At 46.3% G+C, this 60,948-nt stretch overlaps 1 protein-coding gene across 2 annotated transcripts; it reads left to right on the forward strand.

Annotated features, from left to right (window-relative positions):
- The first annotated feature begins 13,085 nt into the window (after nt 1-13,085).
- Nucleotides 13,086-58,144, forward strand: POU6F1 (POU class 6 homeobox 1). Of its 2 annotated transcripts, none has more exons than XM_080994612.1 (11): nt 13,086-13,476; nt 41,483-41,582; nt 41,699-41,903; nt 44,181-44,302; nt 47,779-48,004; nt 49,922-50,160; nt 51,549-51,677; nt 52,575-52,802; nt 54,174-54,312; nt 54,858-55,032; nt 57,203-58,144. In XM_080994612.1, exons 2-11 carry the CDS (start codon nt 41,529-41,531, stop codon nt 57,546-57,548), a joined length of 1,863 nt encoding a protein of 620 aa, XP_080850738.1. In that variant the 5' UTR covers nt 13,086-13,476; nt 41,483-41,528; the 3' UTR covers nt 57,549-58,144. The 2 variants fall into 2 exon arrangements, with proteins under 2 accessions (XP_080850738.1, XP_080850739.1); XM_080994613.1 differs by lacking the exon at nt 13,086-13,476 and adding an exon at nt 14,488-14,675.
- Nucleotides 58,145-60,948: the final 2,804 nt, after the last annotated feature.

Genomic DNA, 60,948 nt, shown 5'->3' on the forward strand with positions numbered 1-60,948 from the left:
GGGCTAAACTCGATGTAATAGGAGCAAGCCGGCATGTTACTTTACTCACATGTATGTTCTGCACTTAGGGGAGGAGTTCTGATTTTACAACAAAAATCTGAGTAAATGAAGGGGGAAAGTGTGAAGCTGATCTGAACCTGAGCAGTTTGTGTCACAAGAGTGAGGTTGCCTTCCCTCTTGTATGCATCGCAATAACTGGAACTGAGTTTAGTGTAGTTTCACAGTTTGGAGAGTGCAGGTGTTTGCCTTTGACACAGCTAGCGGAATAACTCATCATTGCCATTCCCTGAATTTTCCCATGGGGACTGTATAAATGAACTTCTTCTTTTTTAATGAACTGCATTATTAATCAGATGTCTGCTGGGTTATACGATAAAGCAGACCCCAAACACCCTTCTCAAGCCAGACCAAATGTAAGATACCTGGAAGAATACTGTACCTGTTTCAGGAGGTGCGGTCCACACAAACCCCCACATAGTCGCCTTGTGCACAAACTTCCCTGGGTCTGAAGAAAGTCTCCATCAAGACTAAGTCCTTAAGCCTTTTGAGCTACAGATCACATTTCCTTGCTGTCCAAGTTTACTTCTCGTGTGCGCACAGGGTATTGCTGAATATGCATATCAGTCTATTATGCAGGCATGAAGCTTAAATAATTCATGGCCATAAAATATTCTTCATTTTCCTTGAAAAAGGTTGAGAAAGAGGTCTGGATAAACTTAAGAGTAAAGTCAGGATTGCAGGAGGTGGGGGAGTCTCTTAGGCTGTCCACGTTAACAGTGTGAAAGCAGGAGCCAGGTTGCCAGAGACCCCTGTTGCTACAGAGCTGGCAGACTGGCAAAGGTGCCTGGAAATAACCAAGCTGAGCAATATATGGGAAATGTATGTATGAAGAGGGCTAATGGCGGCCCTCAGCACCCTTGGGCAACCACTGGGGCCTCAGAACCCCAGCAAGGTCTCCCGGTGCCGATGTTCTGACCTATCTGGTTCCCCCAGGTCCCAGTTTCTCTGGTGTTGGTGACAAACAGAAAGGAAGCTGCCCACCATTTAAAACTTTTGCCGTTGTCCCAGAGAGACCTATGTAGCATTGCTCCAGGCACAATGGGAGCATAATGTAAAGTTGTGGGTGAACATATCAGATGACACAGCTATTCTTCAGACAGCTCTTGTTTATTCACAGGCCAGGCCAGAACTGAACTGAAGGGTTCAGCCAACCTGCTTATATAGAGCTCAACTACAAAGCAACAGTAACAACTTTCTGTAACTATCCAATCACTGAACGTCACTTTCAGTTCCTAATTTGCATATGCGGACCTGAGTGAAAACTATCTGCAGTATCCCCCTGCTGGCCCAGGGTGAGAACTTCAGTACATAACACATAAGATAGGAGGTGGTGTCATGGACTGGCTGGACACAGAGAAGCGGTGGGAGGCACCAGCTGGAGAACCACCAAGGAAAGAAGGCTCCAAGCCCGGGGAGCGGTGGTGGGACAAGAATTGAGTGGTCAGAAGGAAAAGAGGGAGAAGACTGGGAGGATGAGGTGTCACAAACTGAAGGGGTGACAAGGTTTAGTGAGCAGGGAGAGTCTGTGGCAGAGAGCAGTCCAGAAGCAGGAGCTAGAGAGGAAGGAGGCCAAGGGAGAGAGATGAGTCAGGCTGGTGAAGAAGCAATCCTATTGCAATAAGCTCCCCTCCTCACTAGTCTCCCAGAACCAGGAGAATTATGAAGTGGGAGGAACAAAGGCAAGCAGGCCAATGTAGTCTCAGATTGCTTAGGAAAGACCTGGGAGAGGAGTAGACTTAGGCAGCTTTGGGAAGGTGGGGACCTTCAGTCTCCACAACTGCCTCATAAGATCAAGACCTACTGATGAAGAGTTGCTGTGCTCGTTATAACGCATCCATTCTTAAGGAAATTAGCCATGAGTTCTCACTGGAAGGACAGATCGTGAAGCTGAGGCTCCAATACTTTGGCCACCTCATGAGAAGAGAAGACTCCCTGGAAAAGACCCTGATGTTGGGAAAGAAGGAGGGCACAAGGAGAAGGGGACGACAGAGGACGAGATGTTTGGACCGTGTTCTCGAAGCTACAAACATGAGTTTGAGCAAACTGCGGGAGGCAGTGGAAGACAGGAGTGCCTGGCGTGCTCTGGTCCATGGGGTCACGAAGAGTCGGACACAACTAAATGACTAAACAACAACAACTCCATGCGATTTATTGCTGGCTCACTCCTGAGAGGTGTCTACCCGCACCCAAGCCACTGTAGCCAGGTAAGCACATGGGAAAATGGGGAGGAGGGACACAGGAAGTTGCTTATACCGAATCAGACCATTGGTCCATCCAGCTCAGGATTATCTCTACAACAGCATTCTTCGACTATCGGTTCCCAGATGATCTTAGATTACAACTCCCATCTTCCCCAACCAGTTTAGCCAATGGTCTGGGATGGTGGGAGTTGTAGTTCACCAACACCTGGGGACCCAAGACTGAAGAATAGTGGTCTACACAGGCAGTAGCTCTCTGAGATTTCAGATTGGCATTCTCAGGTACCCCTAGGAGAGAGCCCTGAGCTTGAATCTGGGACCTTCTGCATGCAAATCAGGTGTCCCACCAGTCAGCTATGGCCCTACCCTGGGCACACAGGTGGTAGAAGGTTAGGATCCCACTGCCGGGGACTTCATTAGAGGGCCCTGTAACTTGGAGATGGCACTCGCACAAAAAATACCCTTAGGTATCTTAACTATGTCATCCTTTTCTGAAGCAAAACCCCTTCTACACCAGTGTGGTGTAGTGGTTAAGAGCGGTAGTCTCATAATCTGGGGAACCGGGTTCGATTCCCTGCTTCTCCACATGCAGCTGCTGGGTGACCTTGGGCCAGTCACACTTCTTTGACGTCTCTCAGCCCCACTCACCTCACAGAGTGTTTGTTGTGGGGGAGGAAGGGAAAGGAGAAAGCTAGCCGCTTTGAGACTCCTGAAGGGGAGTGAAAGGCGGGATATCAAATCCAAACTCTTCTTCTTTTCTTCTTCTTCTGCACGCTCCAAAGTTTTTGTTTTTGTTTTTTTAAAATGATATTTATTAAAATTTCAAAAGAAAAAGATCACATTGATAAGAAAAATAACAATAGAAAAAAGAAAAATACAAAGTACAAAAAAAAAAAACAGTTAAAAACAATTCCATCTTTTCATCACTTCTCTTACATTTACTTGTTTCCCGGACCTCCTCATACCTCCCTTTTTTGTATTCCAATTCAATTTGTTAGTCCAGCAATTCCTTTCCCTCCTTTTTAATCCTAGTTTTTACGTATTGAAAACCAATTTTTCCATATTCTTTTATACCATTACAGCTAGAAACCACTTAACTTCAATCCAACATCATTCTAACATTCATTAATTTTACAATATTTCTGTAAGTAGTCTTTAAATTTCTTCCAATCTTCTTCCACCGACTCTTCTCCCTGGTCTCGGATTCTGCCAGTCATTTCCGCCAATTCCATGTAGTCCATCATTTTCATCTGCCATTCCTCCAGTGTGGGTAGATCTTGTGTCTTCCAATGCTTTGCAATAAGTATTCTTGCTGCTGTTGTAGCATACATAAAGAAAGTTCTGTCCTTCTTTAATACCGATTGGCCGACTATGCCCAGGAGAAAGGCCTCTGGTTTCTTCAAGAAGGTATATTTAAATACCTTTTTTAATTCATTATAAATCATCTCCCAGAAAACATTAATCCTTGGGCACGTCCACCAAAGGTGAAAGAATGTACCTTCAGTTTCTTTGCATTTCCAACATTTATTATCGGGCAAATGGTAGATTTTTGCAAGCTTGATTGGGGTCATGTACCACCTGTAAATCATTTTCATAATATTCTCTCTTAAGGCATTGCATGCCGTAAACTTCATACCTGTGGTCCATAACTGTTCCCAGTCAGCCATCATTATGTTATGTCCAACGTCTTGTGCCCATTTAATCATAGCAGATTTCACCGTTTCATCCTGAGTATTCCATTTCAACAGCAAGTTATACATCTTTGACAAAATCTTAGTTTTGGGTTCTAGCAATTCTGTTTCTAATTTTGATTTTTCCACCTGGAAGCCGATTTTCTTATCCAAATTGTATGCCTCCATTATCTGATAATAATGAAGCCAGTCTCGCACTTTATTTTTTAGTTTTTCAAAACTCTGCAGTTTCAATCTATCTCCATCTTGTTCCAAAATTTCCCAATATTTCGGCCATTTGACCTCCATATTGAGCTTTTTCAGAGCTTTCGCTTCCATCGGTGACAGCCACCTTGGGGTTTTATTTTCCAATAAATCCTTATATCTTATCCAGACATTAAACAATGCTTTCCTGAAAATATGGTTTTTAAATGCTTTATGTGCTTTGACCTTATCATACCACAGATATGCATGCCATCCAAATACATTGTTAAAACCTTCTAGATCCAAAATGTCAGTGTTTTCAAGAAGCAGCCATTCTTTCAACCAAAAAGCTGCTGGTTCATAATAAAGTTTGAGGTCTGGCAGGGCAAATCCACCTCTTTCCTTTGCATCTGTTAGTATTTTAAATTTTATTCTAGGCTTCTTGCCCTGCCAGACAAATCTAGAAATATATCTCTGCCACCTCTTGAAACAGTCCATTTTGTCCACAGTTTGCAATGTTTGAAACAAAAACAACATTCTAGGCAATACATTCATTTTTACTGCAGCAATACGGCCCAGCAGTGAAAGCTTCAAATTTGACCAAATTTCTAAATCTTTTTTCACTTCAGCCCAGCATTTTTCATAGTTATCTTTAAATAAGTTCCCATTTTTTGCTGTCATGTTAATCCCCAGGTATTTAACTTTCTTAACCACTGTTAAACCTGTCTCATTCTGAAACCTCTCTCTCTCCATTGATGTTAAATTTTTCTCTAAAACCTTAGTTTTTAACTTATTCAATTTAAACCCTGCACCTTGACCAAATTCTTGAATCAGTTCTAAAACCCTTTTGGTACTAGATTCTGGCTCCTGTAACGTCAGTACTAAGTCATCTGCAAATGCTCTCAATTTGTACTGTTTGGCTCCGACCTGTATACCTTTAACCAACTGGTCCCTTCTAATCATATTCAGCAAAACCTCCAGGACCGATATAAAAAGCAATGGGGAAATTGGGCAACCTTTTCGTGTCCCTTTTTCTATCTTAAATTCTTCCGTCACCACATTATTTACAATTAGTTTAGCCTTTTGTTCTGAATAAATTGCACTTATACCGTTTTCAATCCAAAGTTTTGGTTATTTGACAATGCAGCTTCACCCAAGCGAAGGGGTGCTTGTGAAGTCTACCCTTTCTTTCAGAGAAACCCAGAGCCACTTAAATAAGTAAAGAGTAAATAAATAAAGTAGGTGGCGCTGTGGTCTAAACCACTGAGCCTGTTGGGCTTGCCGATCAGAAGGTAGGCGGTTTGAATCCCTGCAACAGAATGAGCTCCTGTTGTTCGGTCCCTTGCTCCTGTCAACCTAGCAGTTCGAAAGCACACCAGTGCAAGTAGATAAATAGGTACCGCTCCGGCGGGAAGGTAAACAGCGTTTCCGTGCGCTGCTCTGATTTCGCCAGAAGCGGCTTAGTCATGCTGGCCACGTGACCCAGAAAAACTGTCTGCAGACAAACGTTGGCTGCCTCGGCCAGTAAAGCGAGATGAGCGCCACAACCCCAGAGTCGTTCGCGACTGGACTTAACTGTCAGGGGTCCTTTACCTTTTTATTTATTTTAAGCTACACTCTTGAACATGGGAATTCAAAGAAGAAAATCTTTTTATGTCTGACTAATGAAAATAAGGATGATATGTTTCTGGATAATATGTTTTGTTTTAAAAAGAGTTTAAAAAAAAGAAGTTTCCTCAGAACCAGGAAAGGAAGGGAAGGGAAGTAGCAGCTGCAGCTTATCAAATGACTGTCAGCCTAGAGATCCCCATTTTTATTACTTATTACTTATTACTTATTATTATTACTATATTCTTTTTATTTCCATTAACAGCCCAACCTTCCTCCCAAAGCAGCCCAGGGCAGCAGAAACAGCAATGATAAAACTTTTTCTTTCTTTTTTAATGACAGATAAAAACAGTTTAAAATGATTCTTAAGAAACAGCTAAAACGTTGTAGAAACAGCTAAAAACATTACAGTATCAGCCAGCAATCTCAGGGATGCCAGGGTCAGTGTCTTCCATTCCTGGGTAAACAGGAATGTTTTGTTTTATTTTTTCCTGAAAGTCAGTAGTGAGGGAGACAAATGCATTCCACAAACAGGGAGCCACCACTGAAAAGGCCCTGTCATGGGATCAAAGCAATCTTTTTCTTTCTTACTTTTCGTTCCCTTGCTTCTATTATGGACAAGGGCTGGGAGTTTCATGCTCTGGATGCTTGTGAGAAACCATTCATACTGCTCAAGGTGAAAGTTTGAATGGATTGGAGACCGGGGGGGGGGGGGGGGATTGACAGCAAGAAAATTGACTTTTCAAAACCCAGGAGAGCTGTACAATCCTTCTGTCCTTTCTGAGAGGTTTTGGCATGCGCAGCGACATATTGGGCAGGTGAGCCTATCTCTACAATATCTTCAAACCTGCAATACTACTTTTCCAGTTTAGCCATGAATTTAAATTTTTAAAAACCTGTTTTTTTATGTGTGCTTTTCTACACAAAATTATTAAAATATTTGTGTAATAGTGCTTAAATGAAAATGTGTCTTAATGCAAATTGAGTTATGATCATAGAGGTTAGTGTGTATTTGCATGATGTGTGCGTTGATAATCGCATTAGGATGTTTTTAAAATGGGTGTGTGTACAGTATTATGTTTGAAAAACTGCTTCTGTAAAGAATGACATTTACAGCAGAAAATGAAACAAATGTGGCTTTAACCCAGAGAAGGGAAATTAATTTCATGTGTGGAAAACAAAGAAGAAAGAGGAAATTTAAAAGTTGGAATATAGAGTAATCAACAATGGAATAATGAGGCACACAGAGGATTTATACAGAAAGTATCTGATAGCAATCACGTGGGGGGAGCTTCATTTCTTTCAGCTATTAATTTTAGTATAATTCCCCCCGCTTTCCCACCCCCTGAGCTATTTGCTAAGGAAGAAAAATTGAGTGGTGGCTTAAAAAGGAATTCTGCTGGTCTCTGAGATGAGTTAAAAATTAATGTGCTCTGTTTTCCTGAATCTATTATAATAATGGTATGCCAATGTATGTAAATGAGTCTGAAATCCAACAAGATGGAAGTATTTAAATATTCATAATCATCATATAGCATTAGCACATGCAAACTAGGTTCTCGGCCGAACAGCAATACGATGTCTCAGAAAACCAGCTGTACAAGTGCAAAGACATTTTATCATAATGGATGCAGTTGTTAATTAAAACGTTGACAGTGTTGACTCCAGTATTCTTCTTCTTCTTTGGCGATCACTCGTAGCCGAGTAAGATTGTCTTCCATAAACACGGTTTTAACAGTGAGTCCGTAAGTGACTGTGGAGGCCAGTTCTGGATCCACACGTCTTTCTGCAGTGGGGACATTGGTTTCCAGGTGGGAGTTGATCACGGTGTGGATTTGCCAAGCGTGCCTTCCTCCTAGCACGTTTCCCCCTTGCGTCCTGAGTTCGAGTGTCTTCAAAGCCCATGACACCTTTGGTAAAGGCTGTTCCTCAACTGGAGCGCTCGCAGGCAAGTGTTTCCCAGTTGTCAGTGTTTATACTACTTTTTTTTAGATTTGCCTTGAGACAGTCTTTAAACCTCTTTTGTTGACCACCAGCATTACACTTTCCATTTTTAAGTTCGGAATAGAGTAGTTGCTTTGGAAGACGATCATCAGGCATCCGCAGAACATGACCAGTCCAACGAAGCTGATATTGAAGAATCATTGACTCCAGCATATGCTAGCATGCATCCATACGGTAATATTACTTGCTTCCCGGAACCCGATTCAGACAAGAATTCTCCAAGCAGGCATTGAAACAGATCCTTAGGTGGGGAGAGTAAGTTCATCAGTTTCACACTTAAGACTACTAGTAGCTATGCGTGGGGAGCCTGACTGCATTTCTGAAGGCCCAGGATTAAAATGTTTCACACAATGACCATCCTGAGTTTCTGCATTCGTCTACCTGGAGAAGCGCTTTGTGTTCTTTTCTTCTCTAAACGTGACACAGGTTAATTGGGTTGGAGATGTTGATGGTAATTGTTAATTCATTACATCCAAAAGTGCATTATGAGTTATAGAGGTTGGGAAGGCGAATGTACATTGCGGATGTCGTTTGTGAAATATGACATGGAACGTGGGTGATAGCTTGGGGTGAAGCACATGTTTTACATATACAGTGGTACCTCGGGTTAGATATGTTTCAGGTTACAGACTCCGCTAACCCAGAAATATTGCTTCAGGTTAAGAACTTTGCTTCAGGATGAGAACAGAAATCGTGCTCCGGTGGCGCGGCGGCAGCAGGAGGCCCCATTAGCTAAAGTGGTGCTTCAGGTTAAGAACAGTTTCAGGTTAAGAACAGACCTCCAGAACGAATTAAGTACTTAACCCGAGGTACCACTGTAAAAGGTTGCTGGTTCAATGACTGGCATTTCCAGGCAAGGCTGGTGAAACCCCATCTGAAACCATGGAGAGCTGTTGCCAGTCAGGGCAGAGTATTTAGGTGATGCTGAGCTAGATGGCATTATGCTCAGTCAGTCCACTAGCCTATTCCTTTTATATTCGGCTAGACCTCATGGAAATGGGATGCGGGTGGCACTGTGGTCTAAACCACAGAGCCTAGGGCTTGCCGATCAGAAGGTCGGCGGTTCGAATCCCTGAGACGGGGTGAGCTCCCGTTGCTCGGTCCCTGCTCCTGCCAACCTAGCAGTACGAAAGCACGTCAAAGTGCAAGTAGATAAATAGGTACCGCTCTGACAGGAAGGTAAACGGCGTTTCCGTGCGCTGCTCTGGTTCGCCAGAAGTGGCTTAGTCATGCTGGCCACATGACCCGGAAGCTGTCTGCGGACCAACGCTAGCTCCCTCGGCCTATAGAGTAAGATGAGCGCGCAAGCCCAGAGTCGTCCGTGACTGGACCTAATGGTCAGCGGGTATATTTACCTTTACCTTTAGACCTCATGGGAAATGGCTTACTGGTTAAGCTTGATTTCTATCATACTGGGAATCCCTCGCTTAGGTAGCACAAAGCACAGCGTCAAATACAAAATGAAAAGCACTCCCTCCTGTGGAAGTGCAGGGCCTTCCTTGCCATATTCCCAGGGCACTCTTCCTCCTTGCAGTTTCCGGAAACTGGCATTCGGAAGCATCCTGCCTCCAGCAGTGGAGGGAGAAAATAGCTACCACGGTCAGTAGCTACTGATAACTTTATCCTCCAGAGCAAATTCCATAGCTTAACTACGTGCTGTGTGAAGAAGTACTATATTTTTTCTGTCCTGAAACTTCCAAACGTTCAGCTTCATGGGATGACACCAATCTAGTACAGTGGTACCTCGGGTTACATACGCTTCAGGTTACATACGCTTCAGGTTACGGACTCCGCTAACCCAGAAATATTACCTTAGGTTAAGAACTTTGCTTCAGGATGAGAACAGAAATCGTGCTTTGGCGACGTGGCGGCAGCAGGAGGCCCCATTAGCTAAAGTGGTGCTTCAGGTTAAGAACAGTTTCAGGTTAAGAACAGTTTCAGGTTAAGAACGGACCTCCAGAACGAATTAAGTACTTAACCCGAGGTACCACTGTATTATGAAAAGGTGGAGAGTGGGGAAACGCCTCCCTATGCACTGTCTCTAAACCAGACATAGGCAAACTCGCCCCTCCAGATGTTTTGGGACTACAACTCCCATCATCCCTAGCTAACAGGACCAGTGGTCAGGGATAATGGGAGTTGTAGTCCCAAAACATCTGGAGGGCCGAGTTTGCCCATGTCTGCTCTAAACCATGCATAATCTTATACACCTTTGTGTTGTCCTCACTTACTTTCCTTTTTATGAAATCCTAATGTTGTAACCTATCCTCATAGGGAAGTTCCTCCAGCCCCTTAATACGTTTGGTTGCCCTTTTCTGAGCTATGTGTGCTCTACATCAGCGTTCCTCAAACTTGGGTCTCCAGCTGTTTTTGGACTACAGCTCCCATCATCCCTGACCACTGGTCCTGCTAGTTAAGGATGATGGGAGTTGTAGTCCAACAACTGCTGGAGACCCAAGTTTGAGAAACGCTGCTCTACATTATATCATTTTTTAGTTGTGATGACCAGAACTGTAGACTGTATAACCAAGTGTGGTCACGCTATAAATTTGTATAGCAGTGTTGTGATATTGGCAGTTTTATTTTCAGACCCTTTCCTACTGATCCCTAATGTGTTTTTTTTTAAAAAAATTGGTAGACCGTATTGATAAATATTTGGGAACTACTGAAAGATTGGAGAATTCTGCCCCCACCCCCAAAAAAGTTGACATCCCAAGAATAATCACCCCAAGAGTAGAGTAGGCTGGCAATTTGTAGGGATTTTTTGTTTTCTTTTTAAAAAGTTAATCTCTTTCTTTGCTGACAACATTTGTGGAATTTTTATTTATGTATGAAGCGCATCGTTCCACTGACCTTTCTGCTGAAGAAGCCACAATTGCACACTTTTTTGCCCAGCTCCTCTCCGTGTCACACTCAAAATCTAGAGTGAAACAGCTGCAGTGAAATAAATACTTTCCTCTTTTCACAAGAGGAAACACAATTCTATGCATATCACAGGAGTCAACTCCTAGGGGCCATGGGGGCTTTCGGCCCCCACAATAAAACATTTGAGGGGGCCAAGCCACCCCCAAGTTGATAGGCATTCCCATTCAACTAGGGTGTGCACTGCATCATGTGATTGGCGGGGCTTACCTGGGCCCCACAATATTTTATTCAAGTGGGCACCCCCGGTGCATATCTCCTCAGAAGGAAGTCCTGTTTGTGCAATGGGGAGGACTTACTCCTAAGTCAAGGAGTGCAGAATTCCCAGGCAATCACTGCACTTCTCTCTCTCCCACGATCTGCTGGAATGCATTCAAACTTTTTTTAAAATAATAACCCCCCCCCCGACGTTTCTCCAGAACATAGCTGTCAACCGTCCCTTATTTGGCGGGAAACTCCCTTATCCCAGCGCCGTGTCCTGCTACTGTCCCTTATTGATGATGTCCCTTAAATTTCCCGGGTTTCTTTTTTCTTTTTTTTTTAATGATATTTATTAAGATTTCCAATAAAAAGAACACATCAATTGAAAGTTAAAAATAAAAAAGAAATACACAATTCAAAAATACACAATACATAATCAAAAAAAAACAACAAAAAACAAAAGACAAAAAAGAAAACAGTTAAAAACAATACCACCTTTTCATCTCCATTTTTAAATTTACTTATTTTCTGGACCTCCTCGTACCTCCCTCTTTTGTATTCCAGTTCAAATTGTTTGTCCAGCAATTTCTTTCCCTCTTTTTTAATCCCAATCTTTAATCTTAATATAATATAACATTAAATTTTACCTCTTAAAAACCAAATTTCCATTATATAACTTTAAATCCTGTACAGCTGGAAGCCACTTATTTTTAATCCAACATCACTCTAACATTCTTTAATTTTGCAATGTTTCTGCAGATAGTCTTTGAATTTCTTCCAATCTTCCTCCACCGGCTCTTCTCCCTGGTCACGGATTCTGCCAGTCATTTCCGCCAGTTCCATATAGTCCATCAGTTTCATCTGCCATTCCTCCAGTGTGGGAAGCTCTTGTGTCTTCCAATACTTTGCGATGAGTATTCTTGCTGCTGTTGTTGCGTACATAAAGAAAGTTCTATCCTTTTTTAACACTGTTTGGCCGACTATGCCCAGGAGAAAGGCCTCTGGTTTCTTGAGGAAGGTATATTTAAATACCTTTTTTAATTCATTATATATCATTTCCCAGAAAGCCTTAATCTTTGGGCACGTCCACCAAAGGTGAAAAAATGTACCTTCAGTTTCTTTACATTTCCAACATTTATTATCGGGTAAATTTCCCGGGTTTCATGCTCACCTGGCTCGGGAGGGAAGCAGCGGCTCAGGGTCCTCCGTCGTGAGAGAGAGCATGCGCACGAGCTGCCAGGGGAAGCTGGAGGCGGCAGCGGCGGTGGTGGCTGAGGAGGCGGCCTGAGGGAGGAAGAAGAGGAGGAGATGGGGAGGGAAGCAGAAGGGCGGCACTTCAGGGCCACCGCGGCACCGCAACTGCCTCATGCCAGGCTCGCGGGCGGCGTGGGCAAGAGTCTGTCTCCCTCCCTCCCTCTCTCTTGGGCAGGGAAGGGCCGATGGAACTCTTTGTGCCAGGACGATGGCAGCCCCGACGTGCTGCTTAGCATACCCTCCAAACAGTGCAGCATCTTAATGTAGTGATTTCCCCCTCTGCATCCCTTTCATAACTCTATTTTTATAAATCATTTGTCCATCCATAGTTCAAATTTTTACTACAAGTTTTCTGTCAATCCTACATGTATGTAACTCTTGACAATAGCTTTTCAAATAAATTATAAACTTTCCCCATTCTTTATTAAAGAGGTCCTCTTCCTGGTTTCTAATTCTGCCTGTAAGCTTTGCCATCTCGACGTCGTTCATCAGTTTTGTCTGCCACTCTTCTTTGGTGGGAGTTGTAGACCCTTAGGATCCTCTAGTCCAACCCCCTGCAAAACACAGTGGCAGCCAAAGCAGCATGGCTTCATCAGTGCCGGATTTCTGTATAAGCTAAGCAAAATCCCTTATTTTGGCTGCTGATCCCTTATTTTCGAGGCTGCTGGCCCCTTATTTTCAAATCTGTAAGTTGACAGCTATGCTCCAGAAGCATTTTGCAGGTCATGGGGAACTAAACCCGGCTGCGAAGGCTGCTTCGACCCCGGCAAAGGAGTCGTTGGGGCATTCCTCGGTTTCATCCCCTCCCACCCCGTGCACGCACCTCCTCGTTTTAGCAAAGAGAAAGCACTTCGGACCTTGTTGAGGACGGGGGGGGACGGGGCGGGGCCTCGGGGAGGGAGGGGGCTCCCCAGCTCCCCCTAGCGTCCTCCCGCGGGCTGTGCAGGATGCGGCAAAGGCCCTTGCATAAATTATGTTCATGACGCAGCAGCTAAAAAACCCCCAGCGCCGAGATCTGCCCCCTCGTTCTCCCCCCAGGCGGGGCAGGGGCTGGGGCGGCTGCGGCGGGGGGGCAGGCCCGGTGCAAAACCTCGGGGGCTGCGCTTGCAGGAGGCCTTGAGCCCGGCTGGGCCCTGGGGGTGGGGGGCGCTGCCTCCCCCCCTCCTCTTTTTGTGCGTGTGCGAGCAGCGCCTTTCGCTCCCGCTGCTGTGAGATGAATTTTTAATTATTCCCCGGGAAAAAAAGAAAGAGAGAGAGAGAGAGAGAGAGAAAAGAAGACGAGGAGGGGAAAAGATCGGCTCGGAGGAGCCCCGGCCCGGGCAGGGGGCGAGCGGGTCCCTCCCGGCTGCGCAGCGGTGAGTGGGGTGGGGGGCGGCGGCGGGGCCGGTGCTGGGGGTGGGGGGCGGGGGGGACCCGGTTCGGTGAATATGCAATGGTCTTAATTAGCATAATTTATATATTTATGATAAAGAGAGAGGAAAACGGGGGCCGGAGCGCGGGGGAGACGCCGGGGACGGCGAGGCAGCCCTGGGCGCGCAGAGGGCGGGGGGCGCAGGCAGGGCTGGGGAGGCAGCCCCACCGATCTGCTTTTTGGGGGGGGGGCCCTCCATCGAAAGGAATGTAGAGGGATCGGTTTTCTGCTGGGGGGTGTCGGTGGGTGGGGTGGGGGAGGATCCGGACTGCACGAGGAGAGCGAAAGGCTGGCTAGGAAATGGGCAGGGTGGCAGTGGGAATTGGTGGGAAAGAAAAAGCGGGGGGGGGGCTAATAATAATAATAAGAATAATAATAATGAGGCGGCTCTCTTGGAGGCTTGGAGCCCGGCTCGGCAGAAGACGGCGGCGAGGAGCGAAGGGGCAGTTGCCGAGAAATGGGTTAGAGAGGGAGGCAGAGGGCAAAGGGGGTCTCTTTGGCGTTTCCGTACTGCAAGCCGCCCTGCTCGGGCGAAGGACGCTTTGCAAACTTCAGGAACGGACCCAGCATCCTAAGTGGATGAGAGGCGAGCGCGAAGGAGGGCGAGGCTGCTTGGGGAGCCCCCGCGGGGAAAGAGGGGGCCTGGGTTGGGGGGCAGTGCGGTGCTGGGTCCCCACGCGAAGGAGTCGGAGGGGGGAGCACCCCCTGCGGTGTGGGGAGAGGAAGGGGGACTCGAGGAGGGTGCCGAGGGCGCCCCCTCTGAAGCTGGGGCTGAGCACGAGGAGGGGCTCGCAGGGAAAGGGGGTCCCGGGGGCGTGTGGGGCGGCCCGCGAGGAAGAGGCTCCAGGTGCGGGGGGGGGGGGCTGAACCCGGCACCCCGGGGAGAAGCGGTGCGCTCGGCTTCGGAGGCGCCGCGGGCAGTTGGGCGCGAGCGGGAAACGGAGAGAGGAAGCCGGGCAGCGTTGGGCGTGAGCCCCGGAGCCTCTCGGCCCCGCCGGAGCTCAGCCCCCGATGCCCGAGGAAGGCGAGGGCGCCTCGGGGAGCGGCTGGCGTCGAGTCCGGGGCGCAGCGAAGCCGGGCGGCACTTTCGGAGCTTCCTCAGGACTTCGCGAAATGTCGCCCTCCGACGCGGCAGGTATCTAGGTGGGTCTTGTGAGCAGGAAGGCGGACCTGGCGGGCGGCGGAGTTTGTCGACAGGGCGGCCAAAATAGGGTGAGGTGGGAAGGGCAGCGCATTTTTCTATGCAATGTCGGGCATGGCTTCCTTGCTACCACAGGCCAAGCGGGTCTCTCCCTTGTTTTTTCGGGCTTCAAAAGAAGTAGATATTTTCCCTTTTAATCTGACCACTGGAAATGCAGAATTTGGCAGCCCAGGTTGCTTATGGGGCAAAACAGTTTGAGCATATAATGCCCATCCCGTGCCAACTACCCTGGCTGCCAGTTAGTTTTGGGTCCCAGTTCAAAGTGCTGGTCTTGACCTATAAAGACTCAAATGGCTGAGGATTGGAATACATCACAGACCGCCAAATAAACCGACCTGCGATCGTCACCTGAGGCCCTTCTTCGTGTGCCTCCTCCATGAGAGGTCCGGAGGGTGGCAACATGAGAAGGGGCCTTTTCAGTGGTGGCTCCCCGTTTGTGGGATGCTCTCCCTATGGAGGCTCATCTGGAGCCTTCATTACATATCTGTAGGCGCCAGGCAAAAACATTTCTCTATAACCAGGCCTTTGGCTGATTAACATGCTATGGCTTTTTAAATGTGTGGAAGGGGAGTTATTGACTTGGGGTTTTTTTAATGTATTTTGTGTTCTCGTTCTGTATTTTTCTGATGTGAACCACCCCGTGATGTTCCACTAAAAGGTAGTGTACTACTACTACTACTACTACTACTATTCTCCCCAGCTTCCTCTCCCAGTTGAATGGCTAATGGTAGCTTCAGTGTAACTTGTTGAAACTGAAGAAATGAAGGCTTAGATCTCAGCCCTCTCCCAATACTGGATTCCTTTCAATTTGGCTCCTTCCTCCATGGCTGCTTTTAAGTCTCTCTCTCTCTTTTAAGCACAACAAGATCTGATCATGGATCTCTAACTAACACCACATCTCTCACACACACCCCTCATTTCAAGGAATAAGGGCTGGGGAGTGAAGGTCAGAGGACATTAAGGACAGCTTGACCTTTGGTACTTCCTCTCTCCTCTTCTTTCTCCACTTTTACAAATTTTACAAATTGAACATAAGAACAGCAGAAGAGCTCTGATGGGTCAGACCCAAAGGCTTATCTAGTCCAGCATCCTGTTCCCACAGTGGCTAACCAGAATCTCACAAGTAGGACTGGCCAAACCAAGAACTAGTTCACACTGAGGTTGCAAAGCTATCTCTGAGCTGTACCATTTCAAACCACAAGTGTGGGCTGTCTTGAATTAATGTTCCTTTGTACTTAAAAAGAGAAATAATCTCCGCATCGAAATCTAGATGCCAGAAGTGAGGATTATGATGGTGTTTTCAGGCATGTCAGCCTCTGCTTGCAGTGTGAAATGGGACACAGCTTTACCAACTCTGTGAGGTCTCAACACTGATAGGAAGCAAGGGGGCCTTGTGAAAAGAAAGAAATAGCTTTGCTGCGCAAATGGGGCTGAATATGCCTCGAGGCTAATAAAACAGTTGGCTATGGCAACCGCTGCTTGTGTGTCTTTTTGTATAAAGGTTGATTCAACTGCGGCTCAAATATAATCTCCATGTAGGCAAAGATGTGTGCACTGTTACAGTGTGCAGGCCACCGGTTGTATTTGACCTAGTGTTTGGTGGTTGTGGTTATTTTGGTCACGTGTACATGGATTTGGAAGTGACTCACCAGATGAGCATATGCTTTACATGTAAGTATTATGACTGAAGTTTAGCCCCTGACACTGCTGGTGTTTAGCTCAAGACACTGTATGGATGGGGAAAGCTTTAAAAGGATGTTAGGTAATACAGCCGCAAGGGTCTGCTGTGTGACACTTGGATAATCATTGCCCAGTGTATTCCTAAATAACATTTTCATCCTGCAGTTCCAAGGAGCTCAGGGAGGCATACATGTTCCTCTTGCCTAAACCTAAAAGTTTAGGTTAAAAATTTGGGAACTTCAACTGACTCAGGGTGTTTCATGGCTGAGTAGTGATTTGAAGCCAAGTGTCATCATTCCAATTATCTACAAACTTTACTGAGCTAAATGGATCAAAACCTCTAAACTGCCCACAGTTTGGTTTGTGCATGTAACAAATACTGAGAGGTGAGCAAAAACTTCTGCTTTTGATGGGAAGGCAGTGCTGCAGCTTCCCTCAAGCCTATGTGCACAACCACAGGTGTGGCTGTCTGTTTATGTTGCCTTTTAATTGTCCCATTTGCTGCATGGGTGGCGCTGTGGTCTAAACCACTGAGCCTAGGGCTCGCCGATCGGAAGGTCGGTGGTTCGAATCCCCAAGACGGGGTGAGCTGACCCAGCTCCTGTCAACCTAGCAGTTCGGAAACACGTCAAAGTGCAAGTAGATAAATAGGTACCACTCTGGTGGGAAAGGTAAATGGTGTTTCCATTCGCTGCTCTGATTTCGCCAGAAGCGGCTTAGTCATGCTGGCCACATGACCCGGAAAAACTGTCTGCGGACAAAAATCGGCTCCCTCGGCCAGTAAAGCGAGATGAGCGCCGCAACACCAGAGTCGTTCACGACTGGACTTAACTGTCAGGGATCCTTTACCTTTTAAAGCCTCATTTGGCACCTTTGTGATGGTGTAAGGTAAAGGTACCCCTGCCCGTACAGGCCAGTCTTGACAGACTCTAGGGTTGTGCCCTCACCTCACTCCAGAGGCCGGGAGCCAGCGCTGTCTGCAGACACTTCCGGGTCACGTGGCCAGCATGACAAGCTGCATCTGGCGAGCCAGCGCAGCACACGGAACACCGTTTACCTTCCCGCTAGTAAGCGGTCCCTATTTATCTACTTGCACCCGGGGGTGCTTTCGAACTGCTAGGTTGGCAGGAGCAGGGACCGAGCAACGGGAGCGCACCCCACCGTGGGGATTCGAACCGCCGACCTTTCGATTGGCAACTCCTAGGCGCTGAGGCTTTTACCCACAGTGATGGTGTAGTGAAGGACTAAGTTTTGTGAGGTGCGTACTTTACTGCATGCCCATCTCTTCCGGCAGCTATTCAGTCTACGTTCCATTACAATACTGTTGCTTGTCTGAATATAACTCTTTTAATAGAAGTGTTTGTGCCATGCAAAGACATCACAGGGTGACGGCAGATGATTGTGCCCATCCCTGCCCAGGGCACTTGCTGTTGTGATGGGAGGTTCTGTGGATAATACGTAAAGATGTCTGGATTCATTTTTGAACTAACTGATCCAGCTGTCTCCCTTTCCACTAGTAGCAGCAGAAGCTCAAAAGTAAACTCTTGCATCCTTTAAAATACGTTATTAGGGAGGGAAAGGGAGGAGTTGGGAGGGAAGAGTTCAGCTTTGAAGGGTGGGAAACGGCCCTTCTGCCTTGAGCTCTGGCACTGTAACTGTCTTTGGTGCTGAGATTAGGCCTTCTTCACAATGGGATGTTTATTCTCTGTTGGACAGGATCAGCGGCTACACACCCCTTTTATATTCTGCTCACTGCCGTGGGGCAAGATTGCTATCTAAAATCAACTCCTGTGTCAGTAGGGTTAACTTTTAAAAGCTAGTTGTACAGAAAACTAAGTCGTAGCGTAGTTATTCTCTGATCTATATGCCTTTGTAAAGGAGAAGGGGTCCTGTGAGCCTTGTGTTTGTATGTCTTTGGAAAAATGCATATTCAAAACACCATTAAATGGAACAAGATTTCACTTCAGAAACATTTCGATCATTTACATGGGAGGAAATGAAAGTTGCAGCACATTTGCATACTGACATTCAAAACCTTTTAATCATTGATGGCACACTAAGCTCCACCTTCTCCCTCCTGTAGCCTGGAAAGTGAATATATTACCCTCATTTAATTTTATGATATATTAACATGTTGTCTTCCCTTCTGTGCTGGGAGCATTATCTCTCTCCCCCACCCCCCTCTGTTTCCCCTTGCCTCCAGAGATCAAGAAATAGCTTTTATCTCAACACTACTTTTTCACGTTTTGCTGCAAAAGTGAACTAACATTGTTGCGCCTGAAATAATCAGAACGAAACAGGTGCCTTTTCATAAAATTACCATTGCAAATGTGTCCCATTCCACTCTTTTAACCACTCTTGTGCAGTAGGCATCTGCTGAGAAGTGAAAAATAAATCTGTAAAGACACTTGAGATTTTATGCCAGTGCTTTCTGCCTTGCTGAAAGACAGAAGCCGGGTAAATGACTACACTTTGCTCCCCCCCTTTTACATTATTTTACAACAGAAATAATGGAATTCTGCTCTTTTATTAAACAATACTACGCAAGAATCACAACAGGGAGGAGTGACTTGTGGCTCTCCGGGTGTTGTTTGATTTCAACTCCCAAGAGCCTCAACCAACAACCAGGGATCATGGGAGTTGTATTCCAACAACATCTGATTCCCAACCCCTATGTTACAGAATTATTTTAAGCCGGTTTGTATTCTTCCTCTACACCAGTTTCAGGGCAGTTAACAACCACATAGTACAGCTGTAATTCCCAGTTCATTGGAACCTATTTTCATATAATGTGTTCCAGTTTGTATTCCTTATATGCTGAGCACCATTAATTCATAGTCCAATTCTGAAGTTCATATGGCCCAAATAGGCACATCAACCCCACCGACTTTCTGAGAAAATGGCAATCTTTTGACAATCTCCACCCTAGTTGGCATTTGCATTGAGACCACCCTTTACACCAGAATCCTCCTCCACAAAGATGGAACTACATGGCTACCAAAGTTGGCCGCTTTGTACTTACCCATAATTACTTCCGCTTTGAGGAGAACATGTGTATTCAGATTGATGGTGCTGGCATGAGTACCTTCTTGGCTCCACAGTGTGCTAGCATCTTGATGACTCACTTAAAACAATGCTTTCTCAACTCCTATTCCCAAAAGCCTCTCTTCTACGTGAAATACGCTGATGGCATCTTTGTCATACGGACTCATGGACAGTACATACTTGCCACTTCAGTGGGTTGTTCCAGTGTTCATTATCCTCAGAGTAGGCCTATTGAAATGAATGGACATAGAATAATAGAATTGTCTAACTTAGGTCCATTAATTTCCATGGGTTTGAGTAGAACTTAGTTGGATGCAGCTCAGTAACTTGCCAGTCCACTATCAACATTAGCCTACAATCTATGCAAGAGGTATATTTTTGTATACTACTGTACAACTGCACAATGGACACATTAGAACCATGTTTCATAGGAAGTGTTGGTTGCTAAATGTGCTTTCATGCTTCCAGCTTCCACCCAGGACATACCATGAGTCCATTGTCTACAGCTAAGCCCTATGACACAACCACATCTGTTCAGGGTTATCAGACAGACTACTTAAGAATTTCATTTGAGACTACGATACCTACACAATGAAGTAAAATAATGCATCAACAAGGCCATAATGGTACCCAGGAACAATCTACAGGGCAGGCTTAGAAGAGAAAATGACAGGCCACCGCTTGCTGTCACTTATTTCTCAACTGAGAGCCCGTACTGGACAATGGCACTTCCCTGTCACAGGCCTTGGAAGTCACTGGCTTGAAGTTGCTTCCAGACAGCACCCAACCTAAAACTCTGCATCAGCAACAACCAGCTAACAAAATTTTGGGCACAGGAAACAGATCCTGTGACAGAGCCAGGTACCTAATCTGCCCCACCCCATGTCCATTCTGGCATGCTTTTACAAGACTTGATAATGTGATCCAAAGTATCATGGGTTCATTCATCCTCTATTCCAATGTGATTTATGCTATCATCTGTTAACAATGCCCTACTGCATTCTGTTTAGTGGTGTAAATTTTCCAGCATAAAATACCTTATGCGAATTAGGGGAAATGTTCAGTTTGCTTAGAGAAATTTGCTGATGACCTGGAGAGTGACTTAATTCTGCATCTTTTACTTGTATTTAGTAAGCAAAGTGAAAACTTTGAAAATGCCAAGCTTGCATAATATTTATTTGCCATTGGCATCCATTCATTTTTCCTAACAAACTTATGAAACACACACACAAAAAAATCCATGGAAAAATAAAGCACTGGAGAGTTTCCTGCCCCATATTACTAATAGGTCTGAGAGATCAGTCTCTATTCTAGGCAAAATAATAGATAGGTGCAAATCTGACATCAGAAAGTGACAATACCAATAAACCAGTGAGGATGTTTCAGCCTCCCAGAACACACTGTTACTGACCTAAAGGCGGCCATTCTGAAACACAGGGACGTCAAAAGAAGAAACAGCTGAATCACAATTCAGCAGGAAGTTCAGTGCTATACCGTGTGGGTTAAATGAAGACAAAGGATGTTCATTAGCCCAGCCAGGGTACCTGTGCTGTCTGTGGCTGTTTCTTGTGAATGGTTCTCTACCTCTCTATAGGTGTTAATATAATTTCAGCAATTCCTACCAATCTGCTGATGCAAAAAGCGAAAGTCGTGCCTCTTTAGAATATATTCTGAAGCACTTAACTGACACCTTTGCATTTCATTGCCATTCAATCCCCACCTTATAATTGTCTCCTTTTTGGACCCGCCAACTAAGATTTCAGTTCACGCATCTGATGCAGTGAGCTTAAATCCACAAAAACCCACACCATAATAAATTTGTTAGTCTTTAAGCTGCCTCAAGACCCTCTGGTTGTTTTTGCTTCAAGAGGCAAATGTGTCATTTTTCATTAATGGAGTGGTTTTCAACCAGTGTGTTGTGGCACCCTGGGGTGCCTTGAATGATGGCCAGGGATGCTGCAGGCAACACTGGCCTCTGTCCCTCTTTCCTTCCCTCCCTCCTCTGATGCCCTCTCAGGTCTCTGCCTCCCAAAAGGTTGCACAGCTTTTTGATGTTTTAATGTATTGGTACTAACTTGAAATGATGGTAAGCAAAACCAAAAAAGTCCCGTGTCACCTTAAAAATTGTCATGGCATGAGCTTTCGTGTGCCCCAGGCAGGTTTACCAAATGCATGATGTATAGTTCTGAATCTGCAAACCTATATACGCAAGACAGGAATGTCCAGGAGAATTTCAGAAGGAAATGAAAAAAGCAACATAGTGCAGAAAAGAATCACAGTGTTGGTAGTAACACAAACATATTTTCATTAGTTAGCTAATCTATGGATGTAGCAAGATTTTTTTAAAAAATAACAAAAACACCTGATGGCTAATTTGTTGAGAAATATTGGCCACCCTTGGACAATTAAAACTCAGCTTAATAAGCCAAGATATAAATGAGCCTTGTGGCTGCTCACTGGCGGAAAGGGGCTGTCTTTGCAAATGAAGACAGGAAGTCTTCAGTTAACTGTATCTTCCTGTTTTGTCTAAACCAAGAAACTGTTTAATGGCTTTGGAACAAGACGTTATTAAGCCAACTTCAAACTGTGGCTTCATTAAATATAGTTTCCTAGTTTGGGAGACTAGAGTTAGCTGACTTGTTTGTTAGCTTACATGAAGGGGCACCACACACCCACAGAGTTTGGTTTCCAGTGTGGAATCCAGAAGGCTAAGAGCTTCAGCATGGATTGCTTTTTAAAACATCTGTAGTCCTCATCTTTATAGGAAGAGAAACTTGAGTGAACGTGATATGTTTCTGCTATAAGCTTGAAACCCACGGAGAGTCAGAAGACAGTGCTGGGACAGGATCTTGGGAGATCCATGTTCAGATAGGATGGTCAAGTTGACTTTGTTACCGTATTTTTTGCCCTATAGGACGCACTTTTTCCCCTCCAAAAATGAAGGGGAAATCTGTGTGCGCCCTAAGGGGCGAATGCAGGCTTTTGTTGAAGCTTGGAGAGCGAGAGGGGTCGGTGCGCACCGACCCCTTTCGCTCTCCAGGGTTCAGGAAGCTATCAGCAAGCCTGGGGAGCCCGCGGGAGTTCCCACAGGGCTCCCTAGGCTACGGATAGCAGCCTGCTGCCCGGAGCACGGGGCGCGCTGAAGCCGCGGCTGGGGGGGGAATAATTTTTTTTCTTTATTCCCCCCCCCCCCCCAAAAAAAACTAGGTGCGTCCTATGGGCCGGTGCGTCCTATAAGGCGAAAAATACGGTAATTTTCTCATGGCCTTGTTAATTGTGCTTATTGCGTATAGCAGGGGAGCAAGAACCATGCTGAAATACAGGCAACTCTGGGAGGAAGGGCAGGATAGAAACGTAGTTAAATGACGACAGTTTTATGGATTGCTGGGTTTGGCATGGTGTAAGGGAAGGGACAAACCTAGACAGCATCTTAAAAAGCAGAGACATCACCTTGCCAACAAAGGTCTGTATAGTTAAAGCTATAGTTTTCCCAGTAGTGATGTTTGGAAGTGAGAGCTGGACCATAAAGAAGGCTGGTTGCCGAAGAATTGATGCTTTTGAATTCTGGTGCTGGAGGAGACTCTTGAGATTCCCATGGACTGCAAGAAGATCAAACCTCTCCATTCTGAAGGAAATCAGCCCTGAGTGCTCACTGGAAGGACAGATCCTGAAGCTGAGGCTCCAATACTTTGGCCGCCTCATGAGAAGAGAAGACTCCCTGGAAAAGCCCCTGTTGTTGGGAAAGATTGAGGGCACAAGGAGAAGGGGACGACAGAGGACGAGATGGTTGGACAGTGTTCTCGAAGCTACGAACATGAGTTTGACCAAGCTGCGGGAGGCGGTGGAAGACAGGCGTGCCTGGCGTACTCTGGTCCATGGGATCACGAAGAGTCGGACACGACTAAACAACAATAACAAAGGGAAGGGTTCAGGCATCCAAAAGCCTAGCTGCTCATCGATGAATCCATGCAGCCCACATGATGGACAACATTTGGGGGAGAAAGGCCCCGTATGGTGTGGGTTGGCATCATGGGCAGATGTGAGGTGACATTCCATGGGCATTTTAGGGGTCCATACTGTGGAGTGAGGAGTTCCCCTCCTCACCCACCCTGGCTATGGATCCTGCTCAGTGTCCCCAGTACCATCCAGAATGGAATGATGGTATTGTGAGACATAATTGATCCCCCTTCCAAAAGACCGCTGGGTTGTATCCAACTAAGCTCTCTTCAGCATAGACCCATTGAAATGAATGGACCTAAGCGAGTTGTGTCCATAATCTTCAATAGGCTTACTCCGAGTAGAAGTAAGATTAGCTGTTATGAGGAAGGCCAACATCCCATGATACTAAAGCCAGTTGTGAGTTGTAGGTAAGATTCCTTCCCAGCCCCAGTTGCAAGCTGCTAACTTCTATTTGGGACAAGGTGATAAATGCATGAAATAAGGGCAGGTGGGAGACATGAAGGGAATGGCTGTGCTGAAACCTGGGCTAGAACCTCTTGATGGTGACGAGTCAACTGGAGGGGAAAAGTTCTCCCTCCCCCATGACCAACCAGCTTAGTTAATTGGCTCCTGGAATGGCACTCAGGCCACAGCATGGGCAGATGGTAGACCCACCAGACTGCCACCTGGCCAGGGCTAAGAAACATATTGTCCTCCTTCTCCCCACCCTCCACCCCAAAAAACACATACATGCTGAATGCAACTGGGTTCCCTGGTGATCTGGGAACCGGTGATTAGTCAATTGCAGCTCTGTTTTCATTTGACAATTGTACCACCACCACCAGAAAAAATTAAATTCTGCAAAATGTATTTAAATGAAGGGAGGGTGTGTGCAAACTTTTAAAGCTCTAATGAAAGATACTGGGCTAGACTGATGGGAATAAGGACTGACAAATCCCGAAACCAGGAGGAAGGGACGTTGGATAAAGATTGGACTTGTCTATATCTTTCTTTTTCTCTTTCTTTATTATTAGAATGTTTCACAAAGTTGTAAAGATGCACAAAGAATTATGAAAGAATATTATGATTATAAGAATCTGGTAAGGTTAAGACTTAAGTTTTAAACTTTAAGGTTTATTTTATTATAGAAAGATAGGATTAAAATAGTCTAGGGTAATGTAATGATAGAATTTTATGAAACATGGAAAGGAAAGGATTTGCTGGGATAATTAATAACTAGAATACAAAGGAAGGGAGGAGGAGGAGGTCTAAGAAAGAAGGCAATGACAGTTAAGGGTCTGAAAATAATGAACTTGTTTTGGGTTTTTTTATTCTTTTTTCTGTATCTTGTATTTTCTTGTATTTTTACTTTATGTTTTTGTGTAATTCTTGTATTCTTTGAAATTTTAATAAATATCATTTAAAAAAAAAAATTAAAGCTCTAATGAAAGAATGTGCGGCTACAAAATTGAACATATTTAGGCCCGGGTTCCAAGCTCCTTAAAATGGGGTTCCCAAGTCCCAAGGATTATTCTCCAGGGTTGTCTCTCTAGGTGTGCTCATCTCATTCAAAGTTCAGCTCAGACGTGAACTTGTTTCCTCAGCAGCCGTAACTCGCTGAGTTATTTGGGTTGCTTCTCCCCTTCACGTGATAAAGAGATGGAAAAGTCATGGCTATAATGGAAAACAATGCCATTGAATAGATGTGGGATTTATTTATTTTTAATTACAACTCAAGGCCAGGAAGGAATGAGCAAGCTATCTTCCAGCGCCATCATATAGCTCGGCAAGTAGGAATATATCAGCTACTACCTTTTCCTGGCAAAGCTTGCATTTATTTATTTATTTGCAAATATGGACTATTGCTCCCGTAGCTAATGCTCAGCTACAAGTCAAGCACCCTTCTGCCGGCAGCTTTCCTTCCTTCTATATATGTCGGGGTTCAGAGCAAGGCTATTATTAGTGTGATGGGACGATGAGCTGCTTGTGTGTAAAATCCTAGTCCCTCAGAGTTTGGTCAAGTTTGCAAACCTCTGTCTGTAACGGAGCCCCTTAAACATGGCTCCGTCAGTCGCTGGCAGATTCCGACAGTGGTTGCTTTCGGAATCGCTTCCAACATAAAAGCTCCTTAACGGAAACACGTCTTCTGGACTCTCTGCGTGACAGTTTCCGGCGAGGAGTGGGTGTCCCTACAGGAGGTCCTGAAACCTCCCCACTGTTTTCGCTGGAAGTGTCTCTGAGCCATCCCTCCAGCTCCCTTTCCCTCAGCCCAGCTCCTCTCCCCCTACTGGTTCCCTCTTCAGCTGCTGAGTCTCTCCCAACCTGTGTGAGCCCTTTCACTTCCCTTCCTTCCGATGGCAGTTCCCTGACATCCACCTCCCCTCCAGGGCCCCCTTCATCCCCTCTCGCCCCCTCCTCTACGGGCGGTGAGGAGGCAAAACCCCGGAATGAACTTCCTTCATCTTCCGATGTCCCGAACACTTCTCTCCACCTGTTGCGGTTCCTGGTCTCGAAGTACTCCTCCTCCTCAGAGTCCATCTCCCCTTCCCCTTCCGATTCCGAGAATCCTTCCAACTCCTCCTCCTCATCGGTGGTCCCAAAGTATTCCCTCCGGAACCTCTCCACAGGCTGAGGTTTCCTTGGGAACCTTTGATGGAACGTTTCTATCAATACCTCGTCATTGATATCTTCTGCCATTACCCAAGTGTTTTCTGACTCCGGTTCTCCTTCCCACGCTACCAAATACTCCACCTGATCCCCCTTCCATCTGGCGTCGAGGATTTCTGCCACATGGCTGCTGCATTCCCTTTCTTCTATGACCGGTCCCCGAGTGGCCATCCCTTCTCGTCCCCCCTCATACGGTGACAGTAACGACCTGTGAAATACTGGGTGCAGTTTCATGTGGTTGGGTAACCGGAGCCTGAAAGCCACTGGGTTGACCTGTTGAATGACCTCAAAGGGACCCAATCTCCTGGGTCTTAATTTCTTACAACCTCCTTTGAACGGCAACCCTTGGGTTGACAGCCACACCCTATCTCCCACCCTTATGGTTTCACCTTCCCTTCGGTTCTTGTCTGCCTGCCTCTTGTATTCTTCCTTCGCCCTTTCTAAGTTGAGTTGGAGCTGACGATGGATTGCTTCCATTTCTTCTACAAAATGCTCGGCTGCCGGGACACCCCATCTCTCCCCTTCTCCCCCTGGGAAAGCCCTGGGATGACACCCATAATTAGCCAAGAAGGGGCTCATCCCTGTGGACACATTCTCGGCATTGTTGTAGGCAAATTCCGCCAGCGCCAACTTTTCTACCCAGTCATTCTCTCTGTCATTGACATAACACCTCAGGTATTGCTGGAGGACCCCGTTTGCTCTTTCCGCCTGCCCGTTGGTTTCAGGGTGCCGGGCAGTCGAAAAGTTGACCTCCACCTGCAGTAAGCTCATGAGCTTCCTCCAGAACCTGGAAGTAAATTGTTTTCCTCGGTCTGAGACCACCCTCAATGGCACCCCGTGCAACCTAAAAATGTGTTCTACAAATAACTTCGCTGTCTCTTCCGCCGTGACTGCATGCGAGCAGGCTACAAAGTGGCACATCTTTGTTAGTAGGTCTACCACCACCATGATGGCTGTTTTCCCCTTGGACTTCGGCAGATCAGTCATAAAATCTATCGACACTGCCTCCCAAGGTCGTTCTGGGGTTGGTAAGGGTTCTAATAGCCCCGCCGGTGCCCGCCTCTCCCCTTTGGCTCGCTGGCATTGCTCACACCCTCTTACATACTCCCGTACATCTTCCCTCACCTTAGGCCACCAAAATTCCCTGGTGACCAACCACATGGTTTTGTGTTGTCCAAAATGCCCCGCCGTGGGGCTGTCGTGCAACTGCTTGAGTACCCTCCCCCTTAAGTCTCCTTCAGGGATATACAGTGCCCCTTTGTAATACAAAGCTCCATTTCTTTCCTCGAAACCCCCTGGTTCCTCTCCCTCACCCCTAAGACCTCTGAGCTTATTCTGGGCGTATTCATCATTCTCTGTTTCCTCTACCAGTTCTCTTTGTCCCACCAATGCCGCCCCACACACCCAGCGGTCCTCTGGAATGACATGTCTCTCTTCGGGTGCTCCCTCCTCCTCCAAATATTCAGGTTTGCGTGAGAGAGCGTCCGCCCTAATGTTCTCTGGGCCTGGCACGTAACAAATCTCAAAGTTAAATTTGGAGAACTCCTGGGCCCATCTCACTTGCCGTTGGTTGAGCACTCGTGCCGTCCTCCAATACTCTAGGTTCTTGTGGTCAGTGCACACTTGCACCTTATGTTGTGCGCCAATTAGCAGGTGCCTCCATCTCCGGAACGCCTCATGAATGGCTAGTAGTTCTCGGTCATACACCGTGTAGTTCCTCTCGGATTTGTTCAGCTTTCGCGAAAAAAAGGCACACGGTCTCCACTCTGACTCCTCCTTCCCTGGCTGCAGAAGCACCGCCCCAATCGCTCTGTCTGATGCGTCAGTTTCCACTCTCATCGGTTTTTGTAAATCCACATGCAGGAGTTGTTGTTCCGAGGCGAAGGCCCTTTTTAGTTCCTCAAATGCTCGCTCCGCCTCCTCAGTCCAAACGAACTTCTTCTTACTGCTGAGACAGTCCGTAATGGGCGCCGTCAGGTGGGCAAAGTTTCGGATGAACTTACGATAGAAGTTCCCAAATCCTAGGAACCTCTGCACATCCTTCCTTGTTTTGGGTGTTTTCCATTCCAGCACCGCCTGGACCTTGCCGGGATCCATGGCCAATCCCTTGTCTGACAGGCGATACCCCAGGAATTCCACCTCCTTGGTATGAAACTGACACTTCTCCAGTTTCACCCACAGCTGGTTGGCTTGCAGCCTGCTCAACACTTCTCTGACGTCTCTCACATGCTGCTCCTCATTCTCAGAATACACCAACACGTCGTCTAAGAAGGCCACACAATTCTTGTAAAGCAAAGGCCCCAGGACGTGGTTCATAAACGATTGAAAGCACGCGGAGCCTCCTTGTAGGCCGAAGGGCATAACTAAATATTCAAATGCCCCCAAAGGGGTGAACATGGTGGTTTTCCATTCATCCCCCTTCCTTATTCGTATCAGGTTGTACGCCCCCCTTAGGTCCAGTTTAGTAAAAATCTTTCCCTTCCTGACCCTTGTCAAAATGTCGTCAATCCTGGGCATAGGGAAAGCCACTGGTTCTGACACTGCATTTAAGGCCCTGAAGTCACACACAAGCCTCGGCTTGTTCGTGTTTTTTTTATCCACAAAAAACACTGGGCTGCCCCCCACCGCCCTGGACTCTCTGATGAACCCTCTCTTCAGGTTCTTGTCAATGAACTCTCTTAGCTCCTGCATCTCTCTGTCTGACATGGCGTACAGCTTGCCTACAGGGAGCTGTGCCCCAGGGAGTAAATTGATTTGACAGTCAAAGGGTCTATGCGGGGGTAATTGGTCAGCTTCCCTTTCGCTGAAGACGTCGCGGAGATCTGCGTATTGTCGTGGTACCTTCACGTTCTCCGTTACTTCAGTCCCTGCTAGGGTGGCTTGCGCCCCTGCCAAACCCTTTCCCTCTTTGCAGTGTTCTAAGCAATGTGCTGAACCAAAAGAAACCACTCTCTGATGCCAGCCCACCAGCGGATCATGTAACGCTAGCCAGCTCATCCCCAATATAATGGGAGCTCCTCCCAAGGTGGCCACATTAAACGCTATCAGTTCGGTGTGCCTTGCCACCTTCATTATCATTGGGACGGTCTGCAAGCTGACTTCTCCTCCCAACAGCTCCCTGCCATCGATCGTGGTCACCTGCAGGGGGTTGCTTAAAGGGATCGTCTGTATCTGGTGTTCAGCTGCAAACTCTTTGCTCATGAAATTGCAGGAGCTGCCTGAGTCCAACAGCGCCTTTATCTTTAGAGGGTGTCCGTTTGGCAGCTCTAGCGCCACTTCTATCACTAGGGCGGGTTTAGGAGGTTCTGGCGTGGGCACTTTCACTGCTCTTTGGCCTGACTGCTGTGCCCCGACGGTGGCAGCCAGGCGTTGGCTTTTACTTGCTTCGGTATTTCTTCCTCTCTTCCCTCCACAGCTCCTACCATCCCTTGCCATTCCTTCCTCTGGGGGCAGACTCTGGCAAAGTGACCTGGCTGTTGGCAGAGATAGCATTTCCGGGCGCCTTTTCCCTCCTTCTTTCCCCCCTCACTGGGCTTTGAAACTGCGCGCGCGCGCGCTGTTCCGATTTCCATCGGCTCTGCCGGCGGGAAAGTTGGCTCTGGAATGTCTGGAATGCGGAACTCCTTCCAACGTTCCCCCTTCCCTTCCCGCCTCTCCAATGCTCTCGCCTCCTGGCGCGCTCCTATGGTCAGCGCTGATTTGGTCAGCTGGTCCATAGACTCCGCCCTGGGCGCCCGGGAAAGTTCGTCTTTCACAGCCGAAGAAAGCCCTTCTTCAAAAAGCATTTGAATGGGTTCCGCCGATAGATCCCACCCCAATTTATGGATCAACATGGTGAATTCAGTCCAGTACTCACGGACAGATCGGCTCCCCTGTTTGCAAGCCATTAACTGTCTGCGGACCACTCCCTGTTCAATATCGCTGGAAAACATCAGATCCATGGCGCGAAAGAACTTCATCGTGTCCTTTAGGACGTCACTATTCGCTGCCATCAGGGGTCTAACCCAGTCTCTCGCCCCCTTTTCAAGATGCCCAATCACGAAAGCCACTCTTGATTCCTCGTCAGGGAATTCATCAAACTGCAGATTGAGGGCATATTGCATCTCTGTCCGAAAGCCATGATAGTCTTTGGGCTCCCCCCCAAACTTCTGCACCAATCCTGGTACCTTTCTGACGAGCTGGGTGTCTTTCCCCTTTTTGTCTGCATCCTGAGCCCTCCTCTCCTCAAGCCTCGCCGTCTGCAGCGCTAGCTGGACCTCCAACACCCGGTACCTTTCTTCCAGGCTTGGACCCGCTCCAGCTCCTGCTTCTCCGGTTCCGGCTGGGTTGCTCATGATGCCTTCTCCTGCACAAGCTGCTCACGAAGACTGTCGGAATGCTGTGATGGGACGATGAGCTGCTTGTGTGTAAAATCCTAGTCCCTCAGAGTTTGGTCAAGTTTGCAAACCTCTGTCTGTAACGGAGCCCCTTAAACATGGCTCCGTCAGTCGCTGGCAGATTCCGACAGTGGTTGCTTTCGGAATCGCTTCCAACATAAAAGCTCCTTAACGGAAACACGTCTTCTGGACTCTCTGCGTGACAGTTTCCGGCGAGGAGTGGGTGTCCCTACAGGAGGTCCTGAAACCTCCCCACTGTTTTCGCTGGAAGTGTCTCTGAGCCATCCCTCCAGCTCCCTTTCCCTCAGCCCAGCTCCTCTCCCCCTACTGGTTCCCTCTTCAGCTGCTGAGTCTCTCCCAACCTGTGTGAGCCCTTTCACTTCCCTTCCTTCCGATGGCAGTTCCCTGACAATTAGCCACTCTGCTTTGTTTTAGGAACAGCCGGATAGTCGGCCAAACAGCCAGATCTGATGACAGATTACTTTATAGCTTTGGGCTGCAATTCCTTCCCCACTCCACTCCAACAGCTTTTAACAAATGCCGTGGTATCTGCCCTTATGTTTTGTCAATGTGTTTTAAGAAAATCAGCCAACAAAGGCCTTTGTTAGCTGGCCCATCCTGGCGCAGACTTTCCAGGAATGAGGATGAGTCATCTTGAATGAGATTAGAAATGGAAAATATTGAGGCCAGTAGCCAGATAGGATCGAAAGACTGCAGTCGGAGAACTCGCCAGGTTTCCAATCTGTTCTGACTGTTTTTACAGCCAGACATAACATAGTTCTACCTTGAGCTTCCCCGCCCGCCCCGCAAGCTGCGTTCTGGACTCCAATCATGTTATTTTGCCGGGGTGCATAGTATACTTCGTCATCCTTTACCTCCCTCCAAGCCTACTCACAAGTAGCTGACAATGTTTGGTAATTTGGAATTTGGGGCACTTGTAGATAGAGAGTTCCATAAACTGACAAGTGCTCTTTTTTTTGTCTCAGTCTCTCTGATTGAAAGGTTAACCCATAGCTGTCAACTGTCTCTTATTTGGCGGAAAAGTCCCTTATCCCAGCGCCGCATCCCGCTGCTGTCCCTTATTGATTATGTCCCTTAAATTTCCCGGATTTCAAAGGAAGCAGCTCCTCTCCCTCCCTCCCTGCCGGCCAGGGAGGAGGGAGGCTCCAACTGTGTTGCTTGGCTGCGTTGCTCACCCAATAAGGAGTCTTAAGAACGACTGGGGGGTGGAGCTTGCATGCCTTGTGCCGATCAAATCGGCTCCTTTGTCTGGGGACTCACCTTTGCTCAGCGCTTCCCAGCGGAGAGGTTACGGTGATTTTCCTTGCTGCATCCCCTTTGCCGGATTGCTGCGCTGTGGGAACCACCGCTTGAGGCTTCGTTTGGCTGCTGGCTGGGCTTTCTGCCTTTGGCTTGGAGGGGCTCAGAAGTTGAACATACCTGTGCTTGGAAAATCCCTTATTTTGGCTGCTGATCCCTTATTTTTGTGGCTGCTGGTCCCTTATTTTCAAATCTGTAAGTTGACAGCTATGGGTTAACCCAATAGTTAATCAGCTGAAACCAACCCAATTGACAAAAGTTTCCAGCTATAGTACAAATAATATTCCAGAAACATCCACATAAGTATTCTTTTATCCAGCTGGCTCCATGTTTCTTCAATTAAGAACCCAGAGACCTCTAATTTTGAGACTACAATGCCCAGCCCAAGGCAGCCGTAAATCAAAGTCCTGAAGTCACCTGCCATGTAAGCAAAGGCTAGAAAGGGCAAGAATTCGGGGAAAAGAAAGAGACAAGATGAGTCTCCTTGTTGCTTAAATCAAAGTGAGCATGCTCAGGAAACTTGTATTTATTATTATTATTTTATCATTATATATTTATTTATACCCCAGCTTTTTCCCTGATGGGACTCAAGGTACGTTACAGATAAAAACAAGAACCACTAAAATCATAGAAAAATCAATTGTTGGAATACAATTAAACATGGATAGAATTAAAACTATATACATATATAAAATCTGTTGATGTTGTCTTATCACATGAACCAGCTTGACTTATTCCTGGCTAGTGACCTTTTAAATAATTTTATTTATGCATTTTTACAACTTATATATACTTCATACAATATTCATCATTATCTCTTATCCGCAGACTTCCCAGTTCATCTCTCCGTGGCATTCTAGGTAATCTTTCGCTAGCCTCCTATTCTATTATTCCAACCCATTTTCGTCTCAAATCTTCCTTTATTTAATGTTATCTGCTGCTCATATGTTCATTCCTACTTGTAGGTTAAATGGAGTATTATACCCTCTAAGATACTCTTCAAAGCACTTCCATGTCGGTTTGCATTTCTTGGTACAGAAAGTATTGATTTGGTGTGTAATTAATTCAAGAGGCTTCTGGAAGCTCTGTGTGAAATAAAGAAGCAGAAGGTTCATGATGTTTGGGTTATATCTTCAGAGAAGCTGGGTACAGCTGACTTAAACTGGTTCTCTTATCTCTTCAGTCAAGGTCATGCTGACTATAAAAGTAAGGCCAGAAGTAGTCTGGGTTTCACATTCTCTGTCTCTTTTCCTTCTGGTGTGATGTTTTGTACCTAGAATGCTTAGTGTTAAAGTTTAGACTTATTATAAGTTATTGTAAGTTTAAACTTACTGCAACTGGATTTCTTATGGACAGTGCCAATCCTGAATGTATTGGATTTGTGACCATTATGCTCATTTGCCTTCAGTAGCAGAAAAACTCTGCTGAATGAAATAGGCCTCTGATCTATTTTTTTGGGAATCCTGCAATGTGTTTAAGTTTTTACTCTGCTAGCTATACGTTGGAATCTGCTCTGGATCAATACTGAGTAGAATTTCATGACATTCCACTCATTCCTGGCTAGTGATCTTGTATTGGCCAGAGCAGCGTAGTGGCGAATGCGTTGAATCCCACCTGATACCAGTGAGTTCAAGACTTCTGGCATGCTTGAACCCCAATAATCAGTTGCTGTGGGGGACTCTGCTTCTACATGCTGTCAACTAAGAATGGCTTCAGGTGTTACGCAGAAAAGACAAGAAAGGAGGGGCAAGGGACATCCTTGCAGTGCATTCCTGTGTATTGTGCAAAGAGAAAACTTTTTCACTCCTTTGTGGGGAGCACCTAGAGTTCTTATTTTCACACATCAGTGTCATACGTTGTCATACGTTTGGAGGAAAACCTTAAACACGTTGCAGAGTTCCCAAAAATAGACAAGAGGCAATAGTACAGTGGTACCTCGGGTTAAGTACTTAATTCGTTCCAGAGGTCTGTTCTTAACGTGAAACTGTTCTTAACCTGAAGCACCACTTTAGCTCATGGGGCCTCCTGCTGCTGCCGCGCCACCACCGCACGATTTCTGTTCTCATCCTGAAGCAAAGTGCTTAACCCGAGGTACTATTTCTAGGTTAGTGGAGTCTGTAACCTGAAGCGTATGTAACCCAAGGTACCACTGTACTTCATTAAGCAGAGCTATACTTGTGCTGAAGGCAAATGCTGCGTAATGGTTATCAAATCCAATACAGTCAGGATTGGCTAAGTCCATACAAAATCCAGTTGCAGCATTTATAAACTTAACTCGTAATAAGACTAAACCTTAGCACTAAGAAACACCACACCAGAAGGAAGAGAGAGAAAAAGAAAATTAAGACCCAGGCTCCTTTTGGCCTATATTTCTAGTCAGCATGACTCTGCAGAATAGAGATAAGAGAACTAGTTCAAAGCAGCTTCCCAGAAGGTATAACCCAAAGAATTGTTAACATTGCTGCCTCTCCTTCTCTCACACAGAGATGCTTCTAGTAGTTTCTAGAATTAATCAGAATAGGAAAGAATAGGAAAGATCTTTACACATGAGACCAATACTTTCTGCACTAAGAAATGCAAACTGAGAACCAGAACTTCAGAAGCACAAGCTTATTTGCACTTCCAGCTTTTATCATCCGCTTTTCTACCCCCACCTCCAACTCCCATCTAGGTACACGATTTGCAATAATGTGACCCATCAACTGGAGAGTGTGTTCAAGGTGGCCTGAAAGAGAGAAAGGAGGAGGCTCCAACTGTGTTGCTTGGCTGTGTTGCTCACCCAATAAGAAGTCTAATACTTCTAAAAAATGAAGATAACCAAATAAAATTAAAAAAATTTGAGGAAATAAGAGAACACATTTCAGACTGGTTCCAATACCATCAGTTATTTGAAAAATTTAAATCTGACAAACAAAAGGGGTTCTCAGTAGAAATTTCCCGATTCGAATCTGATCTTGTAAATTCTAAAAGAAAAACTCTTTCCAAAACTTACCGACGCCTCCTTGACTGGACAGTCAAGGAGGAGGAGGTAACAGTGGCAATGGTGAGGTGGTCCCAGGATTTTGGCCATTCAATAACCATGGCCCAATGGGAAAATTTATGGAAGATCAATTGGAAATTCACAAACTGTTACACGATTAGAGAGAACTTTCAAAAAATGCAACATCGATGGTATCTAACACCATGGAAACTTTCAAAAATGTATAAAAATGTGTCAAGTAATTGTTGGAGATGCGGAGACTCAGGAACATTCTACCATATGTGGTGGACATGTAGGAAAATACAGGTATTCTGGGAGAGTATACATGCAGAACTGCAAAAAATGCTAAAGATCTCTTTCAATAAAAAACCAGAGGCCTACCTCCTGGGAATAACAGATTTGGATATTCCACAAAAGAGGAAGGGTATCTTTTTATATGCGACGGCGGCAGCAAGAGTTTTGATCACAGCAAAATGGAAGAGTAATGAAATCCCCTCTATACAAGATTGGATCCAAAAGCTGACAGAATATGCCGAATTAGATGGTTTATCAGAAAAAATAAAGAATAAATCAAAACAGGAATTTGTTTCTAAATGGGAGGTTTTCAAAGAATATCTGAAAAATAAATTAGTAGTTTAAATTCTGTTGCAGCATTTGAGGAACTTCAGTAATAGTTGCTAGGTAGATAGAAGAAATTAGATTTATTGAGAATAAGTTTAATTATGAAAAAAATGTGTATTGGCAATAAGTAATATGAATTTGAAATATGGAATAGACGGGAAGTTGGGTCTTTAGTGTTAAGACCAATAGATGTTTTATTGTTTGCCAAGGGGAAAAAAGAAGAAGTCTAAGAACAACTGGGGGATGGAGCTTGCATGCCTTGTGTGTGGCTAGTTAATGCAAGCTGAGGGGGTTTTTGAATGCTGGACGCCATTTTGTTGCACGTGCTGCTGCAAACTTTGCAGTGCAAAGCCAGGCCAGGGAGCCATCTTAAGCTGAGGCTGCATAGGCCTTGTGATTCAGATTCTATTCAGTTGAACCTCTGGTTACAAAGTTGGTTGGACAGTGTTCTTGACACTACTAGCATGAGTTTGACCAGACTGCAGGAGGACAGGAAGACTGGAGTGCCTGGAACAGGTGAGGCTGCAGGTCCCTTATTTTGGCTGCTGGTCCCTTATTTTCAAGGCTGCTGGTCCCTTATTTTCAAATCTGTAAGTTGACAGCTATGGCGTTGTGGGTTTTTGCATTGCTTCCATGAACAAAAGGGGAGGGGGGAAGCAATGATAGGGAGCTATGCTTTTCTCAAACCACTTTCATCTACCTCCTGTCTTAAGAAACGTCCCTACGCAGCAACAGACGCAGGCCTACAGTCTGCTTACAGAAGTTGGCCAGTTCTCTTGGGATTTAAACGAGAGATCTGGGGCGCTGGTTAAATCCCGACAGTTTTCTGATGGTAAGTGAGGGCATCTCTGCAGGCTCTGTGCTTCTTACCTGTGGCGTGTTCAGGATAAGATTCCCTCTGGAATAGTATCTGGGACAGTTATATTTCTGACTCATCGGCATTTGTAATTAAACATGGTAATTCTATTCACTGTGGGGCTCGGGGTGTTGCAAATCGCCCTCTTCCCTTTCCCCCCATTTTTGCGCATTTCATTTCTTTGTCACCATCTGCTGCGAAATGGCTGTTTTTCTTTCGGTGTGCACTTTGCATTGCCATCTGGGCAAAATTATTTGTCCCATTAATTGTGAAAATGTGTGAAGAAGCAAAACAAAAATGCTACTACAAGCCAGCGGAATGTGTGCTAAATGAGATCCAGCCCACTCGCGAGAACATGCACACAGAGCTTGACATTATGAAATGCCTATTTTAATAGCCTCTCTTGCTAATTGGTCTTTGCACAGCGTCGAAAAATAGCTCTCCACTTGACTCTGTCCCACGGGGAGGGCCTGAGAAGATCTGAGTCTTTTTTTACAAGATTATAAATATCTTAGCATGAACGCTGTCGTACTGTGGCTATCTTCAGGCTCCCACAATCGCTTTCGTGATCAGGAATCTGAGGTTCTAAAAGTGGCTCTCCAAAGGCCTTTGTTACCAAAGCTCCGTGCAGAGAGAAACTTCCCCAAGGGGGAACAGGTGTATCTTTTTATATCCGCACACCTCCCCCAGGCATATATACATCATTAGACCATTTAAGTCCTTAGCCATCTCATCTCCCAAGGGAAACCTGGGAGATATAGTTCTGAACAGGGCTACGGGTTGCTTCTCAAATTATCAGCACCAGACTACAGTTCCCAGTGTTCCATCTTGGCCATTTGAAGGCATAGAGCAGTTAGTAAGTAAGTACTGTTAGTAAGTACAGAGGTCTGTGCTAGAGTTGGCAGAGGCAGCAAGCAGCAGAAAAAAGGAAGACCTGGTAGTCAGACAAGGCCTGCAGGACTTGGACAGCTCCCAGGACTTGGACAACATGCTCCAACCACCTTGTAGCACAAAAATGATCCTTATGTCGTGGTGAAGGCCTTGAAGGCTGTCTCCAGCCCTACCTCCTCAGTGAGTTTCTTTTAAAATACAGCCTTCTGAAACCTGGTGCTTTGCAGATGTTCTAGACAAGTCCCTTCATCCCCGGCCAGCATGGCCAGTGGTCAGGGATGGAGAGTTGTAGCTCCAAACATCTGGAGGGCACAAGGTTGGAAAAGGCTGCTTTGGGAGATTGCAGCCTGGCACTCTTCTGACACCATGTTCTCTTTGTGGACTGTTTATCCTCCCAGTTTGATCCCCCACAACAACCCTGCGAGGCGGGTTAGGCTGAGAGGCAGTGACTGGCCCTAGGGCATCCAGCGAGCTTGACGGCTGATTGGGGATTTGAACCCTTCTCTCCCAAGTCCTCGTCTGTAACGGCTACGCTACACTGGGCTTTGCAACACCGTGCACATGCAAGCATAAATACATAATGGAAGAGTTATGCAAACGATTCTCTTAATTAATTAAAACAAAATAAGGCTGTTTTGTCCTGAGCTAACTATGATTGAATCTTTGTTTTGTAAAGCAGAGGTGGGACTTGAGAGAACACAGACTGAGCTTTCCCATTGCCACTTTTGTAACTCGCTATACTACCATTATCTTACTTTATTGTTTGCTTTAATAGGGTGGGAAGGGTGGTGTGTATGGGTACTTAGTTTGTGGTTGGTTTGTTTTTATTTAAAAAAAAAAAACACCTCTTTAAATAAACATTGAGTAAAAAAAAACCAAGGCAAGAAGGAAGAACCTGTGTTTGTTAGACTACATCTCCCATAATCCCCGGCCATTGGGCATGTTGGCTGGGGCTGATGGGAGCTGGAGTCCACAATTTCTGCAGAGCCTGCAGGCTCCCTACCCTATTATAAAGTATAGTGATTATGGGATAAGTATTTTGCTATATGCTAATATACTACTCCCTTCAGTCCAAAGGGAAAGAGCAGTGAAGTCTTTCAGGAAATGCAATTAAAGCACATTTTCCTGCTTTCACATTCCAGCTTGGTTAGATATACACTTTACGCAAACACACACACACACACACACACACACACACACACGTAGAGAGCACATTGTTAACAGCTCGCCTCAAGTGGTTGAGGGCTGAACCTTGAGGGGCACTGAAGTTTTATAGATGTATGTTAAGTTGCATGTTTGGATTGTGGTTCCTGCAATTAGCAGATGAGGTGGGAGATGGGTTTTTGCATTAGACCACTTCCAACTGCAGCTGCGTTCTTGTACATAGAAAAGCAAGCATGCCTGGGAAACAACTAGATTAGAGGAACCTTGTCCCTGGCATCTCATTTAAGATGCATCATTATGTAGTTTGTGCCCCACGGTCTGAAATGTAACAGCCCAGATAGTGTTTCATTTATCTCCTCATTTGCTTTGTGTGAGAATGAGGTTTAGGAAGAAAGAATTTTAGCTATGTGCATAACAGGAAATTGTATACTGAGAGCATCATAGTTGACAAAGGCTACCTGACCTTGAGATGCCAGAGAAGGAGTGGACAATGTGAGCAGAGAACAGAGTAGCCATGTGGAGAACGATAACAAACGACTTTGGAAAAACTTGGAGAAAAGGCCGGTTTGGAAGACAGGAAAAACTCAGACCTTAGTGACTGCTAGCTCGGCCCATGGGAACCCCTAAGTAAAACCAGGCAGAGGTTCTGCTTGCAACCAAGCGGCATATAAATTTTGTTAAATAAATAATAATAAAATAATTACTGTGGCTCCCACTCAAGAACAACAGCAAGAGGTGTGCTTCCTTGGGGGTTAAGAAGCTATTCTTTATTCTGACAGTATAAACTCAGGAATGGGAGAAGAGCAGAAATTAATCAAGATGGCCCTGGGTACCAGTGGAAAGGCAAACCAATTCAAGCTTCATAGTCCGCTAAAGGCAGTTCGTGATTCCAGGATCAGGAGTTGCAGTCTGTGACTGTACAGGTTACACAACACTGTCAAACCGATAGTTACGTAAATTGAATTAACAAATATACCCACAATGTAACTGGCTGTGTTTAACTATATAAATTTTTTATACATCATATAATCATATCTCTTTTCACAATACCTAATTGAGGAGAAGCAATTAAGGACCAACATTTAGAACAGGAAATACAAATAGATCAGTTCTTTTATATGTAATGTCCAAATAGAAGCTTTTGTGTTCCACGTATGTATAAAAGAATCCGTTGTTTTAAACGTAATGTCCAAATAAAAGCTTTTTTTTTGTTCCACGTATGTCTTAGCGAATACAAGTGTCAAACGTAACAACTTTAAGGAGCAGTACTTGCAAAAGGTGAACTTTTCTTTGTAATGTTCCACATCTGCTTTTGCAAAGTATGATTGTTGTATGCAGATATCAGACAAAGGATATGAAAGATCGTATCATGTGCCTTTGCAAAATATAGTTGTTGTATGCCGGTGTCAGACGAAAGAACTTAAACGTGACAAGGATTCCCGGAATAATACCTTGTTTCGCCCTGCCGGGCTTTGTCGGCCAAGCATACTCATATTTTGTGTATCAGAGACACGGAACAAGTGACATGGCGGGGCTTCAGAGGCAACAGGTGACTTTCCTCTTCCCGACTGCTGAGTCTCCCTCCCTCCGTCTGGCATTGAAGGGGCTTCCCTGGCATTGCCTTGGCCTGCCTCCTACCCCGGAGCCAAGATGGAGAGGGCCTGTGAGTCTTCCAGAAGGAGAATCTGAACGGAAAGATCTGGCTCTGAGCGGGAGGACTCTGAGCCACGACCTCTCTCCTCCCACTTGTTGCCTTCACCAGAGTCCTTGGGGATGGCCATGGCAGAAGGGTCTTTAGGTTTTTTCAGGTGCACACAATTTCTGGCCAGTTCAGTGGTTGTAATTTGTGGGCTCCTGCATGTGTCTGCATAAATAAAGAGCTCCTTCCTGCATGCATCAAGTAGATTTGAATGTCACCCAGGAAAGCCAAGTGCGTCACAGAGACACTCCTTATAAAAAATGCATGAGACTCTTATAAAGGCAATTACCTTTCCGCAAGGCAGTGGAGGGACATTATGTGACCCAACGAAGTAATGAAAAACGTGTAAGAGTGGAACACTGTTTTGTCCTGTCAACAAGTGAGGCTACCACCGACACACACACACACACACACACACATATCCAGTAATTGAGCATGGCAAGGAAAAATAATGCAAAATAGGAAATTTAAGACGAAATGTGGATGATAGCAGAAAGAATTGTGACTTTCTGGACCCCCAGATGTTAAAGGTCTGACAACCCTGATTCTTCTTCTTCTTCTTCCTCTTTAGATCAGTTCACATGATCTGTTTTGCCTGCTTTGGCCCCTATGGGGTAATGAGCCGTTGTCACGGGATCACCTTCCCTTTCATGACGAAACCCGTACTCTGTTCGACAGACACAGCTTGGGAACATGTTAGGGGGCAGCTCAAGGGGTTTTTGCTCCCAGTTCCTGCAAAGATGCCCATGGGAGCAAAAACCCCTTGAGCTGCCCTCCAGGGACTCAACTAGAAATAGCAGGGTTGCGTTAGGGTCGGGTAGAGTCAAAGGAAGAACTGGTGAAAGTGAGATTTGGGTGGGTTAAGAAAGGCTTCTATAGTGCCTTGAAGAAAATAGGCTAACGTAGATAAAAAGGTAAAGGTAAAGGGACCCCTGACCATTAGGTCCAGTCGTGGCTGACTCTGGGGTTGCAGCGCTCATCTCGCTTTACTGGCCGAGGGAGCTGGTGTACAGCTTCCGGGTCATGTAGCCAGCATGACTAAGCCGCTTCTGGCGAACCGGAGCAGCGCACGGAAAAGCCGTTTACCTTCCGGCTGGAGTGGTACCTATTTATCTACTTGCACTTTGACATGCTTTCGAACTGCTAGGTTGGCAGGAGCTGGGACCGAACAACGGGAGCTCACCCCGTCACGGGGATTCGAACTGCCGACCTTCTGATCAGCAAGTCCTAGGCTCTGTGGTTTAACCCACAGCGCCACCCGCATCCCTGTGCTAAAGTAGATACTGCTGTGCAAAGGGCTGTAGCTCAGTGCCAAGGGCTGTAGCTCATCTGTTTGGCATTCACAAGGTCCCAGGTTCAATCCCAGTAGGGCTGGGAGAGGCCTCTGACCCTGGAGAGATGTTGCCCGTCAGGTGAATCAATGGCCTGAGTCATTAAAAGGAGGCTTGCTGTGTGGCTCCCAGGCTTGGACCAACGAACACTCCCATGACCTTTGTGTCTTCCTTTTGCAGTATGTGACCCGCCAAAGGCTGCCACCATCTCTTCCAGCGTCCAATCATGGACACCGACACCGTGCCCCCACATGAAGCCTCGTTGACAGTTAATGAGCAGGTATGTGCCTCTCACGGACCCCTTTTGTCAAAGGGGTGCCTGAATGGCGGGGGAGGGGAGCTGCCGCTGGCCCAGTGGAGCCTTAGACAAGGTTATCCTTTGTTGTCTCTTTTCAGGTGATTGTGATGTCGGGTCATGAGACCATTCGGGTGCTGGAGGTGGGCGTGGATGCTCCAATACCTGTGGAGAACGAAGGAAAAACTCTGAAAACTGCAGCAGCAACCAGAGAAGAGGCTCCTGTGAGCTGCCCTCCAGAGCCCAGTGAAATGGGAAGGGAAGGGGTAGAGCAAAACCCAGCAAAGGCATCAGGAGAGTCAGGTGGTAAGAGGCACTTTGTTCGTTCATTCTTTCCGTCCGCTCTGCTGCCTAAGAGGCTGTAACGTAAAATAAATTGTAGGTTAAATGGGTCAACAAGGGGGCAACCTACAGGCCTCTTAGTCTTCTTTTTGTGGTATATTCTGCATTAGGAAAAAGTCCAACTTTATAAAAAGTTAAGGACCCTACAATCTTCATCAGAGGCCCTTCTCTGTGTGCCTCAATCGAGGGCACAAGTGAATCGATCTTCTTGGTGGTGGCTCCCCATCTGTGGAATGTTTTCCCCAGGGAAACACGTCTGGCACCATCATTGTCAGTTTTTTATGAGGCAGAATAACACATTTTTTAATTTGTCAAGGGCTTTGGTACTTAAGTTAGTATCTACTTCATCTTTTAGTGAGGTGGGGTAGGACTTGTCCTTATTATGTTGCTGGCTGAGCATTTTAGAATTTTTATATTGTAAAGGTAAAGGGACCCCTGACCATTAGGTCCAGTCATGACCGACTCTGGGGTTGCGGCACTCACCTTGCTTTATTGGCCGAGGGAGCCGGCGTACAGCTTCCGGGTCATGTGGCCAGCATGACTAAGCTGCTTCTGGCGAACCAGAGCAGCGCATGGAAACACCGTTTACCTTCCCACCGGAGCGGTACCTATTTATCTACTTGCACTTTGATGTTCTTTCGAACTGCTAGGTTGGAGGAGCAGGGACTGAGCAACGGGAGCTCACCCTATTGCGGGGATTCAAACCGCCGACCTTCTGATCGGCAAGTCCTAGGCTCTGTGGTTTAACCCACAGCGCCACCCGCGTCCCTACAATTTTGCATTGTACTCTGTTTTAAATGATCTGCTTTTTCATTCTGCCAGTTTGTATTCTGTCATGTTAAGTCACTTGGAGACTTTTTAATGTAAAATGACTCAAATGTAAGTAATCATAATAAGCAATGCTTCTCTAGCTGGTGAGGAAACATGGAGCACGTGAAAACATGAGGGACATTCTGCCAGCAAGGGGAGGAAACCCAGCTATTAACGCCCAGCTTCCAGAGGTTAGGCCAAAGGATGAGTAGTTTCTCCAGCCGAAATCACTTGCCAATGAGCTTTCACACTGCCTGTTGCCAGTTGGTCCATCTCTAGGCCTTGGCCCACCATGCGGGAGTGGAGGGTTCAGGCAGCAGAGATGGATAGAAGCAAGCAGTTGCAAAGTGTGTGGACTGGGCAAGATGCCAAAGCCAGGAACAGACAAGTGGGCAAATGCAGAAGGCATCTGGGTAATAGGGATAGTCTGGAAGTCATGGAGGACCAAGTGCTTTCTCTAGGCAGTGCATTGTTCAGACTGGAGAACAGCAGTGGAGCCCTGCAGGTTATCTGGGCAAAAGTGGAAGGTAATTTGTTTCCTTCTGAGTTTCTTGCTGGAACAATTCTACCCAGATTCTTCACCCAAGAGGCCTAAGGTGCCTGCTGTTCCTTTGTTGGGGGCCTGATTTAAATGGGTGGACCTATCCACACACTGTTCCCTGCAATTGGGCTTCCTAGTTAAATGGGGCCCTCACCTGGTATGTTGGTAGTGTTAGCATGGTTCTTCTGATGGGTACCACAATCACCGTACGGTTAGCACAGGTTTGACTCAAATAGCTATCATTAAGAAAAACGAGTCGCTTTGCAAATTCTGTAATCATTTGTCCTTTGTGTGTAAAGCAGGTGCCCCCAAATTAAAGGAGAAGAAGTACAGAACATTTTAAATAGGATCCCTTGCTACGATGCCCAAAAAGATCTATGATCCTCCAAACATTTTTAATCAACTTATGGTTTACTTTTTTAATTGACTGCCCCATTGATACCCCACTGTGATGCCAAAAGGTCTTTGTGGCTTCTGCTCAAGCCCTCCCCCTCTCACATTTGTCAATTTTTTAAAAAATGTGTTTTTTCTTTTTCTTTTAACTGACGAGACCTGCAGGTCCCATGCTATAGTTTTCCCACTTCCAGATTGGGTCCTTTAAAAAAAAATGACAACACCCATTTTTACGCTTTGGTGATGCCCACGTTTACATTTTGGCCACATGCATTTTAAAGAACAATTGGAATTGGAGGCGCGTGGGCTACGCCCCCCCCCCCTTCTCTGCCTGCCCTTATCCTATTTCCAAGTTCCTTCCCTGAATGGCTCTTCCTTCTGTAAAGGGCGGTTTCATGCCATGCTCACGAGCGCTACCTCCATCTCCACTTGGCCCAGCATTCTGTGGGTATCACCCGAACGGGTAAACAAAACGAACTGTTTCCTCTTGTCTCCAGGTGAAGTAAAGGCATTACCTGAAATAACCCCTGCACCTATCCCGGGAATCGTCCCCTTCAGCCAAGTGACAAGCCAGCAAACACAAACTCTAACGCCCGTCACACTGCAAGCTGCACCGCAGGTAACTTACCTTACAGTTCTTTTGTTGGGCACGCGGGAGGAATATTGGCCACTGAACAGAGGAAATGGTGCATTTCAATTTCTGCAACAGTGTGGGAGTTTCCACCTGTCCCTTGGAAGAGTCAGGTGTGGACACATCCTACTTAGGTAGAAGCAGAGTTGCCAGAAATCCCTTGGCTTGGGGGGTTGTAGAGCAGACTTCCAAAACTGTCTGTGAAGTTGGCATTTGGTGTGCATTGAGCACTCTGGGCCCCAGGTGTTCTGGGATCAAGAATGCCACATTCTGTTCTATGGGGCTTTGATGCTCTCGAATGGGTTCCTGTTTTCAAAGTGTTCCATCTGGCCAGACTTTGTAGAAATCAAATGCACTCTTCCAGTGTTTACTGGCAGGGATCTGTTTCTTAGCTTGTGCGAAGCGCTGTGGGGCATATGCAATACAGCTCTGGGCCATGGGTCTGTTCAGGGCCTTACACAGTAAAGAACTTATCGCTGTTAAGGGGAATCTCCTCCTTGTCCTGGAAAACCTGGGTTCCAAAGCACATAGGCATTTTGTTCACTGCAAGCTTATATGGAGCAACAATTTTTGTGAATAAATTGTTCTCGCCCCCAGCCCCCCACCATAATCAAGGGGGCTAACCATCTCCAAGCCGGAGAAAACTAAAGGCATATGCTGAGGGCCTTTCCACACAATCAGCTTTTTTTGCTGAATCAATGAGCATTTGTTACCGAATTTGATGCACACAGTCCTCCTCCAAGGTTGCATTTTTTGTTGTAGGCATATCACATTTTCCCAGCATTTAATCTGCAATATTACCAGGGGGTGGGGTGGGGGAATGGGATTGTGCAAGAGTCAGCTGTTAGGCATTCTGTGCTATTATTAGTGACGCAATTCCCTCCAGCACCAACACCACCGCTCTGGCACACATCGTTTTGTAAACGTCTATTTATTTTAGAAAAATCTAATTCCTCCTGGTAGTTGTCCGCTCCTTCATTATTCAATGCAAAACATGCCCTCAAGCCTACAAGCCGCTTTTCCCTGGGCCATTTTTTGAAATTTAAATTGTTGGTTTTAAATTATCTATACTGTTGTTGTTATTATATTTCAAACAGGTCCCTATGGGTCTTGGGTCCTTATACACCTCACAGTTTGCAAACAAGAGTAATAGTATAAAATACTATAATCCAGAATTTATTTCTTTGTTTTTTAAAAATAAAATACTATAATACTAGTTTTATTCTCAATAGTCATATGCATTTAAAGTTTTAAACATTCTTTTTCTGGGGAAAGTAGATTTCCTTTTCCCCACTTATTATGGCCTCTTGAAGGAAAAGAAAAATATCCTTGAAAAAGAATTGAAAAATTCAAAATACCTTGGGCCATTTATAAAAGGATAAAACTGCTCTTCTGCGTTTTTTAATCTTCCCCTGTGTTTTTGTCCTCCATCGCACACACATGCAGCAAGACAAGGCAATGCAGTCCTTCCATCTACTATATTGGAATGAGATATCATACTTATTTGCATTGGGACTTGGGGAGCTATCACCTACTTCATAAAATGCAATTGAATCGTGCTTCATTTGATTGTGTGGAAAGGCCTTTAGTGCTGATGTCAGCAGGAGAGATTCAATGCTCAATCAACTTCTTCCCTGCTCTGGGCATTTGCCACTTAGAGCAAGAGTTCCCAGCCGCTGCACATTTTGTGGATGCTGCAGTGTCCACAGAGAGGCAAAAGACTGAGGCAGAGGTACCTGAGACTGAGATGCTTTTCTAGGCAGGAGGCTTTGTATCCAGGTGTGCTTACACCACCCAGCTCTTTTCTAAGATGAGTACAGAGGAGCTCTCCTTCCTTGCTCCTCATCTCTTCTGAACCCTCCACAGTGCCGTTTGCAACTGCAAAAAGAAGCAGGTTTTATTTATTTTTGCTTGTCAAGCAAGCTTTTTAGCTTGCTGTAAAGCAGCAAGCCGGAGTACTTAAAGCGATTAGATTTATTTATTTATCTTTATTAAATTTCTATATTGCCATTCATCCGAGGATCACAGGGCAGTTTACAATATAAAATCACAAAAATACACACCATAGTAACAAACAGTAAACCGCCACCCACCCCGTTTAAAAGGCCATAGATTGTTTAATTCGCCAAAGGCCTGGGAGAAGAGTCTTTGCCTGGAACCCAAAGATACATAGCAAAGGTGCTAGGCAATCCTCCCTGGAGAGAGCACTCCACAAGTAGGGAGCCACCACAGACCTCTTGCAGAGGATGAACACAAAGAAGGGCTTCATACCCTCAAAGAAGGGTATTTCTGCCCTCCGGACCTCTTGCAGAGGATGAACACAAAGAAGGGCTTCAGATTATGATCACTGGGCCTGGGGCAGCTTGTATGCAGAGAGATGCTCCTTGAGGTGTTGTGATCCTGAACCCCTCAAGGCTTTATAGGTCAAAACCAGCATACTGAATTGGGCCTGCAAACTAACTGGCAGCCAATGCAGTCAGGCCAGGATTTGCATTATATGCTTAAACTATTTTGCCCCTGTGAGCAACCTGGCCGCTGAATTCTGCACCCGTTGAAGTTCCCGAACTGTCTTCAAAGGCAGACCCACATAAAACATACTGCAGTAATCTAACCTAGAGGTTACCAGAGCATAGACGACAGTACTTAGGCTACCCCTGTCCAAATAAGAGCACAGATAGGCCACTGTTGATAGACGGCACTCCACGCCACTGAGGCCGCCTGAGCCTCAAGCAACAGCCATGGCTCCAGCAGTACCCCCAAGGTATACCTTTATCAAGAGCAGGCAATTTTCCAGCCAGCTGATCTAGGGAACCACTCACTAACAGTGCCTCAGTCTGCAGCTAACTAGATCTGTAGATAGTAGATCCCAAGATCTGCTACAGAGCTTCATGGGGAGCAAATCCAATATTGCTTGCAGTGAATATTTCCTTGTGGAACATTGCAGGGAGTGTTCTCTTAAGGAAGAACTGTTTCCCCCTCAGTCACACCTGCAGGTGGAGCAGCATTCAGTGACTCCGCCAAGGATGTGGCACAACCGCTCCAACTTTCCCCAGGACATATCCCGGGGGAAATAATTGGCGCCAACGCATCCTTAAAATGGCTGCGCTTTACTGTGATTGCTACAAGGCATTGCGCTTTGGGTGGGTGGGGGGAGGGCAGGGGAGCTGATAAAAGATGCAGCCTAGAGCAATTTGTCAGGGCTGTGAAAAAGAAATGCCCCCATCTCGCTTGAACGTTGACTTTGCAACCAGCCCCCACCTGAGTGCCACAGAGCTGGGTCTGCCCAGCTGCTGGCACGGGGCGCAAAGCCGCACACAGCACAACTCAGGCAGGCGTCTCCTGGCTGGGCTGGGCCTCCTGTGGGCTTGCTAACGTGGCTGCTGCTGCTGCTGCGCTGATGCTGTCTGCAGTGGCGTTGATTTCTTTTTTCCCTTTTCTTTTTTAAATCTTGTTTACTTTTGCAGGTCTTGACTCAGGAAAACTTAGCAACAGTTGTGACAGGCGTTATGGTTCCAGCAGGGGCAGTTACTCAACCTCTTCTTATCCCCATCAGTATTGCAGGTCAAGTGGCAAGTCAGCAGGGGCTGGCTGTGTGGACATTTCCTGCAGCAACGGTTGCTGCCCTCCCAGGACTGACGGCTGCCTCTACTACTGGGGGAATTTTCAAATCACCTATAGCCAATTTGCAAGGTAACAACAGCTTCTTAGGGGGTCTCTCCTTGTGACAGTGATCATTCAGTGCTTGTGCAGAACCAGAAGTCCCCTTGCTCTGCAGAGGCCCAGAAATACTTTGCGTTCTTTAGGGAACGCAGTATTGCTTTAAGAATAAACAGAAGGTGGAGGAGCAGGGGGTTAATTTAAAATAACACAGTGTGGAAGGGGGGTAGTTTAAAAAGAGCCATTGTCAATATTTCCATTTCCATTATCTTAGAAGGAAGGGCGTGAAGCATGTTTTGCAGCAGTGGCAACCAAAGCCATGCCCTTCCAGATGTCGTTTGACTACAGCTCCCATCATCCTTTCCCGTTAGCTATACTGGTAGGGGCTGATGGGAGTTGTAGTCTATGGGCTAGTGCTTTTTTTTACTGTGTATTAGTGACCATTGCTCTGATCCACACTATGGAGCATCCTGTTGATGAGTTCATCTGCTAGTTTTAGTTGAGCAAACTAGATAACATTTTCATATCTGTTACCTCTTCTGAAATGAATGAGGGATCCCCTGGAAGCTGAGGGCCTCCATCAAAGTGGCCCCTGGCCAGGTACGCAGCAAATTCAGTAGCAGTCCCTGAGCATGTTCAGTAGATTACAGCGCAGTGTGTCTAGTCAGTTTCAGAGCAGCTGATTCCATGCTTGTCTCCCAACCCCCCAACCCCCAATTTCATTTAAGAGAGGCTGTTGTTCCAGTCAGTGGTTTTATCTATTTATTTAACCAATTTACAGTCTGCTTCACAGCTTAAAGCCGTCAAAATGGGCAGAATTAAAAGAAATGATCAAACCTGTAATTCTAGCGCATGGGGGGGGGGCCACCAAAATAATACATTTGGAAAGTTGATTAATTGATATTTGATTTGGTATTGTGATTTGATATGGGTAAAATAAGGCTTATTTTGGTTTCTTGTAATTGAAAGCTAATAAAAATTATTATTTTTAAAAAGCCATCAGAATGGCGTGCAAGGTAAAAACTGGATAAAACACACAAACACGGGTGCTAAATACAATACAACTGTTTTAGAAAATTATAAGATCAATAACGCAATTCATTCTGAAAACCTTCTTAAACAAAAACCTCTCCAGTGAGCACCTAAACATCATGATGCTGGGTCCCTGTCTCATCTTGGCTGGTAATTGATTCCAGGGAGCTGAAGCTGCAACACTAAAAGCCTGGTTTCTAGTACAGGCTAGGTGTACCTCTGGGCACATGGTGCTGTCAGCAGTGTCCCATCTGATGAGTGCAATTGCCTGCACAGATAAATGGCCAAGGTGGTCTCTTAGATACCCTGGTCCCAAGTTGTATGGGCAGGGATGCTTAATGAAGAAAATATGGCCACGGCAGTATTACTTCTGCAGGCACATCTTGTCACCGGTGGCCTGTTCACACAGGAGCCTGTGATCTGAAGCCTCCTGGTGGATGTAGAGGCTATCAATTGTGACAGCTGCTACAGCAACTGTGAGGCTTCCAGAAAGCCCTGGCTTTATCATGCAGTAGGGGAGAGCAAGGAAGATGCAGTGATACAGAGTTCTGTGTAACACACAAACTTTCATATTCTTAATTTGGATATGATAAAAGATGTTTCCTCATCTTTTATCTCAATCCTGTGCAGCTGCAGCAGCAACAGTCTGGATATAAAACACCTGCTCTTTCCTTTAGCTTTACCGCTTGCTTGCCTGCTTTACAGCACAATCCTATACGTGCGTACTCAAAAGTAAGCCCCACTGTGTTCAATGGGACTTACTCCCAGGTAAGTGTGTATAGGATCGAGGCCTTAGATGTAGAGGTGTAACTTCACGGATTGAAGCAACTAGCAATGTGACCGTTTTGATTTACAGGGCAGAAGAAAGAATGGCAAAGCATAGCGACGATATTGAGTGTTCTTGTCTTGCTCCCACAGCTGCCGCAGTGCTGAACACGGCAATACAAGCCCCTTTGCAGCCAGCCCAGCCTCTCCAGGCGCAGCAAACAGTCCAACCGCGGCCACCAGCCCAAACACAGACTGTGTTCCAGCCTCAGGCTCAGCCAGCCATTTTGCCACAGCCGGCCGCAGCATCCACACCACCTGTCGCCAAGCCCTTGGAAACGCCAACCCAGATCACAGTTCAGCCAGCAGGATTTGCCTTTAACCCTGGAATAGTAAGGAGCTGGAAGCATCGCTGAAGAGCTAGCTCAGAAGATCGGGGATGGGGGCAGGAGGGACAAGTTGTCAATGGTCCCACAGATCCTTCCGATCTCCTCTGAGGTCTACAAGGAGTGGGGAGAGGTCAAATGTAGTTTGGCGCTAAGGCTACCTGTCTTCTGATGTTTACAGAGAGGAAGTTCTTTCATTAAATGCTTCTGTTGTAAACGTGAGCAGCAACTTTTGGGGGGTTCCTTTAAATACTGAACAAATACCATGGGGTTGTATCCAATGGTTTTTTATATTGTGATTCTATGTTGTGAACCACCCTGAGATCTACGGGTATAGGGTGGTATACAATCAATCAATCAATCAATCAATCAATCAATAAAGACTTTGTGTTAGCAGAAAACACTCTTGTGCAAGTTGCTGCAGCATCCACAGTTGCTTCTGGGGCTTGGGGGAGCCACTGGAGCAGTGTGAGATGTAGCACAGAGGGCTTCAGTGGAGGAAGGTGGGAGTTGGTGAAAACTGGTTGCACTACTGTGCCGGAACAGGCACTTTCCACTAGTGCAGGGGTCAGCAACCTAAGGCCCATGGGCCAGAAGTGGTCTGCGAAGGTCCTTTGACCGGCCCACGAGCCGCCACCGAACCGAGCCGCCCACTCACGCACTGTGCTAAACCAGCGCAGGGACTTGCTTCCGTGGTGCCGGAAATTGCGTCAACACAGATGCCAGAAAATCGCATCTGCGCACGTGCAGACGCTGAAAATCGTGGATGCACACACGCGCGACCCGACCCACGGAGGGATCTCCATGGGACTGATCCGGCCCAGGCAAGATAAACCTTGCCGACCCCTGCACTAGCGCAAAGCTATCCTTGAAATCGACCCATGAATCCATGTCAGTAAGAAAGACTGACCCACCTAGACCAGCATCCTGGTCTCACAGTGGCCAGCCAGCTGTCTGTCAGCATCTCTGACATAAACTGCCCATCACAACCCTTCTTTGGTCTTAATTCAGAGTGGGTGACTTAATGCATGACTAGCTGCTTCAGCACCCAGAAAACATCTTTGCCCTTGAACAAAGCACATTGGAAATAGTGGTGTTAGCAACACTTTAAAGTTGTTTTGTTCTTTCAGTGTGGTAGTACTACTAATGCTACTAGTGGATAGGGCAGCTACTCTGGTCAGCCAGCAGGCTAGGGGCTGATTGCAATACAAACAGACCTCTTCATGAATGCGCAGTATTCTTGATAAGGGCTTCATAATAATGGATTGTTTAGACTGGGGCATCACATGCACAACACTGAAAAAGGAGGGGAGGCAGCTGAGGCAGAGAGATAAGTCTCACTGTTAATGAGAATGCAGAGTAATTCAATCCTTGACTTCTGTTTTCTCCTGCAGATCAGTGCGGCTTCTCTGGGAGCCCAAACTCAGCTCCTCAGCTCCCTGGCTGCTACACCAGTAATTGCAAACACCATTCCTAGTGTGCAAGGGATAACTGGACAAATCCTGACCAATGCTCAGGGACAAGTAAGTGCCATTTGACTCCAGAACCCAATCAAAGCCACAGGAGACCTGCACCTCTTGCACTACTAAGCGGCACAGGAATGGGTGTTAAGTGACCTCGTATTTAAAGAAAATACGGCGTTTTCTTAAATGTTTTATTTGTTTATGTAACTTTTAGTTTCACTATTCTTTGATCAAGGCAGCTTACAAGCAGTGAAAAACTGGCAGAAGTGAAAAGGCTGCTGGGGTGGAGTTTTAATTGTTGGTGTTCTCTGCTTTTTTGGGGGGTCTAAACCACCGAGCCTCTTGGGCTTGCCGATCGGAAGGTTGGTGGTTCGAATCCCTGTGACAGGGTGAGCTCCCATTGCTCGGTCCCAGCTCCTGCCAACCTATCAGTTCAAAAGCACGTCAAAGTGCAAGTAGATAAATAGGTACCACGTTGGAGGAAAGGTAAACGGCGTTTTCGTGCACTGCTCTGGTTCGCCAGAAGTGGCTTAGTCATGCTGGCCACATGACCCGGAAAAACTGTCTGCAGACAAACGTCAGCTCCCTCGGCCAGTAAAGCGAGATGAGCACCTCAACCCCAGAGTCGTTCGTGACGGGACTCAACTGTCAGGGGTCTTTTACCTTTACCTTTTTATTCCCTGTTTTAAAGCACGCTGAACTATTTTCAGCTGTGAACACACATTTAAAGCATCAAAATAAGGGGGAAAATATGATGTGTAAATATGCACAAGTTTGACTGAGCCCACGAGTAGTTGAAAGTCTCCCTATTCTGCAAACTCTCCCCCCCCCCCTTTTGTTTCTCATAGTACTGTCACTTTTGTCCTGCCGTCCTCCAACCCTGCAAAGGCGAGAGGGAGAGATTTGAGAACCTTTGCACTGCATCCCTGATGCATCTTTCCTTCTCCTCTCTTCCAGGTCATTGGGACTCTTCCGTGGGTGGTGAACCCAGCTGGAATTGCCACAGCCAACGCCGCCCCTGCTACATTGCCGGCACAGAACCTACAGCTGCAGGCAGTGACGCCACAGCTGCTTTTGAATGCCCAAGGCCAGGTCATTGCCACCTTGGCTAGCAGCACCATCCAGACTGCGACAGCGGCAGCTGTTAGAAAACCTAGCACACCAGAAACTCCAGCAAAGAGTGAGGTGAGCTTCAGCTAGCAAGCACAGCTGATTCTTAGGGGAAACCACTGGCGGACTCTGCAGCAGAAGGATAGCAAGCGGGCATGCATGGGGCACCCATATAAAGGGGGGAGGAAATGAACACATCGGACTGGATTGAGATTCTGGTGACCTGTACCCTTGTTGGCTTGGCGGTTGAAATGTATGAAACGACTCCATTGTAAAGTGCCATCTGAGGCACTACAAATATCAGGGCACTACGAATAAATGTTTGTGTCAATCTGTGATGACTCATATGTACAGGCCAGTCAGTGGTGTTAGCCATCACTGGGTGTTGCAGTTATTCATTGACGCAACGTGTGAGCATGAGGCAGGTTCACATAACCTCATCCTGAGTGAGGGTCAAGACAGACGTCGTTTTTTTAGAACCAGTGGGTCACTTTAGCAACACCCTCACTGCATTCGAACTGAGTGCGCCTTTTCTTCACAAGACCAAGCTCTGGAAAAACAGACTCTGCTAGTTTTGCAGCTGAAGGCAGATGTGCATGGCACTGATTGGCTGCTGCCTGTGATGTCACTAAAAAGCACATATCCACCGCCACCCCAAGGTCCCTTGAACAGATTTTCAGTTTTTAAATAATGTTTCTTTTTTAATAATAATAAAAAACCACACCGCTAGGACAGAACAGTAAAAGAAAGATGGTTATCCCTCTGGAAGCCTGAGGGAAGGGACAAAACTATTGGCTGAGTTGATGTTTCGATTTGCCTGACTGCCGTTTCAGTAGTGAGAAGATGCAGGGTTCATCCTGCAGGTCAGAGACTTGCTGTGACATATGTTTATATCACATCTGCTTTCATTCTAATTTGTATCAGAGGGGACAGGGCTTCCAGGTGGAGAAATATAGCTTTTGCTCAAGCAATATGCATTGGGCAAAATTAGCAAATGACAGGCATATTAGTTTGCATGATTCCGATTGTGTTTTTGATCTTCCTTGAGTCACCAGGACTGCACACAGTCCTTGCTAATTACCATATTTTTCGCTCTATCAGACGCACCAGACCACAAGACGCACCTAGTTTTTGGAGGAGGAAAACAAGAAAAAAAATATTCTGAATCTCAGAAGCCAGAACAGCAAGAGGGATCGCTGCTCAGTGAAAGCAGGAATCTCTCTTGCTGTTCTGGCTTCTGTGATAGCTGCGCAGCCTGCATTCACTCCATAAGACGCACACACATTTCCACTTACTTTTTAGGAGGGAAAAAGTGAGTCTTATAGAGCAAAAAATACGGTAGGTTTGTTCATCAAGCCATGCCCCACAGCTCATGAAAACCCCCAGTCTCTGATAAAAAAACAAAAACCACTTTCTTAACGTCACTCTCTTTTGCTGCCTTGCCAGGTCCAGCCAATTCAACCCGCCCCAACTCTGCCACAGCCAACCATAGTCATTGCAAGCCCACCCCCTGCATCCAAGCTAGCTTCTGCTCCTGTCCCCATCACCTGCTCAGAGACTCCGACTGTCAGCCAGCTGGTTTCCAGTAAGCATCTCTGCGACCCCATTGGCTTTGGAGGCAGGTGGAGGGGTGGCTGGTAATGGGAAGTGGTTCACGGTCCAGTGCCCAATTTGTGTGGCGAGAAAGCATTGCAACCCACGATGCTGGAGCTAGGCCAGTCTGCGTCTGGTCACTGTCCATCTGGGGACCACAGGGATGTTGCCTTGGGTTCCATGATGCCAGAAAGGTGGGATAGGGATGTAATAAAAATTAAGACACCTGCACAACTCTCTTAGCCTGAAGAAGAGGCTGCTTAGCCTGAAGAGGCCTCTTGTCAGCATTAGCCTTTAGGTGCTGCAACACAGCAGCAGCAGCCGCACCCTTCTCAGGCTCTTCTCCTGGGTTCCTGCTTTGTGCTGTAAGGTGTCCACGTGTGTGTTCCACTCCTCCGCCAACTGCAGTGAACAGCATTTGTTGTGTGCTTGGCTGCAGGAGCCGCAACTGCATAGGGTTAGGATTTCCCCATGTACCATGACATGGGCATAAATTGCATCTCCTTACTGGTCCATTTTTTATTTTTTACTTCTTAGAGCCTCAGCCTCCAAACAGCGGAAGCGACGAAGACGGGATCAACCTGGAGGAGATTAGAGAGTTTGCCAAGAACTTCAAGATCCGACGCCTATCTCTGGGTCTAACGCAGACGCAGGTGGGGCAGGCGTTGACTGCTACCGAAGGACCCGCGTACAGCCAGTCGGCCATATGCAGGTGAGATGGATGTTGCTGTTCCCCAGGGCTCCTTCATCCATTACATCTCCACTGAGTCTGTGTGTTTGCCACACAGTCATGGGATCCAGTATTGAGCATTTGAAATAAATGCTGTGCCTGCCTATTTCCCAGTCCCTTTGAATACACCCTTAAAATATAGCAGTGGGATCTCAAGGTAATATGCTTGCAACCCATCAAATAATGGCCAGTCATCGGATGGCCATGTGTCTTGCATTCACTCCACGAACACTGAATCATCCTCTGTCTCCAGCCTTATTGGCTTCCCCCAGCCTTAAAAGTACAGTGGTACCTTGGTTCTCAAACTTAATCCGTTCCGGAAGTCCTTTCCAAAACCAAAGCGTTCCAAAACCAAAGCACGCTTTCCCATAGAAACTAATGCAAAATGGATTAATCCGTTCCAGACTTTTAAAAACAACCCCTAAAACAGCAATTTAACATGTATTTTACTATCTAACGAGACTATTGATCCATAAAATGAAAGCAGTAAACAATGTACTACAGTCACACAATCAATCAGTCAATCAGTAGCTGAACTACTGTAGGTTCCACACAGTCACAAAAACAAAACAAAAAAGCCGCAAAAACAAAAATGCAAAATAAATAGCAAAAACAGACAGACCTCAGCATAACACTCAAAATGGAAGTGTGGCACTCAAAACTGAGCACACTCAGCTTCCGGAAAAACTTCACACACTTACTTCCGGATTTGCAGTGTTTGGGTTCCAAGTTGTTTAAGTACCAAGGCGTTTGAGAACTAAGGTACCACTGTATTTGAAAGTATTTAAGAAAATATATATAGAGAGAAAGAGTTTTCGTTTATACTTTATTTATACTGGTTTATTGAATATTTACAGATAAATTGCAAACAGATAAAAACATTAGCAGGATTATTGTAGTAACCTGCAGTTTCATAAGAGTATATATTTAAAGTAGATAATTAAATGAGCAAATTAAATTACCGTATTTTTCGCCCTATAGGACGCACCGGCCCATAGGACGCACCTGGATTGGGGGGGGGAATAAAGGGGAAAATTTTTATTTTCCTCCCCCCCCCCCAGGCGTGGGGCTGGGGCGGGGGAAGCCCAAGCTTCCCCCGACCCCAGCCCCCAGAACAGGCAGCTCTCCGCAAGCTGTGGGAGCCCAGCGCCTCCCCGCTGTCCCCCGAGCTTGCGGGGATGGCGGTGGGGCTCTCCTGAAGCCTGGAGAGCGAGAGGGGTCGGTGCGCACCAACCCCTCTCGCTCTCCAGGCTTCAGCGAAAGCCTGCATTCGCCCCATAGGACACACACACATTTCCCCTTCATTTTTGGAGAGGAAAAAGTGCGTCCTATAGGGCGAAAAATACGGTAATTTGGATATGCAGAAGATATTTTAAAAATTAAGGAACCGCAGAAAGAGGGGGAGGGAAGTCTAACTTTGTAAAGTTAAATTGATTGTAAAAGTAATGAAATGTATAAACTTGAAAAGTATTTAAGAATATTTTAAAGGATTTGGGGAGTTGAAAGGTTAAAATTTATAAAGATTGAATAGGTTAAGAAATGTTTAAAAGTCCTTAAAATGAGTTTTAAAAGCCTGTAGGTAACTGCCAAGGATGCCACGGTGGGGGTTGCTACAAGGCTCCCTTAAAACTGATTTATCATGCTGGCTCCTGGGGGTTGAGGGGGCACATAAAAGAGCCTTATCCTTAATAAAAGAGAAACCAAGAAACCAACAAACAATCCCAGTCAAACCACTAAAAAATAGCCTTGGAACTCAGCTGAGCACACCCTACCTTGGCACCATCTTGATGGGAAGTCCCCAAATGGCACTGGCAACCTTCTCAGACCATCAGATGGCCATAACACCCCCCCCCCATTTTAACAAAATATTCCCATTTTGAGTTCTGCTCTGGGCTAAAGGGTTGGTGCCCCATAATGGAGGGGAAGAGCAGTCTAGCCAGGTACATAGGAAGCTGCCCTCTACTGAGTCAGACCATTTGGCCCACCAAACTCAGTACTGTCTACACGGACTGGCAGAAGCTGTTCAGGGTTTCAGGCAGGGGACATTCCCAGCCCTACTCTTGAGACGCCAGGGGGACTCGAAGTTGGGACCTGTAGCATGGTTTCCGTAGGAACTCTCAGTGCTCCTCAATGGTCCTTGCTGGCTTTTCAGGTTCGAAAAGTTGGACATCACTCCCAAGAGCGCCCAGAAGCTGAAGCCCGTGCTGGAGAAGTGGCTGAGCGAGGCCGAGCTGCGGAACCAGGAGGGCCAGCAGAACCTGATGGAGTTTGTGGGCGGCGAGCCGTCCAAGAAGCGCAAGCGCCGCACGTCTTTCACGCCGCAGGCCATCGAGGCCCTCAACGCCTACTTTGAGAAGAACGCCCTGCCCACGGGCCAGGAGATCACGGAGATCGCCAAGGAGCTCAACTACGACCGGGAGGTGGTCCGGGTCTGGTTCTGCAACCGGCGACAGACTCTCAAAAACACCAGCAAACTCAACGTCTTCCAGATCCCTTGATCTGGCGTCAAGCCTCTTGCGTACCCTGTGCGTTGCTGCTGTGAGCACCTTGTGGTGAATATTTCCCTGCACCTGCTGACCCTTTTGACAGTAAAGACTGGAGCGGAAGGAGTGAGATACGGGGTTTCCTCTGGTTTCAATGTGTCCCGGCCTTTCCCCACCCCTCACATGACCCAAATCGTGTAAATGTCAGCCGTGTCCTTCCTTCCTGAGTGTTGTACTGGAGCTGTGAAGGGTTTTAGGAATACATACGCATTTAGCTTCTTTCTGTGTCAGACAAAACATTATCAGGGTTTTTGCTTTCTGAAGGACTTCCTGTGTTTTTTGTTTTTTTAAAAGATAGTGTTAGGGATGGCAGCAGAATAGCACCCACCAGAAATTCCTGTTTCATTTCAAGGAGAATGTGTGAAACCCTATTTCACTTCAACCTATTTTCATGGACACTTTTATCTCTTCATATCTGGTAACAGGCCCAGTTTAACAACATCTGCGCAGAATAGTGGCATAATTTATATCTCCTTTTTCTTGTGAATATTATTATTATTATTATACAGAGCACTATTAAACTAAAAGACTTTTTATTCACTGAAGAAAAATATTATTATTATTATTAGTCCTCTTTAAGACCCCTAGGTCTGCTGCTGTCGTTGCTAACATTGTTTTAAAAAGTGACAGTTTTGGCGATTGCAGACGTGATTTGCTGAACGGGTTCATATCAGCTCCTCCAAAGTCACGCTGGGAAGGGAGAGGGAGGCAGGGGTCAGGCACCTTTCTCCTGCCCTTGTGTTCTGTGGGAACCACACTTCAGCACTGGGGTGGTGACAAATGCCAGCAGCATCAAACACAAGTGCCTTTTGGAATTGCAAGGAACTCTATGCGAGGAAAGGCAGACCTTTGTAGAGCATGACTTCCCAAACTGGGACACTTCTAGGCTGTCTAACTTCCTGGGCAGATGATCTTGGTTCTAAATCCTTGTCAAGTGGGATCTGGGCAAAGGGACTGGCTGCGGCTGCCTTGTCTTCCTCTAGCACCACAAGCCCGGCAGCAGAGAAGACGCATAAAAACCAAGGGGTGTGGATGAGGGCTTGTTTGGCACACACAGTGCTCTGCAAAGTATGGTGTCAAATGCCATCTTCCACACAGAAGTGATCATGGCTGTTGGAGTAAGGCTGAATCCTTGATTTGGAATGTGGCTCATACACAAATAATAATACAGTGGTACCTCGAGTTAAGTACTTAATTCGTTCTGGAGGTCCGTTCTTAACCTGAAACTGTTCTTAACCTGAAGCACCACTTTAGCTAATGGGGCCTCCTGCTGCTGCCGCGCTGCCGGAGCACGCTTTCTGTTCTTATCCTGAAGCAAAGTTCTTAACCTGAAGCACTATTTCTGGGTTAGCGGAGTCTGTAACCTGAAGCATATGTAACCTGAAGCATACGTAACCCTAGGTACCACTGTAATCAAAACTTTGAAGCAAATTTAATCTTCACATGTTGGATCACTAATCCTGTTTTTTCTTCCCCCCATCCCCCTGAACCAGGATTTTTCAAGATGGTCCTCCTTTGCTCACCTTTCGCTTTTAAAAGTAAAGGGTGGCTTCTTCAATTGCACAGTATAAGAAGGGGCTTGTGGGCTGGCTGCACGGGTTTCTCTCCCTCTCTTAGATGAAAGCCTGAATCAGCAAAGGAGACCACTGAGGGCCATCTCCCAGGCTGAGGCCCTGCTCATAGCCAGCAGGTTCCATGCTGCGGTGCTGCCAGTGCCGACATTTGTGTTTTGACCATTTGCCAACGTGTGCAGCATTCAGTCTGCATGTGGCAGCTGCGCATGGTTGGCAGGGAATTGATATATGCAGGCATGTCATCAATCAAGATTTGACCCTGGACCCAGCGCTCATTGACACAGACGCTGGGTTAGAGAATATGCTTTCAGCCATGCCTTGGTCATTCTTCATCCCATCTCAAACGGAAGCAAGGCATTATTCAGTTGTGTCTCCTGGAACTGAACCCGAAACCTGTAGAGTGGGCAAACTGGGAAGATGAATGGGTTGGAGCTAGAGAAGGTGGATTCATTCAGGAAGGGTGCCCACGGTGTACACCTTTCCCAAGAACTGGCCCTGCCTCTGAACACCTGGAGCTGCAGGCATGAAGAGCTGTCACAAATATTCCATGCTTGTAAGCTTCCCAGAGACTTGAATGCTGACATTTTGGACTGATCTTATGCTGTATGTTCTGCTTTTCCATTGCCAGGACTGTATTCAGTCCAGTACACGCAGGGGTTGCTTGTGGAGAATAGCTGTGCTTTACATGAGTCAAGGTTTTATATGCCTGTTGTCTTTGTCCATGGAGTTTTCTTGGCAGGGATACTGGAGTGGCTTGCTGGTTCCTGCTCCAGGTGGATCACGTTTCGTCAAAACTCTCCGCTATGACCTGTCCATCTTGGGTGGCCCTGCACGGCATAGCTCATAGCTTCTCTGAGTTATTCAAGCCCCTTCGCCACAACATGGCAGTGATCCATGAAGGGGGAAAAACCTCGACCCATGTAAAGCACAGCTATTTGCAGTCCCATGGACTGCAAGAAGATCAAACCTATACATTCTGAAGGAAATCAGCCCTGAGTGCTCACTGGAAGGACAGATCCTGAAGCTGAGGCTCCAATACTTTGGCCACCTCAAGAGAAGAGAAGACCTCCCTGGAAAAGACCCTGATGTTGGGAAAGATGGAGGGCACAAGGAGAAGGGGACGACAGAGGACGAGATGGTTGGACAGTGTTCTCGAAGATACCAGCATGAGTTTGGCCAAACTGCGGGAAGCAGTGGAAGACAGGAGTGCCTGGCGTGCTCTGGTCCATGGGGTCACGAAGAGTCGGACACCACTAAACGACTAAACAACAACAACATGAGTTGAGGTTGGTAGGATGTGAGAGCCTGTCTTCAAAGCACATTGTGTCCTTGTAACTGAAGAAGAGCTGAAGAACACAACTGCTACATCCATAGCACACTCTTGAAACTGTGTTTTTGGAAGCTTTCTCTGAATCTCAGTATTTAATGCATTTGTTCTTCATAACAAACTAGTTCTCCCCCTGCTGCCGCTGCCTTTTCTTCCCTGTGGGAAGTGGAGACAAGGCAGCTACAATCAGTAGGTGGCAGCATCAGGCAATAACAGATAACAAGCTGACAAGATCTACACTTATTCAATGAGGTGCCCAATCATTAAAATACTTTCAAGGGAGCAGAGAAACAGGCTAAATTAGCTAGCCCTCTATGGGGGGGGGGAATGTTCCTGTGTGCCAATAAAAGGCTTTTCTCTTACTTCCCTGGCAGAGGCTCTCTTGAGGCTGCTCCTCTGAACTCCATTAGCGTGGGGCCAAAGGGAACAGCCAAGTCTACTCAGCCCCCTTACT

The sequence above is a fragment of the Podarcis pityusensis genome (genome assembly GCF_964106645.2).
Source record: "Podarcis pityusensis genome assembly, chromosome: 2".
NCBI lineage: Eukaryota > Metazoa > Chordata > Lepidosauria > Squamata > Lacertidae > Podarcis > Podarcis pityusensis.

What these genes read in the sequence shown, in the direction of transcription:
- POU6F1 (XM_080994612.1), top strand. Translation starts at nt 41,529, where the DNA reads ATGGACACCGACACCGTGCCCCCACATGAAGCCTCGTTGACAGTTAAT. An exon ending in TGACCAATGCTCAGGGACAA is followed by an intron (nt 51,678 to 52,574) that starts GTAAGTGCCATT and finishes CCTCTCTTCCAG; the next exon opens with GTCATTGGGACTCTTCCGTG. An exon ending in AAACTCCAGCAAAGAGTGAG is followed by an intron (nt 52,803 to 54,173) that starts GTGAGCTTCAGC and finishes CTGCCTTGCCAG; the next exon opens with GTCCAGCCAATTCAACCCGC.